The 57783-nt window shown below is 37.9% G+C and overlaps 1 protein-coding gene across 2 annotated transcripts; it reads left to right on the top strand.

The window, feature by feature from the left end:
* The first annotated feature begins 15031 nt into the window (after positions 1–15031).
* Positions 15032–46485, top strand: si:ch1073-358c10.1 (peptide methionine sulfoxide reductase MsrA). Of its 2 annotated transcripts, XM_042742399.1 has the most exons (6): positions 15032–15266; positions 26689–26757; positions 28250–28369; positions 29906–30010; positions 40369–40475; positions 46192–46485. In XM_042742399.1, exons 1-6 carry the CDS (start codon positions 15032–15034, stop codon positions 46363–46365), a joined length of 810 nt encoding a protein of 269 aa, XP_042598333.1. In that variant the 3' UTR covers positions 46366–46485. The 2 variants fall into 2 exon arrangements, with proteins under 2 accessions (XP_042598333.1, XP_042598334.1); XM_042742400.1 differs by lacking the exon at positions 29906–30010 and having other exon boundaries at positions 15048–15266.
* Positions 46486–57783: the final 11298 nt, after the last annotated feature.

The following is a 57783-nucleotide window of genomic DNA, read 5'->3' as shown; positions in this document are numbered from 1 at the left end:
GCGTTTCAAAGCGTGAAACCCCAGTGAACTAGCTGTACAGAAGCGATCAATACTGTTTAGTCTTGGATTTTGAACAGCGTTTGAACTATATCTGACATTTAAACCAATTCTATGCTTCAGCATTTTCTGCTGTGGAGGACTGGAAGAACATTCTGTTCTTTGAAAAAAATATTTTAAAAAATATGCAAAGTATGCATGGCTGTTTTTCATGAATAGGAATCATGTGTGTTAATGTCAATCAAATATTTCATATATATGGAGTATTATAATTATTTAAATATGTTCATATAAATGTATATATTTTTATCATTATAAATTAATTAAGCACTACCACAATAATATTTTTTAATGAAGCTTAAGCGTAAAATGGAATATTGTTGGTGAGTAAACATCTACAACTGTCTTTAAAACAGCGTTTGTGTGTAGCATGCTGAAAATGTCTCCTTGCTCTATTTATGTCTTTGTCAATGCATGTATATTCCTGCATGAGATCATTATTGTATATTATTGCATTTTATTTGTGTGTACGCCCCAGGCAAAAATCAAACAGAAATTAAGTGTATGTAAATGGTAGAGATAAGGGCCTGTGTGTGTGTGTGTGTGTGTGTGTGTGTGTCCGCACTAGCATAGCCTTCATTCCTCCTAGCAATAGCGTCCTCTGAGTGCACTTTAATCTGTAATCTGACAGATTAGCAAATAGGAGCGTTTGAGCTGGATTATCGCCTCATTACAAATGACGAGCATCCCAAGACCTGCTCCTTGTGTGTGTGTGTGTTGGCATATTCTTTATTCTTTCCATGATAGTGTGGGTGTTTCTTTAAAAGTGACTGCACATTCATCACGTTTTGTTCACATTTTAAATGGTTAAACAAACACTACAGTTTTTCTGAACAAAATTCATCACATTTAAATATATGTATATATTTGTAAATATTTTTTCTTTCCTATTTGTAAAAAGGACAAATTTTCAGGCTTCATTTATTTTTCAAGATTCTTTTTTTTTTTAATCCCAGAGTTCATATCTTGTAAGTCAGCATCAGATTAAAATTTCCATCAAAAAATAAATAAACAAAAACAAAGTATCCTGATGTTCTGTTGAAGCGGTCGGGCTTTGCGCTGCATCATTTTAAAGAGGTCACATAACAGATGGGTCGCTAAAACGTCCTCGCTTACGAGATAAAATGGGAAATTTACAAGATTTCAAAGACTAAAGCTAAATTTTTAGTATTTAAGGGTGAAAGATCATTATTTTAAGCTAATGCAAGCTACAGAGTGCAAGTGGGAAAAAGCAGAGTGGTGCACAGTTGCACGTTAAGATGTGTGTTGTGTTTCTTCAGTTATTTTGTGCTTTTGTGTCCTCCTGCTTTAAAGGTATATGGGTATAATGCTGAGTTGGCCATTATATGTGTGTCTCAGGAGTGTGTGTTTGCCTATGGGCTATGCACAGATGTGTATGTGAGCGAGCACTGATGCGTGTGTGTCTGTGCAGAATGCTTGGTAGGTCGTTTGGTAAATCCGGCAGCATGTGCTATTGTGTTCGCCGCTGCACTAACATGCATGCACACATATATAAAAGCATGAAATGCACAGACAAATGCAACAAAAAATACAATCTGTTGTTAAATCAACACATTAAAAGGATAGTTCACCTGAAAATGAAAATCTCGCTGCCATTTATTTACCCTCATGTTGTTCCAAACCTGTATGCCTTTCATTCTTCTTTGGAACACAAAAGAAGATATTTTGAAGAATTGTGCAACTGTTTTTCGAAAGGCATTTTTCAAAATATCTTCAACAAAAATACAATTTGTTTTTAATAATTTAATGGGATAGTTCACCTAAAAACTTAAAATCCTGTCACCATTTATTAACCCTCATGTTGTTCCAAACCAGTATGACTTCTGTTCTTCTGTGGCGCACAAAAGAAAAAATATTTTAAACAGTTGCAGCTGTTTTTCAAAAGGCTTTTATATATATATATATATATATATATATATATATATATATATATATATATATATATATATATATATATATCTATATATATATATATATCTGGAACAAAAGCACAGTTTGTTGGTAAACTCACCTTCACGTTCTTCCAAACCTATATGGCATTATAACCTATTTATAACCTATAAGATATTTTAAATCTTTCTTTATGTTCCTCAGAAGAAAAAAGTCATACCTTTTTGCATTGACAGGATGGTCACAAAATTTTCATTTTTGGGTGTACTGTGCCTTTAACACAATAGCTAGTATATCACAGTCAGATGATGCTCAGTTATTTCCTCTAATCATATCGGTAAAATATTATTCTGCTGGGTGAAAAAGGTACAGCACTGCAGCTTTAATTTGTCATACATGTATTTAGCACTAAAGCTCATACTAGAATACAGCAGAGGATGTGATGCTAGCTATGGCAGTGCAGTCTCCAGTGTTCAGCTGAAAGCATGAGCTCTCGATCATGACCGCTTCATTGTGGATGGATCGATGCCCTGCTCTCCCCCTGGGTCACTGGTGTCCTCCAGTGCCCTTAATATTAATGGCAGTTTCATTAGCTCTGACCACATTGCTCTGATAGAGAGGGCAGCAGGGGTTTTGGCTTTGCTGATTAAGTAGAATTGTTGTTTTTTTATTTAAATGACATCTAATGGTGTCCCATTTCACATTCATACATACCTCAGATGATTATTCATTCTCTTTGTAGTCGAAGCTCTGGAATACTGCATTTGGAATGGGATCTAGCGTCTTCGGATGCTTCTTGAAATAATGATGCTCCTAGACCCTACAACATGACTAATTCCAAAAAAAAGGATGGGAACTTCTCTTTCTATCTCTGTTTCTCTCTCCCTCCCTTTTTTCTCAGTATGCCCCAATAGTCAGCCCAGCAACAGCACACAGAAGCTCCCAAAAGCAACCCCCCCTCTCGCCGCCTCTGCATCCAGTGACCCAGTTTCCACCCCCTCTCTAAAACAAATCACTCCATGACCCACTTCTTCGTTTTGCACCACTTTAGCGTGTGCATGTGCTTGGCAAAATTATGCATCTGTCTTCGCTCTGAGGTTCAGAGGCATTTCATCTGTGTGTTTGGTTATGGAAAAATACTGCTGGCAGTATAAAATCCCCCACATTAATAATAAACGCACAGAGAACTGGAGATTTTTCTGCCTTCTGTATGTAACATCAGTATGTCTGATTATGTTAAGACAGTTTTTCAAGGTCAGCGTTGCCTCATGACCATCTATAAACAGGATTTGTGCAATCACAATTATTTTAATCTTCCGCTTTTTTGTGGTTCATCGTTGGATAAGTGCATGATTTGTAATTAAAGTACGCCATCAACGGTTGAATTCTTTTCTGATTAATGTATGTGATAATGCTCGTACTGCTGATAATAAGAACATGTCAGTGAGACTGTCAGAGGCGGCAACAGGAAGGCAAATCAATTTTGCGGCCTATTTAAGCAGAGAGACTAATGGTAATTTTTAATAATCAGCTACGCTCAGATGGTAGCTCACACATACAAACAAACTCAGTTTATAAGTATTAATAGGTAAACATTTGTAATCGCAGCGCTTTTCTGTAAGGGCAGATGCATGCTGTCAGACTCTTGAGTGGAGTTGATTCAGGTTTCATTTAAATGAGCAGTGGGCCACGGTCATCTTTACAAATTTTGACTCAAAGGTGCATCAACTGGAAAAATGTGCATCATTCATTAATGCAGTGTCATAAGTGTGTGTGCCCTGCAGTAAATGAAAGGCAGTGCGTCGGATTGACCCTGAATGACTGGTAACAGGATACACATAACAGCAATTAATTTTCCTTAGTTAAATTCCACCAGCCCATCTCTCTTTCTTTTTATTCTGATTTTTTTTTTTTGGTATGTCAGAAACAAAATATAAATTTACTGTACATCTGTCAGTAGAGATGCAGCCATATTTACTGCCTTAAATAATAATATTTCATTTTATTAGCTAAATTCAAGCCGTTATTATCCCCATTTTTACCCTAGTTTACCCTATTCATATGATAGTTTCAAACAATCAGCTGCAGTTGTATTCTAGGACTGAGGGGTGTAATTTATTTATCTATTTATGTTGCTTTTTATCAATAAACTGCATTCATAAAAATTAATATTTATTTAATATTTAATAAAATTATTAATAAACATAGTAATATTTATATTACATTTGGAAAATTAAAATTATAAAATACACACATTTCAACACATTATAAAATGTAAAATGTATTATAAAAAAGTTTCATAGTTTCCACAAACATATTAAGCAGCACAATTAGAGATAAGTAATTAGAAATTTCCCAAATCAGCATATTAGAATGATTTCTGAAGGATCATGTGACACTGAAGTCTGGACTAATGGCTAAATTTAGCTTTGTCATCGCAGGAATAAATTACATTTTAAAACATATTAAATCAGTTATTTCAAATTGTTATAATATTTCAGAATATTTAGTTATTGCAGCCTTGGTCAGCATAAGAGATTTTAAAAACATTATATGGAATGTACAATACACACACACACACACACACACTGCAGCCTTGGTCAGCATAAGAGATTTTAAAAACATTATATGGAATATATATATATATATATATATATATATATATATATGAAAACTAAAAATGCTATTGTGCACTTGGCTGTATTATTTTATAAATATCGTTTATGCATTTCTTGGCATCCCCACAGTACTTCCCATTTTTTCATTGTAAATCTTGCTCACAGTGAAAGACCTATAGGAGACATTAAAAGCCTGCAGCCACAGATTTCTGCACAAGAGCGGGAGGAAAAGGATGACTATGAGGGGGAGGGAGTGATGGAGGCCAGTGGCACGTGTCCAGATTAAACGTAATCCCAGCATAGGATGCCAAACAAGGCTTCAGGTGAGAGAGGAGCTCCAACGGGATGAGAAATTGGAGGGGGTGGGAGGAAAGACAGGTGGCCAGAAAGACAAGAGATTTGCCCTACAATATAATGATGCCCATTGGAATGGGACTAAAGGGTGGATTTAAATGCATAATTGTTATTGCAGGTGACTGGGGGAGTATATGATTATGTGTATATGTAATATGTATTTACTTTCTATTTTTGGCGGTTTTGCCTTTATTATGATAGGACCGTTTAAAGCTGATATAAAGCGAAGTGGTGGGGGGGGTTCGGGAAAGGTCCACAAGCCAGGGTTAGAACTTCGGATGTCCGTAGCGCAATGACGCTGTATGTTGGCGTGCTGCCCACAAGGCTATAATATATATGTGTTCAGAAAACTATTACATATGATTATATTAATATTAATTATGATGTAAGGGTAAGATTTTTTAGTATTGTGAAAAAAGTTTCTTATGCTCACCAAGGCTACATTTATTTGATCAAAAATACAGTATTGTGAAATATTATGAACATTATGAATACAAACTTTCTACTTTTAGTAAATACTTATATACAATGTAATATATTAATATATATTATTTTAATATAAATGTAATTTATATCTGTGATTGCAAAGCTGAATTTTCATTCTAATATGATTTGCTGCTCAAAAAATCATTTCATGACCAGTGTACATCACAACAACAGTTATGCTGCTTGATATTTTATTTTTTAATATATTTTTTTTTTAGATTCGTTTTTTCTCCCTCAGGATTCTTTTATAACAATAAAGTTTAAAAGAACAGCATTTATTTGAAATATAATATTTAAAATTTACATTGTGAAAATGTAAAAGTCATTACTGTCACTTTTGATCAATTCAATGTAACCTTGCTGAATAAAATTAGAAGGTAAATTTGCCTGTCCACTTCCTGTAAAGTTATAAATCAGTACACACTTGTTTCGGTTACACTTAATTTTAAGGTGTCCTTGTTACAGTGTAATTATACATATCAGTACTGAGTAATATTAATTAACTACATACGTTACTTGCATGTAATCATGCATAATTAATTGTTATTATAATAGTAAGTAAATGTAACATGTGTAACAAGGACACCTTAAAATAAAGTGTTAGCCTTGTTTCTTATGCTGAGGTGCCTTTCAAACTGAATATTCACACTATACAGTTTGGAATATCACTTAATATGGCCAAAAACCTTGTGTCTACTTCATGGAGCACATTTGAGCGATGTAAACATACACAGAGAAAGAAACATACCCAGAGATGCAGAGATTGACACGTCTCTGTCGTCTCTGCATACAGGATTATGAAGAAGCTCTAATCTGACCATCCCACGTGGGGTAAGGGTGTCCTACTCAAGGCAGCTCCGGAGTTAAAACAGCAAGGGTGGAGGGGGAGGGGAGGATGATATCTGCTAACCAATTAACGAGTTCATCAGCTAATCCTGAAGTGGGATTGGGTGGTTGTGGCCCTGGATTGGACACAGAGGTTGCAGTGTGACCTTCACAGACAAACTGATGATATATTTCTGAGTGAGTGAGGAGGGAAAGGAAAAAGGATTTATTTAGTGGTGATGCAGAAGCGTGATTTATTTTTTTAATTAAGCATCTCACTCGAGTGAGACCAGCAAAGCCACAATTATGCTAAAACAGTCAATTGCCTCTTTTCGTTCTCATGTTAATCAGAAAGAAATGTGTGTATGCCGTAAGTAGTCAAAGCTTTCAACTGTAGCATATATGACTCCACAAAACTGTCAAGCCCGGTGCCAAAAACACCAGGCCAATCCCTTCAGAAATGGCCTTAATTAATCACTGATTAACTCATCCTGTGAATCCATTTATCACTTGCACTCACCTTTTCTCTCTTTGAATACCTACCTATTTCACTTTCTCTTTCTTGTTCTCAACCTACAGTAATCTGTCATTAAAAAAATCTATAGCCCTCTTGTATTTTCAGAATATGGTGATCTGAACCTCCAGCTGGTACGAGCAGCATCTGCCAAGAGCATACATGTAAACGATCAGACATTAATGGCCCTCTAACGGTAACAAGGAGAACAAATATAGCTGCAAATCTACCCCATTCGCTCCTTTGGAGAGTCCTCGTGTCATTTTTTTTTTTTTGCTCCAATCCATGAGCCATCAAACCACAGTTCGATACTTCACTCGTACTGCGTCTGCTTAAAGACGCTATGGGAAAAACTCGCCAAAAAGCCCGCCAAAGCCCACCAGAATGGGCGGGGCCTCTGGCTATATAAGCCGCCGCTTCGCCATAGGATTCAGATTTCTTCTCCTTCAGCAACGACTACTTTGCTGATCTCCGCTAAACTGCCTGCTCGCCGTTGACACACCTCACAAGCGGAATGCGACTGCCAGTTTTTTTCCACAGCAAATTTCCACGGTGTTGATGCAAATGCCGTCCCATCATTGCAGCTCGTGCAGGGCTCTCCTGCACACTGATGATGGCCACAGCGAGTGCTCCTCGCTGAGACTTCATGTTCTCATTGCGAGTATATGAATCTCTCCTGTCTGCGCTTGCAAATCGCTTTTCTGAAAGTGATCCCGCTCCTTGAGCCCTCCCGTTCTCTTCCTCCCATGAGCCTGCGAGGAAGAACCAGTGGGGCAGAAGAGTGCAGCCCCAGGATGAGAGTGAGCTTACGTCGGCTCAGCCCCCGCGTACCTCACTCTCTCCCCCCACAGGGGATTCCCCCGTCCTCTTCACACAGCCTGATCACCGTCCCTCTGCTGCCGCGAGCGACCTGATCTTGTTTGGTGGGAGAGACCAAGAGCTGCTAGATGACAGCATGTCTCTAGCAGCTTCAGACCGGGGGAGTTGTCGGGGCTCGCCGGACCCTGCCCCCTTGACGCCATCTGAGCCCAGGCATGTGAAACTCGGGGTGGATGCCGAAATTATCAGTGTTCTTTCAAGTTCTGTTGAAGAGCTGGTTTTGGAATGGTCTCCTCCCGAGGAACCATCCCACAGCTATCTGGACGAGTGGTTCCTGCCAGGGCACCATCAGGCCCCTTGCCAGAGATCCTCCCCCTTCTTCCCGGAGGTCCATGACAAGCTGACCAAGTCATGGTGTGCTCCCTACTCAGCTCCCTACTCACTCTGCACTTCTTCCTCTTCAGTCCTCACCTTGCTTTACGGCAGTGAGGAAAAAGGATATGAGCATCTGCCACTGCTGGATGAGGCTGTGGCCGCGCATCTCTGCCCGCCCATGCCTATTGGATGGAAGGCCACCTATCCGTCCAAGCCATGCCGGACCACCTCAACACTCGCGGATCACGCATACTCATCGGCTGGGCAGGCTACTGCTGCACTGCATTCCATGGCAGTGCTCCAGGTCTTCCAGGCCAAACTCCACACTGCTGCTGATGAGTCGGGCCCGGATGCTGCAACACTCAGGGAGCTGAGGAGTGCAATGGACCTGGCCCTGCATGCTACAAAGTACACTCGATGGCCAACCTGGTTGTGCTGGAGCGCCACCTATGGCTTAACTTGACTAAAATCAAGGATACCGACAAGGTGCCATACCTCATGCACCCATCTCCCCCAGTGGCTTCTTCAGACCAGCGGTGGAGGGGTTTGCTGAGCGTTTCACTGAGGCACAGAAGTTGTCCCAGGCGTTGCGACACTTCCTGCCTAAACATGCCTCCTCCTCTGCAACTGCCAATCACCCCAAGCAAAGGCCGACTCGGCAGCCTCCTAAGCTGTTCCTGCTGCCGTCGCTGCTCAGCCAGAGAAGCCTGAGCCCCGACACCGTTCCCGCTCGGCCACCAGATGGTATCAGTTTGCAAAACACCAGGGACCCCGGCCCAAGGTAGTGGTGGATCCTGTGCTGCCACCGTCATCCTGATCCAGAGGCCAGAAAGAGGAGGGGGCCAAGTCTCGCCACAGCCGGACCTTACTCCAAACTGCCCCATGTGTATTACCGGCCACCTCGTTAAGTTACAGGTGCGGACAGAGCTGTTTTTGCTGTAAATGCTGGGCCCATTCTAGTGCCCAAACAGCAAAGGGCTGTGATAGCGTGAGAAATAAACACGCACCTTTTCGCAAAAAGAGCAGTTTTCCTCTCACATCACTCACGAATACTGTGTCCCCACGCAGCGACCAAGAACTCGAACCTATCAAACCTCCATGTCCATCCGGGCCAGACAATGGCAAGCCATTCCTGGAGTGTCAGAATCGGTTATGGGGATAATAACACACGGCTATTTCCTCCAGTTCACCACTTTGGTACACAGCAAGGACGCTCACATCCCACGCCGAAGTAATGAATCTGCTGGTGAAAGAAGCCATAGAGATTGTTCTCCCAGCTCAACACGACTCAGGATTTTACAGCCATTACTTCCTCGTCCCCAAAAAGGACGGCGGCCTTCAACCCATCCTCGATCTAAGATGTCTGAATCGCGCTCTCATAAGACGCCGCTTCAGAATGATCACGCTTACCAATACAGTGTCCTCCCTTTTCGGGCTATCCGTGGCCCCTCACACGTTTACGAAGTGCATGGACGCGGCTCTCTCCCCTCTCAGGCAGAAGGGAATCTGCAATCTCAATTACCTCGATGACTGGCTCGTTCTAGCCCAGTCAGAGGCGGAGGCCTTGCAACACAAAACCCTGCCTCTCAGCTATTTAGAATGCCTAGGGGTGAGGGTAAATTTTTCCAAAAGCTCGCTGTCTCACAGCCAATGAGTTTCATTTCTGGAACAGGGCTCGACTCTGTGGCAATGAGAGCAACAATGGTGAAGGAGCGCACCGCAAGAATGGTGTCTCTCGCCCCCTAAATATGTTCCAAAAGCTGCTGGGTCTTATGAAAGTGAAAAAGTGAAAGTGATGTGACATACAGCCAAGTATGGTAACCCATACTCGGAATTCGTGCTCTGCTTTTAACCCATCCAAAGTGCACACACACAGCAGTGAACACACACACACCGTGAACACACACACCCGGAGCAGTGGGCAGCCATTTATGCTGCGCCGCCCGGGAAGCAGTTGAGGGTTCGGTGCCTTGCTCAAGGGCACCTCAGTCGTGGTATTGAGGGTGGAGAGAGCGCTGTACATTCTTACATCTCTTATGGCAGCAGCATCACCAGTACTAGAGCTGGGTCTGCTCCACGCCTTTTCAGGCTAACGTCTCAGATACTTTCTGATACTTATAGTTTCAGTGAACTTTGGCCAATCTTTGCCCAAGGCATTGGAAACTCTGCTTGTGCACTCTCGAACCCCTTGGTGCCGAGGCTGTGCAAGCCGGGGCGATCAAACTAGGTTAGACTTAACCTCACTGAGTTTATTCTTCAACCTGGTTGCTATTGTCATATCTTGGCCCTAGTGTCAAATATGATTGCTTGGTCTTTCCCCTTCTTAGTATGGTGTGATTGAACTGTGTTTAGATAGCGTTTTTTATAAGATGTTGTATTAGTGTATTATCAGAAGGGGTTTTAATGTGTTATTTAAATGGAATTGGTTCCCTAAGATATGGGAATGAGTACTGCATTCCGTGCCATGCTAAAAAGGTTGCTTCAGTTGAAGTAACCTGAATCCTATGGTGAAGCGGCCGCTTATATAGCCAGAGGCCCCGCCCATTCTGGTGGGCTTTAGCGGTCTTCGCAGCCATAGGTTCATTTCTATCCACTGCACGAACCAATGCCCATGCAGTTTCACTACGTGATTGAATGGGAATAGGAGTTTTTCCCATAGTGTCTTTAAGCAGATGCAGTACTCATTCCCGTATCTCAGGGAGCTGAGCAAATACGTTAAAAAAAAAGTTTAATGTAATCTATTTTGACAATATTCTGCACCAAAATTCCTCTACTGATAATGGAAACCTACAGAGTGTTGTGTATCAGTAGCACAGTCCATCTTTGCCTGCCATCATGTCAGGGACAGAGAGTAACTGATTTTGTCTTCTTTTTGCTTTTTTCTCAGTCTCAGTTTAAACTAAGTTAAATTAGTAAAGCTGTCATTTAATTAAATTTCTTGAACTTAATTAATTACATGATATGCCAGTTAATTAAGCAAATGAATCCCAATTTATTGCATACATTTAAGGAGTAGTTCACCCAAAAATGAACATTTATAGGAAATGTACTTACCCTCAGGCCAATCAAAGTTGTAGATGGGTTTGTTTCTTCATCGGAACAGATTTGGCGAAATTTAGAGGAGCATTATATCACTTTTTTACTATTGTATCCTCTGCAGTGATTGGGTGCCATCAGAATGACTGAGAGTCCAAACAGCTAATAAAACATCACAAGTAATCCACACAACTCCAGCCCATCAATTAACATCTTGTGAAGTGAAAAGCTGCATGTTTGTAAGAAACAAATCCATCATTAAAATAGTCAATAACCCATAATAACGTTTCCTCCAGTAAAAAAGTAATTTCCCTGTTGTCCTCTCAAAATCCACCAACGTATTTGTTTTGTAGACTGTGCTTGATCTTTGCATACAGACAAGATTCAGCCAAGATGGCTTTTTAATATTATGGATAGAGGATTTGTATTTTAGCCGAAAACAACGGTTTGAAGATGTTAACTGATGGACTGGAGTCGTGTCAGTTAGCTACTTGTGGGTTAATGTGATGCTTTTATCAGCTGTTTGGATTCTCATTCACTGCAGAGGATCCTGTGATGAGTAATGTAATGTTACATTTTTCCAAAATCTTTTCAAACACAACTACATCTTGGATGACCTGAGGGTAGGCTACATTTATTTATTTATTTATTTGTTTTTTAGCAAATTGTCATTTTGAGGTGAACTGTTCATTTTAATATTTGCAGAGAAAAGCCCATATATGTGTGTATATATATATATATATATATATATACATATATATATATATATATATATATATATATATATATATATATATATATATATATATATATATATATATATATATATATATACATACACACACACACACACACACACACACACAAAGGCCCCTATATAGTAGGGGTGTAACGAAACACGTATTGAACCATTCGGTACACACTGCAAACCGAACGATTCGTTGGACTAATCCTATTACATTTGGAAAATAAAAAAGTGTGTAAAATATAATGTTTCAGTGCCACTGCACTCAACAAGGCAGCCCAAACAACGTAACAGTCCCAAAGAAAAATACACTGCTCTAGTCAGGCATACGATGTACTAGATTGTTCATTGCAATATCAACAATGATATCAACCATATCAAAATTATGGAACTAGAAAAAAACAAGGAGACAAACACACTCTACAATCTATCCCCGCAATATTTAGGCAAGCATTTCCAGCTGATTCAAACAGAGATAAACAAATCATGATTAAAAAATGTTAAAAATCAAGGAAATTTCTCTGGCATTTCTTTCTTTTTCCTGTATTGAATACTTACCGAACCGTGACACCACTGTATCGTATCGAACCGAACCATGAATTTTATGAACTGTTACACCCTTTATACACATATATACACTGAACAAAATTATAAACGCAACACTTTTGTTTTTGTCCCCATTTTTCATGAGCTGAGCTCAAATATCTAAGACTTTTTCTACGTACACAAAAGGCCTAATTCTCTCAAATATTGTTCACAAATCTGTCTAAATCTGTGTTAGTGAGCACTTCTCCTTTGCCGAAATAATCCATCCACCTCACAGGTGTGGCATATCAAGATGCTGATTAGACAGCATGATTATTGCACAGGTGTGCCTTAGGCTGGCCACAATAGAAGGCCACTCTAAAATGTGCAGTTTTATCACACAGCACAATGTCACAGATGTTGCACGTTTTGAGGGAGCGTGCAATTGGCATGCTGACTGCAGGAATGTCCACCACAGCTGTTGCCTGTGAATTGAATGTTCATTTCTCTACCATAAGGCATCTCCAAAGGCATTTCAGAGAATTTGGCAGTACATCGAACCAGCCTCACAATTGCAAACCACATCTTCACCTCCAAGATCGTCTGGGACCAGCCACCCGGAAAGCTGCTGCAACAATTGGTTTGCATAACCAAAGAATTTCTGCACAAACTGTCAGAAACCATCTCAGTGAAGCTCGTCTGCATGCTCGTCATCCTCGCCGGGGTCTCGACCTGACTGCAGTTCGTCGTCGTAACCAACTTGAGTGGGCAAATGCTCACATTCGTTGTTGTCTTGCACTTTGGAAAGGTGTTCTGTTCATAGATGAATCCCAGTTTTCACTGTACAGGGCAGTGCTGGTGGGGTTATGGTATGTGCAGGCGTATTTTATGGACAATAAACACAGGTGCATTTTATTGATGGCATTTTGAATGCACAGAGATACCGTGATGAGATCCTGAGGCTCATTGTTGTGCCATTCATCCACGACCATCCCCTCATGTTGCAGCATGATAATGCACAACCCCGTGTTGCAAGGATCTGTACACAATTCCTGGAAGCTGAAAACATGGCCAGCATACTCACCGGACATGTCACCCATTGAGCATGTTTGGGATGCTCTGGATTGGCGTATACGACAGCGTGTTCCGGTTCCTGCCAATGTCAAGCAACTTCACACAGCCATTGAACCAAGTGGACCAACATTCCACAGGCCACATTCAACAACCTGATCAACTCTATGCGAAGGAGATGTGTTGCACTGCATCAGGCAAATGGTGGTCACAACAGATACTGACTGGTTTTCGGACCCCCTCGGACCCCCCAATACAGTAAAACTGCACATTTTAGAGTTGCCTTTTATTGTGGTCAGATGGGCACACCTGTGCAATAATCATGCTGTCTAATCAGCATCTTGATATGCCACACCTGTGAGGTGGATGGATTATCTCGGCAAAGGAGAAGTTCTCACTAACACAGATTTAGACAGATTTTTTAACAATATTAGAGAGAAATAGGCCTTTTGTGTACATAGAAAAAGTCTTAGATCTTTGAGTTCAGCTCATGAAAAATGGGGCGCAAAAACAAAAGTGTTTCGTTTATAATTTTGTTGAGTGTATATATATATATATATATATATATATATATATATATAAACACATTTCACCCCCATAGTATTTAACCATTAGTAGCCTATATCTGTTTCACAGCATCTCACAGCTTCCATGAACCAGTGATTTTCTCCTTGGGTTTTGTTTTAGCACTCCTGCTCTTGTCAGCGTGCATTTGGTAATTATATCTCATTTGCAAAGCAATTTCAAAGCCTCTCTTTCTGCCCTTAACACCTCTACAGGTGACACGAAACCTACTCCTTTTCTCAGATAAGAGGCTGCAATTTTAAAAGTGAAAATAACAAATTACAACAACAAAAAGCCAGTTTTTTGTCTTTCTTTCATCCTAGTCTGAACATGCATGGTGTAATGTATATTTGCTTTTAAAAACATGAATAATTCCTCTTTTTTCAAATGTTCATGATGCAATGCTTACACAATTCATGTATGCATCTATCTATCTTAAAATATGGCTGAAATGAACAGAGCACTGCTGAGGAGTATCTGCAGTCCAAACATAGAAAAGAAAAGCCAAACTCGCTGACACTACAGCTACAAATCAAGTTTAAAGTTTATAGGATTCTGTGGCTCACTGGTGGTGTACATGTTAACCTTGTTTAATATTTCAGTGAAGCGAATAGTGAAGGGTGAAGCACAGCATCGGTACATATACACTGAATTTAAGGTTGGATAATGACCTGAACTGACACAATTTCTGCTTTTTCATGGCGCTATCTTAAATTAAATGAGGAATTCAACATTTAAGGAAGGCAAAGCACCCTTTTTGACAGGGTTTAGAGGCGGTGCCTTTATTTTGACACTTGTCACTGAATAAAGCCACCACTGCAATGGAAGGAAATAATGCAAGTATTTACATGCACAGAAATAGCAATAATCATGATGAATGGATTCCAGATGCTAATTATAATGTATGCAGCCGCGCTCCTCTACGACAGCACACAGATGCTCAGTTTTGCTGTAGTGAGGGGGTGCTGGAAACTCATTTGCATGCCGAACTGCTATCTTAATGTGGATATTTATTTTAATTTAATTTCTTACCCGCACATACCGCACGGGAGGCTTTTGTGGCAAAGTCACATTAACCTCTGGCTAGTTAATATTCATCTGGCGAAGTCCCCCAGCACTTGATAAATATTCATGAGGTGGGCGAGGCCGTCCCCTCACTCCTCCTCCAGCTCCAGCTCCATGGCGCTCGCGCGGACATATTCATTTCGGCATGCGGGAACGCACGCGGCCATCATCATCATCATCCTCATCGTCCTGCAGCTCGGTCTGTGCGTGACAGTCGCTCAGCTCAGTATGGCAAACAAGAGCGTTTTGCACACCAAAGAGCGCTCTCTGAAAGGCAGGGAGGAGAAAATGGTCGTGGCAGGTAAATTCCGTCTCTCGAGAAATGTCAAGGGACACTAATGTTAAAGCAGCTTGATTTGACACTCGTGCGTTTCTCAGAATAAACTCTTGAATGCCACAGTACATCCGGGACTTTAAGACATTTGTATAGACGGCAACTTCCGCATTTAAACAAAAACCATGGTAACCGGAAAACCGGCAAAATGTCACTTGTAGTTACTAATATCAAAATAAATGAATATAAAATCGTATTCATACACCGTAAGAGCCTTTAAAAGCTCTGTAGTTTTGTATAATTGATTTGATGAGACGAGATGGGGTCATTTCTACAAGTCGGTGCGTTTTGGGCATTGAAACTTTCTTGTCAAAACAACAGGTTTTTGGACAAATTGCATAAAATCCTAGTAAACTTCTAATAATTGTCAATACTTGGGTTAACTGAGACGTGTCACCCAATCTTATTTGATACAACATAATGTTTTTAAATATAATTTGCCTGTTTCATACTAATGCTATAACTAAGTGAAAAAATAAATAAATAAAACAAATTTATTTAATTATTATTATAATTTACATTTATTTATAATGATAAAACAGCTAGGCAAAACTCAAAAACTACTTCGCTATCAGTATTAATTTTGTACATAACTCATATTTTTGTGATTTTTGTTTTTTTAATTTGAAATAATAATAACATTACAGAGCTACAATGACAGCGTAAATACTTAGGGGAAAAAAGAGGAAGAAAAAAACAATATAACTCATATTTTTAAATGATTAAAATAGGTAAAATTGGCAAAAAGGGTGCAGCATAACGTGTTATGTTCTAGGAAAATTCTCTCACTAGTAAATGCCATAATTTGTAAGTTGGGGACAGAAAAGAAACTGAATTGTACAATTGACCCAGTAACAATTCTAAGCAAAACAAAAAACTAAGCTACTGTGATCACTATAGTATAGTTTTATAAAGGCAAACAACAAAGATGTTTTTTATTAGCATAGTGACTAAAAACAACTAACTATTTTGGGTGGTCAGAGTGATTCTCAGTGATGCAAAATCTTTCTATCAATAGCCAGGGATGCTCTGATCAGGACAAGCATTCAGGACTATAACATCTAGTGTGCTAGTGAAGCCCACATTCACTTCTTTTACATGTCTGCTATGGTTAGACGAAAAGGATCATAAAAAATGCATCAGTCCATGGCTTACTTGGCAAGACTGAGTTCTTGTCTTTTTAGAGTAAAACTAGGCCCAGTTGGCTACTAGGCACTATCTGACCTTATTCTAAAAATGGTTGTGATGTTCCCTACTTTAAATAAATAGATGTATGTAATCACCAGCAAACAACCAGGTGATTCTGTGCCTTCAGATATAAACATGACAGTTTTGCTGGCCTCGTGGCATCCTGGGAGTTCTGGTGCCCTAGCAGTGTCCAGGGGCCCATCTGTGCATTATGCGCATGAAAGCTCCGCCCCCGTCACGCATTCCCGGCCCTTCTGTCGAAGCAGCTCGCTGTCACGGCATGGCGGAAGCTTCCGGGCCTCTGCATCCATGGGGGGGTGGAACAGGGTTTTGGGGAGGATGATCAAACCTTACCTGCTGTTGCCATGCTGGCACAGTTTCCCAGAACTGCCTGAGAAAATGTACTGATGTCATCGCCACAGTCACGCCTCTTTATTTAAATGTCTTTATTAGCAGTCTGTTTAAATGTGATGTATCCAAATATGCATTTCATTAGATGTTGATGTTTTTTGTGCACAGTGTTTTCATGCAAATCTCTTTCAGGTCTGTTTATTTTTACTTTTTTAGTATTTTAGTATGAGAGCAGAGCAGCTTGAGGAAAGCTTGATATTTAATGGAAAAATACATGTTTTGGATTGTAATTAGTGCTGGGTGATATGGCCAAAAAATTATCACAATAAATTTTTTTTTCATATCATGCTGATATTACGGAAGTTCTAAGCGGCCATACGTTATAATTTTTTTCCTTCTTGTTTTCTCGTTATAACGACTTAATTTTCTCGTTATCTCGACATAACGAAGGTCGTTTTCTCGTTATAACGACTTAATTTTCTCGTTATCTCGACATAACGAAGTTCGTTTTCTCGTTATAACGACTTAATTTTCTCGTTATCTCGACATAACGAAGTTCGTTTTCTCGTTATAACGACTTAATTTTCTCGTGATGTCAACGTAAAACCCATTTTCTCACGACGTAATTGTAGCTATCGCGAGAAAACCCCGCGCCATTTGTGAATGCTTTAGGCGGCTGAAATCTACGGAAGTTCTAAGCGGTCATCCATTATAATTTTTTTCCTTTTTGTTTTCTCGTTATAACGACTTAATTTTCTCGTTATAACGACTTCGTTTTTTTATAACGACGTAATTTTATCTCGACATAACGAAGTTCGTTTTCTCGTTATAACGACTTCAATTTTCTCGTTATCTCGACATAACCAAGTTCGTTTTCTCGTTATAACGACTTAATTTTCTCGTTATCTCGACATAACGAAAGTTTGTTTTTCTCGTTATAACTATCTCGACATAACGCTGTTGCTATAGTAACGAACTCAACTTTGACAGGCATCTGATGGACAGCCATGCAGGCGCTCTTACTGTAGCCTATATTTCAGCAAATTTTTGCTTCGCCTAGGTAATAATAACGTCTACAATACTGTATAAATAAAGGCTGATCAATCACTGTTGATTTTTTCCAGAGACAGTACAACGAACGTTTTGTTTTTGTAATTAACATGTTTAAATGGCAACACCGCGCCATTAGAGCTGCTTGGATTAAACTCACTTTTAATTTTCCCTTTATATGAAATAAAATTATATATAATTTGTAATTTGTAGTAGTCATTATGTGGCAGATATCATGTGTGTTACAAGCTTCTGTTTGAAAAGAGCGTTCATGTGTAGGCTACGTGTAATGTATGTGTGTGTGTAGAAAAAAACCATTACAACATTACAGAACAAAACTGAATTAAATTAGCCTATGGATTTTACATATACATCACATTTCTCATCAATATGGTTAACAATAAAGATTAGTAATAAGGAAAAGAAGCACATCAGCCTACATCGTTAAATCCCTTCCTACTGTAGATAAACAGAACATCTCCTCTTATTAACTACCTAATCATTAAATTAAAATTAAATTTAAATTAATCATGTGTCTAAAAGAAGCACAAATATAATATATATTGGTGCAAACAGAATACAGTGATGTGAACCTTGGTTTTGATAAGCAGTTATTGATGAAACAGAATGCGTTGGTGAAACTCATGCATCTAGCAGGAACTTAATACACAAAATATTCATATTGATTCAAGCATTTAACATTTATGAATTAATTAAATGTCAGTAATAAACAAGACTGCACAAATTATAGCGATCACGAGGAAGGTCCGCGTACAGTAAAGTGGATAGTATACAACACCCCATCAGTTATATTCAGGTCTATAGTGCCACCTGCTGGCGCAGTTTTGTAAATCCTTAGAGAAAATTAAGTCGTTATAACGAGAAAACGAACTTCGTTATGTCGAGATAACGAGAAAATTAAGTCGTTATAACGAGAAAACGAACTTCGTTATGTCGAGATAACGAGAAAATTAAGTTGTTATAACGATAAAACGACCTTCGTTATGTCGAGATAACGAGAAAATTAAGTCGTTATAACGAGAAAACAAAAAGAAAAAAAATTATAATGGATGGCCGCTTAGAACTTCCGTATGATATAGATAAATATTACAATAAATTTCAAATCTTTATTTCTTTCCAGCTTAAAGGCAGATTGCATTGCAGGCAGCAATTTTAATATTACATTTTTTTCTCTTAGAAATTTGACAGTAGCTTAAGTTGACAGTAGTAGTAACATCTGTAAAAATTGTAACAACCTCATTTTTTAAATGTAATTATTCTGACTGTTTGAGGCCATTGGTCTTCCATAGAAGCATACATGCACAGTTGCTATAGCTTAATCACACAAAACGCTGTAATTATATTACATTACTGCTTAAATACATTTAATACATGTCTACATTGATAATATAACATCATTTGATATGAATATCCCACATTTCTGCCCAAATACCATGGTGCAGTTAGTGTTGCTACAGTAAATCCATGGTAAATGATGGGGATTTGTAGATTGGAAAGCCTTCTAACTGTATTGTTGCGCACAGTGTTTCTGCTGTTTTTCAGTGCTGTTTCATCTGGCTTTAAACTCATTTAAATGACTGAGTCTTTTGTTGTTCACTAAACTCATGCACTTCACACTTGATCTCACAGCACTGTTTAGTGTTCACGTTACCAAGACTCATAAGTAATTAAACGCATCTGCTCTAGTGAGCTTGTGCTGCGCTGCAGTTTGAACTTTGAACTGAGTGGATAAATGGTCTGTGTGGCGCGGTTCAAACGATTAGAGCTGTTTCATTTTGGTTTTGTCGCATAAACATCGTATCGAACATTTATCAAATTCTTGTTAGCCTTTTATCGAGAAAAAATTGCGAAAATTATACTTTTAACGCTCAGCCATATTGTAATTATCTAACTTCATTAAATTAAATTTTCATCTCCATAAGAATGATATGATTGCCAGAACCAATTTACCGGGATTTTTGAAAAGGTCCTGTTCACACATGATCTCTTAATGATCTCTTAATGTTAACTTACAGTAAAGACTGTATATGTGAAAGGGGCTAAACTCTTCCTCTGTATATGCTGTGAATTTGAATTGCTTAACATTCATCTGGCAAAACAGTGTGCATTATCTCACTAGATTTGTAACATAAATTCAATTCATTTCAATTCAAGTTTATTTGTATATCGCTTTTTACGATACAAATCATTGCAAAGCAACTTTACAGAAAATTAAGTTTCTTCAATATTTAGTGGTAGCTTATCAGTGATGACTGTCAGTTTATGTGCATACGGCAGAAATGTTCGGATCAGATCAATAAAAATACGTAAACAAACAGACGATTAACACTATTAACAGCAATTATGCAATCAAACTTATAGCAAAATATGGTAGTTCTGTATGTTGTCTCTGGGTTAGCATCATCTGAGGTCCTCTGAGGGGCTGGCATCATCTCTTCTCAGGTGTTCTGGATCCAGACTGGAGCTTGTGTAAATCCTAATTGCATTGTGTTAGGTCATTTGTGGGGCTTTGATAATATATTATAATGTGTTATGGTTTTTCTAAATATGCCATTTATTGTATATCGCGATTTCAAATTAAAGTTTCTGAGATTTCATGTGACCAAATATAAAAATTTAATGGATTCAAACATTGTTTAATGACGCTGTAAGTGAAATGCCACCAGGCCATTGGCACCCTCTATAGGTATTTGTTATAATACATAATGTACTTAAGTAGGTTATGTTCATATTATGTATAGGAATTTTACATTATGTATTTTAACAGTGTTGTTCAATAAAACCATGTAATTACTTGGTTTTGATATTTTATTTGAGCCAATTATTATTGCCTCATCTTTAGTTTATATATAAATAGTCATACTAAAGCCTGGTTTTCACTTTCTCTATTTGTGTTACTAAAAAATATCAGATTACTTAATTGTCAAAATAATCAGTAGATTACTTGATTACCAAAATAATCATTAGTTACAGCCTTAGATTAGTTAAAATATTTCAAAATATAACTGCATTGTCAACTTTTTGTAATTAAATACAAATATTTTGTCATTGAAAATTTCTTAAAAATAGTACTAAAATATTGTCTTGTTCTAGTGAACCAAATATCTGTATTTTGTCTCATCTCTCTGTACTGTCACACGATAAGCAGTGATATAGCTCATAATTTACCTAGTGTATGATATAGATTTCATTCTTCAGGTCAACCATATATTCATGAAAAAAAATCAGTTTGAATAAGGAAAGCAATAACTTTGCCATAGTATTATTTCAAATGTTAAAGAAAGGATCCCACCGCCCCTGGAAAAAAGTTCAGGCTCAGGATTTTTGCTTTTTTTTGCTTTAACCCCTGCATTAATTACCCTCATGTCATTCCAAAACCGTAAGATCTCCGTTCATCTTCGGAACACAAATTAAGATATTTTTGATGCATCCTGAGAGCTCTCTGACCCTCCCATGGACAGCAAGGGTACTGCCACGATCAAGAATCAGAAACTTAGCAAGGACATCGGTAAAGTGATCCATATGACATCAGGGGTTCAACCGTAATTTTACAACGCTACGAGAATACTTTTTATATGCAAAGAAAACAAAAATAATGATTTTATTCAACAATTCGTCTCCTAGTGCCATTTTGGAGAATATCCACTGAACGCAAACAGCGCATGCTGTTCTGTGTCAGCTGCACCACGCGGATATGTTTTCTACGTTGTGGCTTCGTAAAATTACAGTTGAACCATTGATGTCACATGGATTACTTTACTGATGTCCTTGATATGTTTCTGGATCTTGATCATGGTAGTACCCTTGCTATCTATAGGGAGGGTCAGAGAGCTCTCAGATTCCATCAAAAATATCTTAATTTGTGTTCTAAAGATGAACGGAGGTCTTACAAGTTTGGAACAACACAAGGGTGAGTAATTAATGACAGAATTTTCATTTTTGGGTGAACTATCCCTTTAAGTCAATGAATAATTGGGTAATTTTAGTTATGTTCAGCCTTGTCAGATTTGTCTGTATCATTAGCATTACTTGTGATTCAAATCCTTATTTTGGGAAATTATTCTTTTTGTGTGTATATCCTCTGAAATTATGCACTTTCTACCTCATTGCCATTTTAAGAGCAATTTCATCTGACCTTGGAGAAGAAAATGTTCTGTAAAGAGTGACTGGGTGACTGCTATTGGTTTTCCATCACCCTCTGCACAGAAGTATTTAGCAGATGCTTTTTATCCAAAGCTACATAGAATACACAAATAGGAGGCTCAGTCCACCATTAACAGGATGTAGTTAAGAACTTTGCTCAAGGGCACAGTGGTGACATGTAAAACTGTAATCAAAGTAGCTCTCCAGATCCTGAGCTTCCCATACTTGAGATTGAAACCATAACCTTTGAGTTAGTAGCCGAGATTCCAAACCCCTAGATTACAATATACTACTGGCCTTTCACTGTAAGTCATGGGCTTTCTGGGTTTTTTTTAAGAACAAATCTATATTATGGACCCATTTGGGTCGTCATGCTGAGCAAAGTCATGTTCATTAGTGCGCCTGTGAACATTTTTATACAGCTGTTCCCATCTTTTTACATCTTCAAACCATTCAGAAAGTTGACATTTGTTTGCTCAGGGCCTGAAAATACTGTTTTCTACAACTGTATCTGTTAGTTTATGTTTTGTCTCGGGCATCAGCATGCTGGAGGTGTTCCACAGATTACGTGCACTATCTTGCAAACTGTAGCAATAAGGGGGGCCAGCCTTCACCATAGCAACCGGAAATGGTTGCTTGGATACAGGTTTGAATAGAAAGTATGGTATGAATGCATCAGCAGTCGCCTCCAGGGGACATACAGGCACTTGAACTTGTCAGTGACTCCAGTGTCTCAGCTGATTCAAGTTGACCCGGCATGAGGTGGTGTTGATGCGGTCCAGCAAAAACGGCCTTGAATGTGCAGTGTTTAACAATAACTTGAAGACTGATTGGTTTAAGACACTTTCATACTGAGATTGCTTTGATTTTTCCTTTATATTCAGAGTTATAAACACAGCAGGTAGGCCTACATGCAGTATAGACCTTTTCTCCACAGCAGATTTGTTTATATAGTCCCGCTTGAAGCAAGAGACAAAGTTTACCTTTAAGACAATATGGTTAGGTGGTTATGGAATCAGGTGAATCCAATTATAAACACCCTGCCAGGAATGTTTATAATTGGATTACAAATAGTGAAATCATTTCCAATTGGTTCCAAAGAGTTTGACCATTCTAGATTTTCTACTGAATCTTTGGTAACTCTTGAGTTGTCTGAACCCAACACCAGTGATATCCATCCAACCAGCATCACAACTGATACATATACCCATATTATAGAGGGTAAATTTTAGAGTTGTGTAATCCTCAAGTCTTAAAAAGCATTGGCAACAATGACAACAGAAACAGGTGCTGTAATAGTCCAGGTTAACATCAGGTCCTTGGGTCATGAGGAAGTGGCTCATTCCAGTGCCATGATGATGGACAGGCAGACTTCCAATTAAATTTGCAAAGAAAACATGCAATAGTGTTTCGATTCTGTGCGCTTTCTGATATTTATCAAGGCTATTGCTTTTTCTTCTGTTTGCCGGAACACAATTCACCCCAAATTAGGTCCATTTTAGCTGAAGTTTCGGAGAAGAAAAGTCCTTTTACCAATCTCGCTGCTCCATAAAAAGTCTTCTTCTGGTTCTTTTGTCAAGCTCACCCGCCTTCCTTTGCCTCACTTTCTTTTTTCCCTTTTGCTTTCGCTGTCCTTTTTTCGGCGGAGCGTTTGGTAAGGTGTTGTGGTGTTGGCGAAGGCGTCTTTTGGCACAGTCACAGGGCACTGTTAAAGGAGGCAGACTGGCACCTCCTGGACCAATGCCAGAGCTCCTCGGGAGAAATACCCACTGCTGTGGTTGGTGTGTGAGTGTGTAAGAGAGAGATAGATAGAACAGGGAGAGAGAGAGGGAGAGAAAGGCATTATGGGAAGCTGAAGGGAGGAGGTTGGAGAGTGGTAGAGAGAGAAAACACTAGGTTTGTGGTGCCAGAGCTTTTGTGGATGTTGGTTGTGTTGGCGTGTTCTTGGCCAGGTTCACTTTATTCCAGTTTGTTTGTTACGTTATTTTTTCACTCTTCACTGGATGGAGCGGCTGTGTGTTCATCTGCTGCCAAAAGGCACGAAGGAATGAAAGACAAAAAACGTGCAGCTCCATATTTCCGCTGCTCTAATCTGTTGCGCATCCCTCTCTTTTATTCCTCTGCCCATTCCTGTCTTCATCACTCACTCCGAATATTCATTTGTCCTTCTTTTCTCACCTTCTTTATTTGGAAAATGTGTTGTTTCCCCTTTTCTTTTCAGATCCTCCCTCGCAGAAATTAGAAATGGCATAATTGTATGCTTGGCTGGCAGGTCAGTGCCAGGTGGTCTTTTTGAACATTGTGAGATTTGGCAAATGTGACTGCAAAGGTGTGTATGTGTGTGTGTGATGCGCAAGTCCTCACCCCGACAAGAATAAAGAAAGCTTTGCTTGTCTAGGTGACAAAACAAGCTGCTCTTTTTATCTTGATTTGGTAGCATGGCTTTTGTCTGCCTGCTTGTCTTTGTCTCTCAGTTGTTTGCTTGTCATCTCATCTCCTTGTATGTTAAGCAGCATTCTTGTTGTTAAATGTACTCAAAGTGCAAAACAGGTTAAAGTTTCATAAAAGAAACCAAATGCACTTTGTGCTTTAATTCTGACTGGCGTACTCTTCACAGTGCCAGTGAATAATAAAATCCTGTGATTCAACCTGTCTGACATGTGGCTAGTGAGATTGCTGTATGTAGGGGTTTATTTTATTTTAGTTAGCATGCTGCACTTTAGCTGTTATCTGCACAATAAAACCCTCTCAGGGAGTTTTTGCTACTTTAAAGTTCCTTTTAAGCACTGCTGTAACAGACAGCAATACGTCTTTGTCCATTGCGTCACACCTAACTGTGCTTTTTTTACTTGAGTGTCTTGTCACAAGTGTTGCATTTTTAAGACACTGGCCTTGTTTTCACCTTGTATTAAGATGTGATTTCAGTGATCACAAGTGGTCAGCCGAGGCTTAAACTGTTTTTAACCGTTTCAAATGCACCTCCTGTGACTAGTGCTGTTTTGGATTTCCTTGAGACACTTCCCTCTTATTTATTCACACTCTACATCACAAATACTGGTGACTGAACAAACCCATGTTATGCAATTTCAAGCGATTGGGAAATGAAGCAAATTAAAATGATTTAAAAAGAAGTCCTTGTGTTTTTCAACTGATTAGTCTTTTGCATCTGTTCAAACATATTTGACCACATGAGCATCTAAACTATAAAATGATCCGGTTGAATGCATTTTCATCTACCTCAAAACATTTTAGATTCCTTTTACACTTGTATTTAGTGTCATCTACTTGTGATCGGTCATCTTATTGTCAGATGATGTAAACAGGGCCTGTGTTAAAATGAATTTTAGCTCAATTTATTTTAATTTTAAAATGCTTTTTTATTTTAAAATGCTAAATTTTGTTTCATTCCATTGTGCTATATCTAACTGTTTTTGAATGCAAAAACCTATGAATATAGTATCTGATCGGGGTCTTTGAATCCAAAACCAGCCCTATTATTCAGGAACTCCATTTAGTCGACTAGTGATTTAGACAACCAATCGACTAATAGATTTTGTATATCCATATATTCTGTTTTTATATATACTGAAAAAAATGAGATATGCTTGCCCTTGCAAAATGCTATTGCTTCAGTGTTCTGGGTTCTTGTTTACTAACCTAAGACAAAAGCGCCCATCTCCAAGTCTCTATTATATTCTAGTTTCTAGATATGGCTCAGATCCCTCCTTCAGTGTGAGTCCATTTATGCTGTCAGGAAAAAAGTCTAATTGCTAATTGCTTAGAAAAGAAATAGCACACCTCTCCTTAGCAAGCCCACAAGATTTAAGGTATCATTCATGTCTAAAGCACAAGTAGTGCAGGATATGCTACGTGCCAAAGTTTAATACTTTGTAACACTAGGCTAACTTTCAGACCAAGCTTTTGCAATTGGTAATGGACAGATTTTCATTATTAAGGTCTTTATCGTATATAGTTTAAACTTTAGGGGGATTAAAGGGGGAAAGAGGTGCAGATTGCCCTAAATGCACTATTGTGTGGGTTTGTTTGTGGGGCCATGACACATTTCTTCATCCATATGCTAATATTAGTGTGTAAACCACTGTGTGTAAACCACTATCCTTTGCTGCCTGGAGATTTAGGTGGTAAATCAGTTCAGTCTTCTTAGCTCTAATCCTCCCCACATCTGTGCCCCTTTTCTCTTCCTCTTTGCTGCTCTAATTCCAGTATGGCACAGTTGGCCTCATCCATCCAACTCGGGAAACATTTCATTTGTCCATCCTTTTTCGCCCTTGTGGCCTAACCCACTGCAGGTTGTTCCACAGGGCTTTCAGAGAGCTGATGTTGTCTCCTTCTGATCCATTCACGTCACTCATGGTTTGTGACCTTCTCTGGATGGTTTAGAGGTGTGTGTGTGTTGGGTGGGGGGAGGTTCAGCAGTGTAATCTGCTAAGTGTCTCCCACGGCAGAAACAGCAGCACTGATTCAGCTTAGCCTGAGCAGACCAGGCAAATCTGCAGTAATCCTTGCCACAGAACCCAGTCTGACAGTCCCACCATCTGGAACAGTGCCACCGCATGCATACGTACACCCCATTATTACAGAACATTTATATTGCTGTCTTTCTCTGTTTCTGCAGCAAAGCACGCAGCAAATGGGAACCCCACAGTGGAGCCATTTCCTGATGGCATGGAGATGATCATGTTTGGTGAGTTTGAAAAGGATCATATTCCAGACTTTCTTAGGTACAATTAACATATTGCTTCCTAAAGTGCCACTTGTGTCAGAGTGGTGGCCCATGGGAGACCTGGGTTGAAGTCCAGCCTGTTCCAATCTCATTTCTCCATCTCTCCTCTTGACTTCTTGTTTTCAAGTGCCAATAAAAATGTGGCTAAAGGCTCATTTAAATGAATCAGATGAAATGTCAATGACTACGTTTACATGGACATCAGTAATCTAATTATTTACCTTATTCGGAATAAGACAATATTATGATTAAGTTGTTTACATCAGTTGCTTTTTGAATATTCCTTTCATGTTTCCACGCGACGCCATCCGACGACCACTCCAGAATTTCACATATCAACATATCATTTTCAATTTTATGAAAGCTTCAAGTGCAGTTAATTATTTGCTATATGTGCAAACAGACAACGGTGTTGTTGAAGCCATGCGCTTTTGTTTGCCATCAAATGTTTGACCACTGCCGTGTGTTTATCCTGTCGCAAAATGCGGCAAAAAGTCCTACACAATGGTATGTGATTTAGGTGTGTACATGTCTATACTGCACTTCAGTAATGCAATTAAAATAGGAATACTCCAAGTCTTAATTGATTTGTGATTACTTTGATTATGCATTTGAACAAAATACAATAAAACAGTGATATTTATAAATATTACAATTTAAAATGTTTTTCTCTTTTTTAAGCCATTTTAAAATGTAATTTATTCCTGTGCATTTTCACCAGCCATTATCCTTCATTGTCACATGATTCTTCAGACATCATTTTAATATACTATGCATTCTGTTTTGGTGTTTAAGAAACATTTCTTAATACAAAATCAGTGTTATATCAGTTGTGTTTTGTGTTTTTTTTTTTTTTTTTCAGAATTCTTTGAAATTTTAAAAGAACAGCACTTATGTGACATAGAAATCTTTTGCTAATGTATCCTCATTCTTTCAAAAAAAAATTTAAATAAAAAATTACTTACCTCAAACTTTTGTGCTCCACAAAGGCCACAAGTTTCTCAAAAGGTCCCAAACATGTGTACGGCCATTTCACACAAAGCATCAAATGCTTGCAGTTGATTCCAGTTGAGATTGATGTGTGCTAGAGTAATACGCACAAAAAAAAATATGTAGATCGATACTGGTTGCAATTAGATGAGATGATTGCAAGAATGAGATGCAAATATATTATTTATATTTATCACTGAGCTTTTCAAATTGTGGGTCTGTCTTGTTTTGTGTAGATTATGAGTTTTTGGGAAAAGCTTTTGTTTGGAGAGGGTCACAGAGTATCAACAGTGTCTGAATTTGATTTTTTTTTTAGTATGTAAAAATATATTAATCAGCAGAAGCATTAAAGATGTCAAACTGACGTAGTAACGAAGGGCTTTGTGGAAGAAGCAAAAAGGAAATTTTGTTAAAATTTCTGTGTATTATTGCTATTTGATGTCTCTGTCCCATTTCTGTTCAGGAATGGGCTGTTTTTGGGGAGCAGAGAGGCGCTTCTGGAGGATTCCTGGTGTGTTCTCTACTCAAGTGGGCTACGCTGGGGGCTATACACCTAACCCTACCTACCATGAAGTGTGTTCAGGTTAATCCCAGCCACACAAACACAGCCAATCAAATACAAAAACATGTAGACACATGCCCAAATACATTTTCAACTCCCATATTAAAGAGTCTCTGATGGCACTTTTTTCCATCCGTAAGTCACAAACACTAGAGCAGCAGCAGCTTCACTGTACCCAGATTAGTGCTTCACTGCAGCCTTCACCAAAACATTCCCTTCATCTGCAGTGAACTACCCAGAGTGCACTGCTCTCTCCCAGATCCGCAGCCCTTCCCCCCTTCCTCTGTATGACCTACTTGTAGCCAGACATTTCAGAAGAGATGAGATGGAGGGAGGGATGCAGCTGTGATGTTGCAGTTTCTGAACTGGTCCCAGTGAGAAGGTTCTTCTGATTGCAGCTCTGCAGAGGGTTTGCTCTCTCCAAACACACACACAGGCTCTTTTAAGTGTGTAGTGTGGAGAAGACTTGCGGCTGTCAGAGTTGTGTTGGGTGTTGGGCTTAATATGTAGACAGGCTTTGTTATTTGTAAGAGTAGCAAACACGTATGCAGATACAATTTTACACAATTGCTTATGAAAGGTTTCGTCTTTGAGTACCAGTTAAAAGTTTGGACACATTTGACAGAATGGTTCTAATGATCTGAAAAACTTTATGCTTAAATGTAGTTTTGTATATAATTTTAAATTGTGCCTGCGTGCTGTAGCTGAAATCATTCCTGAATTTCTTTACAAAACCATTTTAAATGTTTAAGCCTTTGTGGGCTCTGCTCCAGTATAGTTTAACATCATCCCAGGATGCACCTCATAAAGTTGGATGAGAGAAGTTTATCTTTATCATAACCACAAGAAACAGACAAACACTTACACAAGAAACAGACAAACACTTACACCTATACTACAGTTCAAAAGACAGTAGGTTTTTAATTTTTTGAAATAAGTCTCTTATGTTCATGAAGGCTGCATTTAGTTGATCAAAAACAGTAAAACAGTAATATTGTGTAATATTATTACAATTAAAAAATCTGTTCTCTATTTGATTATATTTTAAAATGTAATTTATTCCTGTGAAGGCAACAATGAATTTTCAGCAGCCATGATTATGCCAGTCTTTAGTGTGTAATGATCCTTCAGAAATCATTGTTATATGCTGTTTGGTGTTCAAAAAACATTTATTAATAATTTTTTAGTGTTCTTTGATGAATAGAAAGTTCAAAAGAACAGCATTTCTTTGAAATATATATATTTTTTGTAACAATATATACATGTCTTAACTGTTATGTTTTATCAATTTAATGCATTATTGCTGAATAAAAGTGTATATGTTGATATTGCTACATTCATAAGGTTGGTAATATTGCTAAACATAATTTTAAATTAATTTAAAAAACATTTTTTTTTACAATATTTGAACAACAACTTAATAACTGAGTAAAAGATTCATTAAAATCTTTAATGTTCCTTTTCTAATGCCTGAGTTTAATGTATGGTGCAAAATCACAGAACATTTGCACAACTCTACTTGCATGATCTAATTTCTTTTTGTGCTGTTCTCTCCAGGTTTAACAGGGCACACGGAAGTAGTGCGAGTGGTCTTCTCTCCTAAAGACGTCAGCTTAGAGAAACTTCTCAAAGTCTTCTGGGAAAGCCATGACCCCACTCAAGGTTAACAAACTCACCTATTCCCTCTCATCTACACACATGCACTCACACAGATGTCCATAGAAAGACCCCTGGGTGCGAGGTGCAGTGGCCCAAAATCAAATGGCCTCATGAGGTTAAAACACGGATGCATCTGTGTGTTCACACTGCCTTATGCGTGTGTGTGTGTGTGTGTGTGTGTGTGTGTGTGTGTGCTGGATGGTCAGGATGATCTCGCAGGAATTGGAACAGCCTCAGACAGGCTATGTTAATGTGTCTGAGACCAATTCAGCCATGAGAGGAAAAGAGACATCGCATATGTGTGTGCATCAGTGCAAGCGTCACCTATTCCTCCATTCCACTAGACACAGAACCAATACTGAACACACAGCTGATATTTGCTGTCTGTGCTGTCCTTCAGGTCCTCATTTGAGAATAAATCAACCTTGCTGTCTGCCTGCAATCCAGCACTTAACTTGAGAAAAACAGAAGAAAAATGACAGAAAAATGAATTCACTCCATTCAGTTAATTGTTTGAGCTTAGGTGTGTTTTTGATCCCAGACACTATCTATCTATCTATCTATCTATCTATCTATCTATCTATCTATCTATCTATCTATCTATCTATCTATCTATCTATCTATCTATCTATCTATCTATCTATCTATCTATCTATCTATCTATCTATCTGTTTCTCTCTCTGTTTCTCTGTTTCTGTCTTTCTATCCTGCTATTTACCCTCTGTCCCTCTGTTTCTTATTCAGACTGTTTGTCTATCTATCTGCCTATCTGTCTATCTATCCTTCTGTCTCTCAGTTTGCCAACTATCTATCTATCTATTTACCTGTCTGCCTGTCGGTCTGTCTGTCCTACTATCTATCCCTCTGTCCCTCTGTTTGTTATTCACTGTTTGTCTATCTCTCTGCCTATACACGTATCTATACTTCTGTCTCTCAATTTGTCATTCCAACTGTCTGTCTGTCTGTCTGTCTGTCTGTCTGTCTGTCTGTCTGTCTGATGTAACAGTGTGGCTGCAGCTTGAAGCTGTTGTTTGGTTCTCTGTGTTCAGTCGCCCTGAAACAGAGAGAGAAAAGAGGAAGAGACACTCCTCTGAAACATTTATAAAGCCTGACCCTGAGGACCTGAAGCGCACACACACATCTCTTCAGCTCTCCTTCGTCAGCTGGACTGTGGGTCTACAGTCTCTGCTTTAATACTTTATATGACGTCTATGGTTCGTTCAGTAAGGCCCTCTAATAACTTCTTGTTTGTATGTTTTCCTTCTGGAACGTGTACAAATTCCCTTTGGGGATCAGTAATGCATGTCTGTATATCTGCCAGTTGACGACACGCCCCTAAAACCTGAGTCAGAGCACGGTTTAAGGACGACAGAGTGGTTTTCTTTGAATCTTTCATGTCAAATCATCGGTTTGAGCTGACATGATTACCCTGTGTGTTCGGTTCTGTGCCAGCTCTCTAATTTACATCATGTTCTGAAGGTGTCTGAACTTTAAAAAGTCGCCCGGTACACCGTCACCCTGTCAGCCAGAATGCCCAAGAAAGTAAAGAGCAGAAAATTACTCATAGGAGCCAGGGTTAGTTGTCAGAAATGGCCTTCAAATGTGATTAAACATCTAATTTGCTCTGTTTTCTTTTACCTATAAGTATGCAAGGTATGTTCAGATATATATTTTCAAAATTGACTAGTCTATGGGTTATCTGAACAACTGATTGACTAGCTGATCTTAAAGGGGTAGTTCACTGAAAAATTGAAGTCTGTCATCATTTACTCTGCAGAACACAAAACGTTTGGGGTCCAAACAATTTTGACTTTAATTTTGTCAAAATATTTTATTTTGTGTTTCACAGAATACAAAAAAAAAGGTTTTGTATCAATGTGAGCTTAAGCAAATGTTGATACAATTAATTTTTTTAATAAACTATCCCTTTTATATTTTGTATAATTAGACTGGCTTGATGATGATGTCTACCCAACCCGATCTGATGTGTTTCTTAGGGGTGATCCATTCTTGCGTTAGAAAGTAGGTAGACAGAGTACAATAGAATGGAACACAATGCAGAGGTCTCAAGACACGTTTTTTAAAGCTGAAGCATTTTTAACTTGACACTTCATCTTAAAAAGGTTTTGTATACATAGACAATGTTTTAAAATATAGTGTAGACTGCAAGCAAGAACTTGCAGCCTTTTATTGTGATAAATTATAGATAGGCAACAGACATACAGGCTCAAAAATATAACCTTTTACTGCACAAAACTATCATAGTCCTCCCAAAAAGCCTACAAAATACGTATAATAAGAGTCGTTGCTCAGAACAGATTTAATGATCAGAACAGACAATTTGAGGTCTGACTGTAATTGTCTGGAAATTTATTGTTGAAGCAGTGGTTCTTTGAAAAGTATCAGTTTAGATATGAGAGTTTTTTTTAGCAACTTCTACCCAATAAAATACTTTAAAGCTTGACAGCGACCGTGATTTCACCAAGTACAACATGTTCCTGGATCAACATCCTTGTTCCAATTAACCAATCAGAACTGAGATATAACTTTTTAGGAAATACCTGTTTTAGGCGTTTGATCAGGGTTAGGTGCTTCTACACCCTTGTTAATCAGTTATCATTTCCCACTGATTTTAGGAATAAATAATGGGTAGGGTTAGGTTTTGGGGTAGGGACTTGGTTTAGTCTATATTTTTGGACAGTAATGTTGATCCAGAATCAACAAAAGATACTGATCCAGGAACATGTCTTACTTGGCAAAATCACAGCGACCAGAGCTTGACATAACTACAATAATTTAAAAAATGGACATGTTTTTCTAGGATATGATTCACTTTCAAGAAATTTTTTTTTTTTTTTTCAGGTAAAAAATCACACTTTTGAAATTCCCTCATATATCCCAAGTGGGCCTTAACCCCCTAGTTGAGAAACACATACAGACAGACTAGTCGACCATCATGACCCATCTATAGTAAACACACACATACTCCTATAGAATCAAGTGAGAACATGTCTTCTGAATGTATGAAACTTGCTCACCTGTATTGACATTTAAATAAGCACTAGGTAAGATTTGAGCAACATTCCTCCGTGTTCCGTTTGGCATTTTTAGGTTGTGTTTCATGATCCTGCAGGAGTTTGGGTAGAGAAGCATGATGAAGAGCATGGCCCATGTGCGTGACAGAAGCGTCAGATTGTGTTTTTTGGCACGGGCCGCTGCGCTGCGATTGGCTACCAAGAATCGGAAACGTCTCTGTAGGCTGTTCATCCATGCATGCTTAACGCACACTCTATTTGTCCGTACCCGAACGCTCACGCTGAATCAACTATGAATCTTTGCACGTGTGTGTTCGTCATTGCTTTGAATCACGGGTAAGTACAGTATGAAAACGCAAGTGTGTAAGGTTTCATAGGCTGCATACATGCACGCTTGTTTCCGTCGTGCACAGAGACCTGTGTATTCAACTGCTGTCTCACAGTTCAAAGGGTTCTGCTTTCAGCAGCATGATTTCCGAATCGTCCAATCAGGGCTGGGATAGCAACATCCACAGCCAATCAAACGCTCCCAGCACGTTCCTTTTCTTACCCCCGCCTCATACCCAGCAACACTTGCTCTGGCAGTCTTTAGGTCATGATATTGCAAACGTGCAGAAGCTTCCCTATACCCTACGTTCGCTTTCTAAAAATATAGGGTGTATTTCTTGCTGTCATGCTTCATCTTTGGCTGTGCTGACAAAGATAGTACAGGAAGCCGAGGGTGGAGAGAGACGAGTCGGGAAAATTGGGTTCCTTGATGGATTTGACGAACAGGAAATGACTGAAGCTATTCTATCGCCTGTGGCAAACCGTAGAGCGGAGAAGTGCAGTGCGGGCACACACACGAGAGAAACGCGCACACATACGCTTGATCGCCTCAGCAGTTTGTTACTTCCTTGTTTAAGAAGACCCCCCTCCTTTCCTCCCCATTCCCAGCGGACCCCAGGGCTCTCAGTCTGTCTACAGGATATAAAACATCTTATCTTCTCTGTTCTCCTCTCCTCCCCCATCCCTGGCTTCTTCTCTCCTCCATCCCTCGCTCCCCCTCACCATCATCCCATCAGCATTTCCGCAGTGACTCCTCATTCTTACCCTCTGCTTTTATCTCTTAGTCACTTTCTTCGTTCCGCCATCCCGCGCTCCCTCGTTCCGCTAGCAATGAAAGGCAAGAGGGATGGTTTCTCTCCTCCTTTGTCCTCGTTTTTCTGTCTTGCCACTTTCATCTTTTATCGTGTCATGTTTTTTTCTTGATTTGCAGTATTTATGTAGGTGCTGCGTCAGAGAGATGCATTATTGTAGGCTTCATGGGGGAGAGACAAGATGGCTGATGCAGGCGCTCGTCGTATCTTTCAAACGTAGCAGTTGATCTAGAATCTCCAAGGCCTGTAAGCGTAAAATCCAGTTTTCCACCTGCTTTTGGTGTGACTGACGCCTTTGCTGTGTATATTGAGCCCTGAAAAGCTAAACATCGATGCACAAGCTAATTACGTACCCAAACTGTTTGCAGGATCTCCATAATTACTCATCAACACTCTTGATTTGTCGTTGAAAACAAAGGTTATTGGGTTCACGAACACCATTTTGTGCATAAGCCACCAAATGGGACAAAAAGAAAAGACTTCTTCTAAATTAAGATCCCCACCACGTCTTTTTGGGGTTCAGTTTGCAATGGGCACGTGCCTCTCGGGGGGTGACCTCGACCCCAGTCCCTCCCGAATGAGGGGCGCTCATTACAGTTTGTCAGTCAGCTACAGGGGGAGGGGCCGACAGAGGTCATTTGTGGAGAGTAGATGAGAAACGGTTGAAGAAATGCTTCTTTTTGATGAAAAGGGGGTGGATATGCTGGAAGAAAACATTTGTTTGTTGAGGAAAAAAAAAAAAAAAAAAAACAGAGCTTATTTTTCCGGCATAGTGGACCAACTTGGATGCTTTGTTGAAAGTCCACACTGTATTTAAGCCTAATATTATGTTTTATTTTACATAAACTAAAAACTTAAAAAGTCTGGGGTTAGTAATTTTTTTTATGTTATTTCTTTTTTTGAAAGAAAGAAATTAATACTTTTTATTTAGCAAGGATGCATTAACTTGATCAAGAGTGACAGTAAAAGTAAAAAATATTTTTCAAATAAATGCTGTTCTTTTGAACTTTCTGTTCATCAAAGAATACTGAAAAAAGATTCTGCAAAATATTATGCAGCTCAACTGTTTCCAGAATCGATGATAATAAGAAGTTTCTTGACCATCAAATCAGCATATTAGAATGATTTCTGAAGGATCATGTGACACTGAAGAATGGATTAATGGCTGCTTAAAATCCAACTTTGCCATCACAGGAAATAATATGTTTTTAAAAAAATAAAAACAGAAAACTGTTACTTTAAATTGTATTAATATTTCACAATATAACTGTTACAATATTACTGTATTTTTCATCAAATAAATGCAGCCTTGATAAACATACTCTAAGAAAATAGTACAAAACACTGGGGGTACCCTTTCAGAATGTAATAAAAGATACTAAAATGTATCATTATGGTACTAATATGAACCCTTTAGAAGTAAATAAGTTACAAAGATGTACCGTTTGAAAGAGTACCACCCCAGTGACAGCCTGTTCCACACTGCCAGTCTAAAGATAATCTGATTGCCTTTAAAATGATAGTACAATGAATGGCAAGACAGAAAATTTAGGGAGAGAGACCAGGACTGAGATCTGGATTCAAACCTGCATCCCTGCAAGCGTAATGACTCTTACTGTCCTAAACATTTGCACTATCCACTGTGCCATGGCTTCAGCACTTTGGTTTTGTTTTAAATTTTTCGCCATTAGGTCTGAATAACAACAGTGACAAATTATGTTCGCCACAGATCATTTTATATTTACTGATCTAGTTTTACAGTAATTTATAGAATGTCTTTTCTGCAAGAAAAATGAGAGTGAAAGAGCATTATTCACAGTATAAAATTTTTAAAGGGGTCATCGGATGCCCATTTTCCACAAGTTGATATGATTCTTTAGGGTCTTAATGAAAAGTCTACAACATACTTTGGTTAAAATTTCTCAATGATAGTGTAAAAAACACTTTTTACCTTGTCAAAATCAGCTCTGCAGAAATCAGCGTGTTTTTTTGCATGTTGCTTTAAATGCTAATGAGCTCTGCTGACCTTCCATGGGGTGGCAAACCATGCTCTGAGAGACTGTTTGCTTTAACCACCTAAACGTTATTAGGAATAGCAATTGCAAAGATTCATAAAAAAAAAAAAAAAAAAAACGTATACTCACTTCTGCTGTAAGTGTAGCTGGATCATGAATGATTAGCGTGAACATAAACGCATTTAGGTAGATCGGGGGCACATTCCCTTCACAAACAAAAGTAAATAAAAGCATCTTCAGTGGCTCTGATGTCGGGAGTAAATGACGACTGCTATGTTCATTATTACATCCAACAACAGAACACCTCAATCACTATGGAGACATTCTTGTCTACATCTGGTCCGGCGTCTAAACAATGGCAGTCAGACTGCTACAGCTCACTCAGATGGGTCTACTGTAAGGCAAGACGGCTGTGTCAATCAACAATCATGGGAGCGGCCTTCGTCTGTGTGATGTCAGAGAACGGCCTGTAAAAGGGGATATTATTTTTAGGAATTAAAAAAAAATCCACTGGGTGGATTTTTATCATTATAGTGTAGATGTATACACACACTGCCAACACATTTATTTCCAAACAACATGTAAAAGTGAATTTAGCATCCGATGACCCCTTTAAATTCCATTTTTTTCATCAGTGAAATGCTAGCTGATACATACTAAAAATAAACACACATATATATACAAACCATATTACATTTACAGCACATTTTAAACGTGTGTTTTTATTTGTAAGGAGAATGTAAGAATTTGTGTGTGTGTGCAAAAGAATGAGGTTGTGAGCTTGTGTGTGTATGTGTGTTACATAAGAGGTGTAAAAATAGACCCAGCTCTGCACCATTCCTCTTAGCTGGCTGCTCTCGCACGCACACTGCTTCACCGTACCCATAGGGCACACACAACAGTGCTCTGAACAACCCCTCACACACAAACAATCCCTGCATCATACACACTCAAATTCACAAACATACACAAACTCACTAAAGCATCACACATGCACCTTCACAAACACAAAAGGTGGACATACTCCATCAACTTGTCATCAACAAAACAATAGCCAAACTTCCTTTATAAAATACAATATCTTACACACGTCAATTTGTGTGTCTTCTTGTCGGCATACATTTGAGCCACCTCAGTGTTTAGAAGTAGTTTTTGTCCACAGACACTGAGAGGCACTTCTGGAACAGAAACGCAAGCCACAGAGTTTGTGAGTAAAGTGATAAACCAAGCAGACTAAGATTCAGAGCCATCAGTGTGACATATGATTGACATTTTGTGTGACAGTGAAAATTTAGCTTTTGAAAGACACTGAGAGATCTCTGGTGACAGTTCACAGGTTTCACATCACACTGTTGATGTTTTATCATTTTAATTTAAAGGGATATTTCACCTAAAAATAATCTTTGTCAAGATTTACTCACCCTCATGTTGTTTCAAACCCGTGTCCCATTCACTCTCAGGAAAAAAAAGGTACAAAATCTGTCACCAGGGCAGTACCTTTTTTTTAAAACTTACACCTTTGTACCTTTTTGGTACTCATATGTTCCTTTTAGGTACAAATATGTACCTTTTAGGTTACCAATATGCACCCTTTGGGTATAAAGGTGTACCTTTTGAAAAGGTACTGTCTCTTTTTTCTAAGAGTGTTGTATACTTTTTTCTCTTACGAGAATTGTTGATTCATGTTTTGATGAGAACCGATAAATGGCCACAATTAAAATTCTATAATGTTTTGAAAAGTTAAATCAGGCATTTTAAATGCTTGAATTAAAACATCACGACATTATGTTTAATATGACAAGTAGATACTATTTTAAAGATTTGCTGAAAGTTATATTTAAAAGTATTTTTAAATTGTTTGTTACTATTAAATTATAGTGTTTTTAAAGATGAATTTACATGAATATCCTATAACAACCAGTACTGAAAAAAAGTGACTGATGACAGATTTGATAGTAGATATTTTAAAAATGATAGTAACCATTCAGTTTTGGTGACCATTGACATCCATTGTTCATCCATTGTTTTGCATTCTACTGAAGAAAGAAAGTTACAGGTTTGGAACGACATGAGGGTAAGTAATGACCATTTTCATTTTTAGGTAAACTATCCCTGTAAGTAACATCTGTGTTTATTTCTAGTTACTTGAGAACTAATGTCCCTCAAGCATTTTCAAAAAAACCTGAACTCTAATAAATATGTGGTTTTTATCTTATCCTTTTCATTCACTCTTCCAATCTTTTTTTTCCCCCTCCTTCCTCGTTGAGCCACATAAGTGCTGATATTTGAAATGTCTGGATTGGTCAAAGCACCCTTAGAGGATTGGCATCTGTATGGATGATGCTGTGTGTGTGCTTTCACGTGCGTGTACAGCTTATTCACTCAAGTACACATAGTAAATCTTTCCTTTCTTCCCTCCATCTAAAGTGAAGGGTGACGCTTCTTGACCTCTGCATTAACAGAAATAGTTTTCCTGCGGGAGAGCCATGTTATATGGAGAGAGAGAGACTTTGTGTGACATTTATGGAGTCAGCTTCTGCCCAGCTCTCTGCTCTCACCCTGTTTGTGCACTGATGACACATCTGCAGCATTCTACACTCTCGGTTCATGTGCGCCGTTTGTGTGTTGAGAGGAGAGATTCTGTATATTATTCAGCTTGAACAGGGAGGATCATCAATAATAACTAAGCACCGTGATGGAGGCTGAAAAAAGAAGCGCTCCAGTCTCGGGTGGAGTACATTGAGTGCTCATCGTTTCCTTTTAGTTTTTAACTTCTTTTTCACTCATATGAGCCGATATTCAGTGACACTAAAAAGTATTTGGCCACTTAAACCGCAATTAATGGCATTGCTAAATGTAATAAAATATCTAAGATTTTTTTTTTTTTTACAAATAGTACTTTTTGTTTAGTTTTATTTTAAATACATTACCTTACAGAAGTTTGGGGTCAAGATTTTTTAATAATTAAATTATACTATTATTCAGCAATTTAATTAATCAAAAGTGTCAGTAAATGCATCCATAATGTTTCAAATGATTTCTATTTCAAATAAATGTTGTTTGTTCAACTTTTCGGTTCATCAAAGAATTGTGAAGCAAAATGTGTATTGGTTTTCACAAAAATAGTAAGCAGCACAGCTGTTTTCAACATTGATAATAAGAAATGTTTCTTGAGCACCAAATCAGCCTATTAAATTATTTCTCATAGATAATATGACACTAAAACTATAGTAATGCCTGCTTAAAATGCAGCTTCATCACTGGAATAAATTACTTTTTAAAATATATTCAAATAGAAAAATGTTTTATTTGAAATTGTAATAATATTTCACAATATTTATATTTTTGCTGTGTTTTTAAATAAAATCAGCAAAATAAACTTATTTTAAAATATTAAGAAAAAATCTTACAAATCCTGTACTGTTTAAAATGTAGACTAAAAGTATGTGGACACTGGTTGTCAAATGTAGGTGGATCATGTCCATAGTTAGTTAATAATACACCTGTGTTAACAGACTTTAACTGACTTTGATCCACTAGGTGTTAGAAAGTATTTGCAAAATGTCTCAGAATAGTTTGTTCATCATTTGTTTGCAGATGGTAAATGTTTGGTTGGATATTCTGCCTGTGCAGTGGCAAGTGTTAATAATTAAGTGTCCAAATCCAAATTTCTTTCTAGAAACATTTTCCAGTATAACTTGGCTGTGTGATGTGTTTGGTGGCTGTGATGACACTCAGGCCTCAGGGTCACAGGGAAGGTCAGTGACTGTCGCTTTGGCACTCTTGAGGATCAGCCAATCAGAATGCAGTATTTTGGCCTTTGAAGAGAGAGCTACAGAGAGCTCATGGCAAGATGGCCAACATCCAGTTCTGCAGAACGATACGAGAGAGACCGTAAATTCACTGTGGAGGAAAATGACAAAGAAATACTGGAAAACACAAACATGTTTCCATATGTTAACAAGGAGGAAATTATTCAGACTGCTATTTTTTTGTATTTTCTATCCTTTTTTTTGCAGCAATATCAGAACAGAATTGGATGTTGCTTGCTAATAACAGGAATGTCATTAAAAAGATTGATGCAGTGACAGGACTGCAAATTCCTGGGGTGTGAGTTTTTTTAAAGGGCTCTAAAGCATTTATATATATGTGTGTGTGTGTGTGTTTTTTAGGAATGGCACAGGGGAATGATCATGGCACACAGTATCGTTCTGCCATCTACACCTACAGCCCAGAACAGCAAGAGCTGGCCATGAGAAGCAAGCATGTGTACCAGGAGGTGCAGTATCTCAAAACACACACACAAACTTTCCTTTGAATTCTGTTGCTTTATAATGAATTAAGGATATTTTCATAACCCCTAGTCCTACCCCCTTCAAACTTAACCAAACTTAAAAGTTTTTTTTTTTTTTTAGGTTTTACTTATTACTTATCTGTTACATTTACTTTTATTTATAAATCATTTTTACTATTCTCATTCATGGTTTATGTCATTTTTCTATATTATGCGTTAGAGGGGACATTAGTGAGAAATAAGGAAACACTACCATTCATAATAAATTCAGCAAGGATGCATTAAATTGATCAAAAGTTACAGTAAAGACATTTATAATGTTTCTATTTTTGAATAAATGCCATTTTCAGACAATAATTTACAGCACTGATTATATTGAGCACAAAATCAGCATATTAGAATGATGTCTGAAGACTGGAGTAATTACTTGCTTTGCCATCACATTAATACATTTCATTAAAAATCTAATAAAATGAACATTTTATAAATTATAATGTTTTACAGTGTTACTGTTATTACTGTAGTTTTATTGTATTTTTGATCAAATAAATGCAGCCTTTGTGAACATAAAGTTCTTTCAAAAAACTTTGAGACCCCAACATTTTGAACAGTAATGTACATAAATGCACAATTCAGTTTAGTTCATAAAATATAACCACAGTTGAAATCCACTGATTTTCTTTTTGCCCCATCACATCTCCAGAAGTCTCATTTCCAACCTCTCTTTTCCATTCTTTGCCGCTCTCAAACTGTCCACTGTCAAACGCTGACCGCCCACACCTGTCAGAAAGATACGCTTGTGGATGCTCATGAACGCAGCTCATCTGGATGGCTGGACTGTTATCCCTGTCAAACTAGTGTGATATTGCTTTGTTTTGTGAGATGCAGGAGTTTGGATAACCATCCCTGCGGTAACCCTTTGCTCCTCATGTCATCGGTCTTGCTTCTAGGGCTCAGATGTGATTTGGGAGTGAGGGGAATGAGGCGTGGGCAGGGAGGTTGGGTGACCCCTATTGCCCTTGGCCTTGTGCACATCAGGGTGAAAGGTCAGGCTTGCAGGAGGCAGCTGTGGTTAAAGGGGCGCAATCAGATCAGGGGACCGAAACGGACGTGCTGTTGATGGCCCCAGTGACCTCACAAGCTGAAATGTACACACACACACAGATATAGTGAGGCAGAAGGGGTTGCACCCTGCAGACTGCATGTCAGCAGGGGTTAAACTGGGCACTGTTAAGGCACCTTCAATTAAGAATTAAATAGATAAATGTTGGTTCGGGTTGGTAGGATTGGTCACTTAAGCTGACCAAGGCTCCATTTATTTGATCAAAAATTCAGTATAAACAGTAATGTTGAAAAACGCTATCACAAAATGCATAATAACTTATAATGTAATTTATGACTGTTATGGCAAAGCTGAATTTTCAGCAGACTTCAGTGTCACATGATCCTTCAGAAATCATTCTGATATGCTGGTTTGGTGCTTAAATAATACTTCTTATTATTGTCAATCTTAAAAAGCGATCTGCTGCTTAATATTTTTTTGGATGAGTAAATCCTTTATGAACAGAAAGTTCAAAACAAATGTTTATTTGAAATAGTAATCTTTTGTAACATTATGAATGTATTTACTGTCACTTAAGATCAATTTAATGCATCCTTGCTGAATTAAAGTATTAATTTCTTAAAAATAATAAGTATGATTTGAGAACTGCTATTGTAAATTCTATCTGGAGTGTTTTGTATGGTATGTGAATGTTGTAGAGTAGGTGACATTACATGCAACATGAAGATTTTTGTGTAGAACGAATGGCTCCAGATCGCATGAAATCTATTTGAAATCTGTTTATTAAAAGGGCATCACATCTCCCAGACTTCATAGCCTTTCCCTGCAGTTGATGCTTGTGCTTCTCTCTCTGAGGGTGGTTTCGAAGAACAGCTCGGTTACATAAGCAGCCGTGATGAGATTAGATATGTTAGTCCAGAGTCTTGTTTAAAAAATGATGGATGTGGACGTGTGTGTGCATCCGTCATACTATGGAAAAGCACAGCTGATTGTCTGGCAGTGGAGAGTGAGAATTTGAAGTGGGACATTGAAATGAAAGACAGACATGATGAGTGTGAAGAGATTGATGAGGCCTTTTTGAGGACACTTCCATCAGGTCAAATTCAGGTGATGAATCAGACACCGACATCACACGCAGACGGGAAATGAATTATTAGCACCTATTGAGAGTTGCACTCCATCAGAGTCTCCCAAAACTCTTCCATCAGTGAGGGCAGTCAGGGAGAAGGAAACGCTGGAGCGGGAGAGGAAGAAACACTCTTTTAAGCGCTGTGGTTGAGTAGGGGAGGGGTGCTGTAATAAAATGTAGGAATTTGCAGAACATCAAAGAGTTTTTATTCAGTAGTGAAAGGGAGCGAGACGCAGGAAGATAGAGTAGAGGCACAATTCTGCTGCAGTGAAGCACTTTCTCCGAGGAGTTATTTTGGGGATTTGAATGGAAGTTTATGAATTTTCTTTGTTTATCTACTTGTGTTATGCTGCAGACATCAACATTTTATTTATTTATTTTTTATGATTATGTTTTGGGGGGTTGAGCTCTTCATCTCTTCATGGCCCAGATTAAATAATGTTGAGAGATGTTTTTTTTTGTTTGTTTTTTTTTGTTTTTTAAGAAAAAGCGAATGCACAAATATGTTGTGTGATTTTTTTTTTTTTTGTTTTTTTTTTTTTTTTTTTAATTTTATATTAAATTTTTGTAAAATTTTTGTTTTTATTTTAAATTTTTATTTAATTTTTTTATGATTTTTTTATGATATGTAGATGTTATATATATGTATGTCTTGTTTAAAAATGTATTATTAAAATAATATTGTTTATAGTCTTGTTTTTGTTCGATCCCTTTATAATCCATAGATTAGCAAAATGAAGAGTTTATGTAAAATATCACTTTCTCTTTGGCTCAAATGTTTTTTTTTTTTACAATCATATCAGTTCCTGATGGATATAATCCCATCCTACTTTTTTTTCCTGTTGGAATATCCCGTATCATAATAGGATGTCAGTTTATGGAAGAAAAATTGGTTTTTGATGGCATTTGACATTGTCTTTAAGAATAAACAAACCCAATGTGCTCTAGAGCCAGAAGAAAATAGCTTTTGATTATTTTAAGCATGTTAGCTGATTCTGATGATGAAAAGGGCTGTATGATAATCATAAATGTAGTTATAACAGGCCTAAATAGAAATAGAATTTTCATCCAAAATGTTATTCCCTGGTGTTGCCTATAGCTCAGGTTCCCAAGAGCACTCCATCTAAAAACAAAATCTCTCTGCGCCATGTCATGTAATCTCACACACATAGACGCTCATGCTCTCACACTTTGATCTGTCTCCTCTCACAGGTCACATGACCCTCTGCTGCCTTATTCCCTCTCACAAAATGCAGGAACAGCCAAGGATGACAAAATGGATTCCTGACTAAATCTTATGCACACACACACACACACACACTCATGCTTACATGCAAACTAAGCATATGTGGAGATATGCGTAAATGCACAGAACATGCAAAGATCAGCCTTGGCCTTTGCACTGTTTTTTTTTTTTTTTTACATTATGCCTTCTTACTCGTGTATGTTTGGACTAAAGTGAATCACACACATATATATAGATTTATATGTATATGTACACCTACACATGCTTTTCTGTTGGTGCAGCAGAACTATACAGCTTATAATATGTGAAAAAGGCTGTAGCTTTTAGCAGAGACTCTAAACAAGAAACAATAAGATAGCTCACTAAGCTAAAACTGTATCACCGTTTCAGGAATTTTGAAGTATAGCTTTTTAGTTCATAGAAAGAGCTGCATTAATATTTATTATTTATGTTGTTTTGTTAAAAGTAGGCCAAGCTGTTGCAGTTAAAATGTACACAGTGAATGTGCGTGTTAACATGAGTTGTGTGTGTGTGTGTGCGTGTATGTGTGTCTGTGTGTGCGTGCTTGTGTGTGTGTGTGTGTGTGTGTGTGTGTGTGTGTGTGTGTGTGTGTGTGTGTGTAAATAGTCTAATATATAAGGTGAGTTTGTGCTCACAGGGAAATATAAATGGAATTAAATCTGATGGGCGAAAAAAGGGAATACTGGTTGCAAAACATAATAGAAAATGGTTAGACTAATAATAACATACATTTGTGTGTGTGTGTGTGTGTGGTTGCAGATGCAGGAGCACATAGTGACATTAGTTGAGTCATCAGAGTCACATGAAGCATATTCAGATATGCAAATGCTTATGTAATATCTCTCTCTCTCTCTTTGCCTTGTTTCTCTGTCTCTCTTTCTTTCTGTCTCTCTTTGCTTGACTGTCCACAGAAATGTTCTCCTCCACCAGAGAGACACAGACCACTGAGCTTTGACAGCGCCAGCTTTCTGACACCACATCCACACACATTAAATTTTTTCCCAAAATCATACTTCCTCCCTTTTTAATGCACACTATTTAAAACAATTTGCACGGTTTAAAGGATGATAAACAGGGCTCAACAATATGGATTTTCATTTCTGCTGGCCCATTCAATAGTTTAGATTTGCCTTCCAATAACGGCCTAGCAAAATCAAGAACGAGAATTAAGAATTATTTTTTTATTTTTTTTGTATTTTTTAAGAAATTTAATTAAAGAGATTTTTGTCTCAGAGTTTTTATTTATGTGTTTATTTAAGAAACCAATGTGCTCTATGTAATCACAGGGGGGAAATATAAAAAAAAATTGCTGTTGAACATTTTGATGGTGGATTCTGATAATGAAAAGTGCTGTATAATGGTCAAATATAAATATATATATACACACACACATTTATATACTATAAATGGATAAATATGTATGTAATCATAATTCTGTCACACACTCGGGCCTTTTTTTTTTTTTTATTTTTTTTGTATGCTCTGCTTATTAAGTTTTTGGTTCTCTTTTTATGCACACCTGGCTAAATGTTCTTTGTGTGTCCGTCTTCCTGTTCACTGTAGCATGTGTAACCATGTTATAATCCTATAAGGTAATTCTCATCTTTTTGCCTTCTAAATATACTAATATCAGAGAGATAATTTTAAAAAATAAAACAAATGGGAAATGTTGGCTTTATGTTGTTGTATAGGTACCTTTGTTTTTCTGGCGTCCATGCTGCTTTTAGTATCTCTTGGTGTTATGATGCACATGCAGCCTCTTTTGTTAGACATGAAATCAGTAGCAACTGAAGCAGACTTCTGTCACCACCTAGTGGCTGAAATCTGAAACTACATACATTTCAAAAAGGATAATTGTGATTGCTCAAAGCCAGCACACAAATGCTCCCCTCTTTTTCTTTGTGTTGTAGAGACACCACCCTCAGGTCTACATGTGAGCTTTAGAAATACTGTGATTGATCTTCAAAGGTGTTTTGTTCTGTCTGTTTGTAATAGTAGTACCTAAAACCTTTTTCTGCTGGAGTTTATGGATGCAGCCCCTAGAGGGAGACAGAACTTCATTCATGTCCCTTTGAAACAGTTTTGGACATTCTGTCTGGTTTTAACATCACATACACAAAAAAAAAGAGTTGTTTCAGTTCAAAATGAGTTACTTCTCCCTAGACAGTGATCACATTTATCCTCTTCATGTCATCATTTACCCTTTCTTTCTCTGTCTGCTCCTGTTTCATCTTTTTGCTAGGCTCTAACTAAGAAAGGCCTGGGTGAGATCACCACCAAGATCCGAGAGCACACTGAATTTTACTATGCTGAAGACTATCACCAGCAATACCTGCACAAGGTGCCAAAAGGATACTGTGGGTTAAAGGGCACCGGTGTCACATGCTGTATTGGAGGAGAGAAAGATGAACTCTGACATTGTCTGCTATTTTAAAGGAATACTTCACCCAATAATGAGTATTGTGTCATTGATTCACCCTTATAGAAATTTATAAATAAATATCATTTATAAATAAATAAATCATGTTGTTCCAAACCTGTATGAATTTTTTCTAATATTCTTCTGCATTAATTAAAATGAAACCCATAACAAAGCTTTTTTATTACTTTAAATCAAACAAACTATAAATGTAATTAAATAGAATGTTTTTTTTAAATTAAGCATTTTATTTCTGGTAGTCTTTTTCAGCTAGGCAACATTTCTTATTTTTGTTTAGTTTAACTTGAAGTATTTGAATAACTAAAAATAAACAATATAATTTTAACAGACATTTTAAAAAGAACAAATGTGCATGAAATTTGTTACAATTTTAAGAATAAAAAATATTTTTACAAAATCTATTTCAAAATATTAGCAAAAATATGTCAATTATATTAAAATAATTCTGCTGTATTGCACAAAAAAAAAAAGAAGATATTTTGGTTGTTCTTTTTCATGCAGTTACCTATAAATGTGGACTGTAGCTTTCAAGCTTTAAAAAAGGAGGTCCCTGTTTCTTACCCAAAAAATGGTATGACTTAAAAAGAATATAACACACAAGTCATCTAGATTTCACTGTAAGCTTTGTTTTTATGCCATGAAAGAAATTCGAACCTTTTTTTATTTTGGGGTGAATTACTCCTTTAACAGGTGAGTGGTGTGTTTTAAAAGTATCTTATTTGATCCATGTATAAAAAGACACATACATGAGTATGTTTGTACAAACTGTGTATTAAAAATATTTTCCTGACAAAATGTGAGTCTGTGGTACAAGTTGTGCTCTTAAAGCCAACAGTAACCTTCTGCCAGTGATATTTCCTCAAGCTAAATCTGTCACACTGTCTGCTCTATAGCATCTGCTGTGTGGCTGCCTTATGCTCTGGCCAATCTCTGATCTCTATGGGCATTACAGTTCTGCAGCATTCTAATACATCAACCCCTGATTTAAAATACAAATGACAGATTCTGCCTTATGGAAACGTGAATTACAATGCTTGCTTGTACACAAGACTGTTTACTTAACTCTATTTTAGAATAAACACAATCTTATTACACATTATTATTGTGTAATAATTATTCAGGGAAAATTCTATATTTTTCTTCATTGAGCCGTCGAGTTGCACATGTAATATCTGTTTACCACTAGGTGGCAGGACATGTAAATATAAAAAACATCCCTCTAAATAAATCGACAGTAGATTAAAGGAGGTGGAAGGTTGTAATTTCTGTGCCACCAGCATCGCCAAACAGAACAGCAGAAATGACTAGAAAAGGAAAATTGGTAATTGCGTTACAAAGCCTTGAAATGAGAAGGTTAATTACGCCTTAGCTTGAATACTTTGCTCGTGTGAAGTGAGACTTGAAAGCTGGAAAAACTGTGGTTGGTAGGCAGTTGGTTTCTAGATGGCTGATAATTTTTTCTGGGTGTTTGTGGGGGCATTTAGTTGATGTAGTCTGAAAGCTTTAGGAGGAGTTAGAGATAAAATTTTGATCTCATGCTTAAAAATAAAATATTTTGTCTTTTTTTTTTTTTTTTTTTTATGACAGCGGTATATTGATCAAATAAAAAACAGCTAGTTGACTTTCATTGTATTATAAGAGGTCCTATTATACACTTTTACAAATTCTTGATTTTGTTTTGGGGGTGTACTAGAACATGCCCTCATGTTTGGTGGTTCGAAAAACTAATTTTTTCACACAATTTACATTATTATAAAACCTTTCCGGGTTTGATGAAGGCCCACTGTAACGCAGTACGTAGTTCGGGAAAAAGGAGGCGGGAACCGGCGAACATTCAAACAAAAACTTTAATAATAAAATAAACACAAAAGAGCGTGACAGCCCCTCGCGGACGACTGCCACGCACAAACAGAACCAAAACACAAAATAAAACCCAGGCCTGGTCCTCTCTCGTCCTCTCTCGTCAAAAAATTTAAAATTTTCCTGGCTATTCCAAGCTCTATCATTGAAGTCAGTGGGTGTTGCAGTGCTTCAGTCCAAAAGAATTTAAATAAAAAGCGCCTATCCATAAAAAAACACACGGCTCTGGGGGATAAACAAAGGCCTCCTGTAACGGATCGATGCGTTTTTGTAAGAAAAATATACATATTCAAAATGTAATAATCAATTTAATCTAGTTTGCACTCACTGTTGTAAACGGAAGCAGTTCCCAGTGAATTACGTATGAGGTCAGCTTTGCGCATGCGCCGCTCAGAAGTGACGCATGCGGAAACGCAGTGGAGAAATCAAAACAAAACAATGGTCACTAATTAGAAGTACAAAACGAAGATTTGTAAAGAAGAATGGCAGTGGATTTTGGTATAAGCAAAGAGGAGACTGGTTTTCCATTGCTAAAGGAGGAAACTTTGCTTCCTTTGCTCCTGTTAACAAACGTTGGTTTTCACGAAACTCATCCGGCTTATACGCAACGCCGACCTCATGCATCATCCACCCGTAGCTGCTTCCATGTACAACTGTTGGCGCAAGCTACATTAAAGTGATTATTACATTTTGAATATGGATATTTTTCTTACAAAAATGCATCAATTCGCTACAGGAGGCCTTTGTTCACCCCCCGAGCTGTGTGTGAGACTTTTTTTAATAGCTGGGCGCTTTTTATTTAACTTCTTTTGAACTGATACATGCAACACCCGCTGAGTGGCATTAAACAGCTTGAAAGATCAAAGACAATTTTCAATATAACTCCGACTGGATTTGTCTGAAACAAGAAAGTCATGTACACCTAGGATAACACTGGGGTGAGTAAAACACAGCCTAATTTTCATTTTTGGGTGAACGAACCCTTTAAGGACGGCGTCAATATTGCCATATCAATTCGAGGCGGATTCAGACCCCGAGAATATTGAACAAAAGGATTGCGCAAAAACTTTCCATGCACGGATATTGCAAGACATATTAGTTTTTTTGGCTAAATCACGTTTTAGATACGATGTCAACAACCGCTTAAAAATAACTGCATTTACTATGTACAGATAAGTGCATATGTATTATGTTCTCTATTATAGATCAGTGGTTCTAACCACTGTTGCCAACTCTCATGAGACAAATAAGCAACCACAGCTTCAAAAACAAGCCTAAAACAAAACCAATATTTTTTTTTGATGATTTATTGTAGCAATATTATTTATTATCAATTATTTATTACCAATAAATGAGCCTGCAACATATTAAACTGAAACCACTCTATCTGAAAAGCAAAAACAAACTATTTTACAAAAATCAGCAAACTGCAATAAAAGCGGGAACAAAACTCATCAATCACCTGTGAGCAGAATAGGATTGGAGAGATGGAAAAGGAGAAAAACACAAGAGCTTCAAAGGGAAGCTGTAACATAGCCACATATATTTATAGCCTACTAAAATATATAGCCTATTTGAACTATATTTACTCTTAGTATTAGTATAGGATTACTTGTTTTTTTATTATAGCCCGTGATTATTAATACATTACAAAAACATAGTAAAAATGAAACATTAGGCTAAAAGAAAGTCATCCCACTCCTCCACATCTACTTCTATCATGGCTTTGATTACAGTGTGATGCAACTTCTTTTTGAATGTGATTTTTTCCAATGGGGGAGGGGGGGGGGGGCGGTGCATTTGCCAAATTATGCTGCAGCACTTAGGCTATATTATGACACTGTTTGGCAATTAACTGCGAGCAGACAGAATGTCATTCAGTTCATTGGAGAATATGGTGAACATAAATAAACGAACAAAGTTGCTTGTCAGATTTCCCTAACAAACAATCATATTTTCAAAAATATAAGCCCAAAAAAACGCAACCCGCATCCTGGGATTTTTTCACGTAGCTTTACAAAAAAGAAGCCCAAAGTCGCGTATAATACGTGGACTTGGCAACTCTGGTTCTAGCCAGACCTCGCCCCTCCCCACCCCCCAGCCATTGGAATTTCCGTAGGGCGGGATTTATTTTAATGGTATTCTAATGGACCGCTTTGTGACATCACAAAACCTGGAAAACAGTGCTGTAGTGGCTAACGAGCCGATCATTGTAGTTCTTGAAAAGGGATTTTTTTTTAAACGAAATATCTCCCTTTGGAGTGGACTTTGAGATTTGTAACTTTGTAGATCTTTTTTTATGCCCAAACATACACACTACACACTAACTAAAATTCAAAAAGTGAAAAAGTATAATAGGACCCCTTTAAAAAAGTAAATAAACTTCATCAAGAACTTTTCTTATTTTAAATAGTAGATCTACATTTATGCATTTAGCAGACGCTTTTATCCAAAACAACTTACAGTGCATTCAGGCTAACATTTTTTAACTAACGTGAGTTCCCTGGGAATCAAACCCTCAACCTTTTGCACTGCTCATGCAATGCTCTACCATTGAGCAACTTGAAGTGAGTTCTGTTTATTTTTTTTTTGATAACTTGAATTTTTTTAAATTTTCTTTATTTGTTTTTATATTATACATTGTATGTGTGTATTAAAAGTATATTTTAATTCATCCCTGCGATAATTAAAAAAAAAAAAAACGTTTTTACTACAACAGTATGTTGAAAATTTGAACCGCTGAACTCCATTGACTTTCACTGTATGGGCACAAAAACACATTTCACACATCAATATACACTCTTTTGTGTTCCACAGAAGAACTTAAGTCATACAGGTTTGGAATGAAATTAGGGTGAGTAAATATGCTGACAGATCTGTTATTTAGATGTGAACTATACCTTCAAAACCTGCTATAAACGGGTTACTCTAAATATTTCGGTTTTTAAAATCTGTTTTGTGAGTGTTTATGTTTGTGTGTGCTGCTCATTTTAGAAAATGAAAAAGCTTGACAACAAGCTGATCTGCTGACTAGCCTGAATAGAGCTGGGTAATTATTTGCTGATCTGTACAACTTAAGCAGCAGTACCTGCCTTAGTTTACCTCGATGCTTAGTTGAATATAAAGTACTAATGAACTGGGCCTGGCTTTGGCTGCTGATAGTTTGGGTGATCTCGTACATGGACTCAAGTGCACAGTGAGTTCTAGTGGTTCTGGAACAAAGGCCATGTGCTGTAAAACTGGATCAAAAGGTGGTAGAGTTGGCAGAACGGAGGATTATGGAAGACTCTTGTGGTGTGTTGTCGTCTGCTCCTCGGCTGATGATGTCACTGTGTTATCTGTCATCTCTGACTGTGTGTCTGGGATGAGATGCACACATTATTCACACAGCACCTGTATGAGGAGACAGATTTCTGGGAAATGATACATTCATCTTCACACTCCCACATGTGTGCTATATGCACCTACCTCTATTTTCACTGCCAGACATACATAAGGGTTATATAAACACATTTCTGCTATGTATGGATCCCACTTAAACACAAACATTAGCGAAGGTCAGTTTACCTAAAAATGTCTGAACATTACTGCTTTAGTTTAATAAACCTTTTCTCAGAAATAACTTTATTTTTCTCGTATATTATTTGGATCTTAATTTTCTTAATTTAAAATTTAAGTTATGATTAGGAGCTTGCAATGAAAGTGAATGGGGCCAATCTATAACTGTTAGAATATGCATTGTTTCAAAAGTATATCCAAATCGACAGACAAATCAAAATAATTTTTTTTTTTGGTAATCAACATCGTGCTACAAATGTTTAGCTTAACTTTTGATCCTGGAATAGTTCTTTAAGTGTCCATAAACACTGCTGTAAATTGTCTTGAGTTGAATTACTACGTCCAGTATACAGCCGCAAATATAACAACATACACACACAGGTGTGCTGGCATGTTCAATGAACCAGACACACACACGCTTGTACGCACACACTCTGACACACTGACAAATCTTGAAAAAGCTTTTTGTTGACCGCAGTCTGATTTCCTCTGCTCTATTTTCTCTTTTCTTTTCTTTTTTCTCTTTGTGTCTATCTCTTCCTGGCACCTGTGTGTAGGTGTGGACCGTGCTGCAGGTGCTCAGTGTCTCTCTCTCTCTCTTTGGCTTTCTCTATCTGTCTCTCTCTCACTCTTTCTCAGTCTCTTCCTCCCCCCTCCCTTTATGAGGTTATTTTGGTATGATGGTGATATTTTTGCATTTATGCACATGTTTCTGTTTGGCTTGTATGTGCCACATCGCTATAAAAATCAGCTTGACTCTGGGTATGTCCCTTTGTGGTTACTGCTGCCTACCAATCTAATAGATCAGTGGCTGATTCTTAAAACTGAAAAAGTATGTTGCTGGAAAAACGGCCTCACTCATATATCAGTGAAATGAACTAAATGTGGGACAGTGGTTTAGCTCTCTTTAGCTCTTTATGTGGCTGATGGTGCACAGACAGGGTCTAAAATAAACTAATTCAAGGAAAAATTGATCATATGAATTGTATTATGTTGTGTTATCTGTTATAAGCTGTGCTGTGTTGTGATATTATCTGTTTGGATTTATATTGCAATGTGTTATATGTTTTCTATGTTTTTGTGATGTTACATGTTATTATTTGCTGCTTATTATTATCTGTTGTGTTTTGTTTTATATGTTGTGTTAGGCCTATATATTGTTATATCCTTTGTTGTTATAGATTGTGATGTTATGTTCAATCTTTTTGTGATGTTATGCTATGTGTCACATTATCAGCTTTGTTGTGTTAAGATGTGTTATATTTAGTTATGCTGTTATGTTTTCAGTGTGATGTGTTGTTATTTGCTTTTCTGTTTGATGTTGTGTTATTATGAAATGTTGTGTTATATGTTTTGATGTGTTGTGTCTTTGTGTGATTTTCTGTTTTATATTGTTATATGTTATGCTGTCTGCTGTGCTGTGTTATTGTGTTCTGTTAGGTTATATGTGTTCTATTATTTGTTCTGTTAGTGTGTTGTTATGCTAGGCTTATATATTGTAAATTAAATGTTCTATGTTTTTGTGATATGTTATGTGTTGTTATTTGCTGTTTCATGTTATCATGTGTTGTGTTTGCTTATAAGCTGTTTTGTCTTGTAATTTGTTGTCTAATGTTATATATTGTGATAGGTTGTTATTTGTAATATGTTATGTTATGTTATGTTATGTTATGTTATGTTATGTTATGTTATGTTATGTTATGTTATGTTATGTTATGTTATGTTATGTTATGTTATGTTATGTTATGTTATGTTATGTTATGTTATGTTATGTTGTGAACTCGGCCATTCTATGAGGCACATCAATGTCAAAAAGTGTCCCAATTCATTTGAATTCATAGTGGATATATATTCATAATATATGAATATATACATATGCATGTATATACATGTATATACATATATACATGGATATACATATAAATGCCAATGGTAAACCTATAAGGGACCAATAATATATCCTTATAAATATTTACAGGTCATTGGCAGGTGAGGTTCATTTTGGATCTTGCTTACTAAAGATCATCTCTTCTTTCTCTTCTCTGTGTCTGTATTATTCCTCCCTCTATCTGTCTTTTTGTCTCTGATCATATTGGTGACTTTGTGCAACAGTATGAAGGCAGTGAGTGTGACAGAGCCAAACTGTCCAGGTGCAAGTGTCTGACTCCTCCCTCTCACTTACACACACACTTCGGCACAGGATGAAGACACTCGGCAGTTATTTCTGTGTTTCCTGTCTTGGGTCTCTCTCACACACACACAGGTGCAGTGGAGAGTCACTGAGTGAGGAGGCCACCAGCCAGTCACATGCACGTGTGTTGCGACCGGACACGATGACACACTCTGATATTCCCCTCCCACCCCCAGAGTGTGTGTGTGAGAGAGAGAGAAGTGTGGGTGGTGCTGTTACCACAGGGGCAGAGGTCAAAAATCCCTATAAGGGAAGATTTGTACGACAGAAGAAAAAATAAAGGCGGAGAAATTGTGAGAAAGGGAGAGACACCGGTGCTCCACACCGCCCACATTTCGCAGATGTGCTGCCCGGAGAACAGGGAAGCTTACTGGGCAGCACAGAGACAGCAGTGTGCCCTCAGTACACACACACATACGCGCTCTCACGACCAGGCGTGATTGCTCCATTAGGAGGTTCCTCAGCTGTGGCCGTTTCTCACACACTCGCATACAGCTGCGAACACAGAATTATAGCCTACTTTGACCCTCACGCACAGACGCTCGCTCGCTTATGCACAGACGCACCTTTGAGAGTATTAGTTCACATCCCCATCAGACCTCTGGGTGTTTCGAGAGAGGCCACAGGCATATACAAAGCTTTTTGTAGCTTATTTGGGTCACCATCTGACATCAAACATGCTGTCCACTGCTATCTCCCATCAACTGATGCGTGGCCAGGAAAAGGAAATGTGAGTGTGATATTTATCAGTGTATTCTGCTGCAAGGTGCTTCACATTGACAAACTTGATCTCATTAAAACATCAGCAAACTCTTAAATTCTTAGATAAAACTCAGTTCTGGACTTTTCAACTGACTTGTTGAAAAAAGCAGGCCAAGAACCTCCATCTTCTTGTTTTTTGATTCATTTGCATTAGCGCTGAATCTGAACTTTTTGCACTAAAGATTTTTTTTAACTGTTTACACCAGTGATTCTACACCAGGGGGCCTTATAATTATTAAAAATAAAGACATATCAATAATGCTAGGCTTAAAAGTAATGTAAATAGTAAATTTTGTCATGTAAATAAACTTCATGGGCATTGTTATAGACAATATTGTTCTAGGTATGTTCTAAAGTCCTAAAATATTTTATCAGGTAGAAATTGAGAGTAAAAAATAGTTAAAAATCATTATGCTTATACAGCAAATCATGAACCACTCGAAAAGTAATAGAGCCTTTGTATATTGTTGTGGACAAAAAGGGGGCCAGTGCCTTAGAGGAAAGTTTTATTGCTCAAAATGAAAACGGAAATGAATGTAACATGTCTATTTAGTGATAGTGTGATATGCTTTGGCAAAAACCGCATCCTCTGTTCTGGTGATTGATTCTTGTACTTTTTCAAATCATCAGATCCTCCTGGAGGAAGTTCAGATTAGAAGTTAAATCACTTAAGTATAATCTTTCACCTGAGTATCAACTATAAATACTAACACAAAAAATACTGTCACTTTCAGAAAGGTTCTTGTAATCTTTTCACAAGTTGCTCTTTTTGAATTCATGAGTGAGAATTGGAGTTCAATTGGCCACACCTGTCAGGAAGTTGAACTGAATAGAAAGAGGAAGTTAATTTAGCAAATTTGGTGAAAGGCCTGTAAACCTTCAAACTCAAGGCTTTTTACATTTTTAAAAACGTATATAAGCAAATTTGTCTTGTCTAACTTTTCCTGTTTAAAAATTACAGTTATATGAATTTCAATTTCAATTCTTAAATAAAAATAAAAGGCATTCTAAATTCAGTTCTGAATAGCACACAACCCTGGAAGAACTAAAAGATGGATGATTTAATGAACCTGAAATAACCTTATTTCGAACATATTTTACCTTTTGATATCAGATCTTAGTATTTTGGAAATCTAAGTTTTAATATATACTCACTGGCCACTTTATTAGGTACACCTGTTCAGTTGCTTGGTAACACATTGATAATCAGCCAATCACATGGCAGCAACTTAATGCATTTAGGCATCTAGATGTGGTGAAGATGACTTGCTGAAGTTCAAACCGAACATCAAAATGGGGAAGAAAGGGGATTTAAGTGACTTTGAACATGGAATGATTGTTGGTGCCAGACGGGCTGGTCTGAGTATTTCAAAAACTGCTGATCTACTGGGATTTTCAGGCACAACCATCTCTAGGGTTTACAGAGAATGGTCCGAAAAAGAGAAAATATCCAGTGAGCGGCAGCTGTGAGGATGAAAATGCCTTGTTGATATCAGAGGTCAGAGGAGAATGGGTAGACTGGTTAGAGATGATAGAAAGACAACAGTAACTCAAATAACCACTCATTACAATGAAGGTATGCAGAATACCATCTCTGAACGCACAACACGTTGAACCCTGAAGCAGATGGGCTACAGCAGCAGAAGACCACACCGGGTGCCGCTCCTGTCAGCTAAGAACAGGAAATGGAGGCTACAATTCACACAGGCTCACCAAAATTGTACAATAGAAGATTGGAAAAAAGTTGCCTGGTCTGATGAGTCTCGATTTCTGCTTCGACATTCAGATGGTAGGGTCAGAATTTGGCATAAAGAACATGAAAGCATGGATTCATCCTGCCTTGTCTCAATGGTTTAGGCTGGTGGTGGTGGTGTGATGGTGTGGGGAATATTTTCTTGGCACACTTTGGGCCCCTTAGTACCAACTGCCACAAATGCCACAGCCTACCTGAGTATTGTAGCTGACCATGTCCATCCCTTTATGACTACAGTGTACCCATCTTCTGATGGCTACTCCCAGCAGGATAATGCACCATGTCACAAAGCTCAGATCATCTCAGACTGGTTTCATGAACATGACAATGTGTTCACTTTTCTCAAATGGGCTCCACAGTCACCAGATCTCAATCCAATAGAGCAGCTTTGGGATGTGATGGAATAGGTTATTCGCATCATGGATGTGCAGCCGACAAATCTGCAGCAACTGCATGATGCTATCATGACAATATGGACCAAACTCTCTGAGGAATGTTTCCAACACCTTGTTGAATCTATGCCACAAAGAATCTGAAGGCAAAAGGGGGTCCAACCCGGTACTAGCAAGGTGTACCTAATAAAGTGGCCAGTGAGTGTATGTGAGATTACTGATGTCCTCTTCTTAGGAGAAGAATGTGAGAGGCAGGAAATTTAAGTAATCTCTATTTGCTCTCCCTAGTCTCATTGCTACCTAGGAAAAACACTTAGATCTAATGTGTGATTTGTCTTTTCTGTGGGTGGAGTTTAAAAGAGACTTTCAGGTACATGACTCTAGTGTTGTTGTGCTGGAGCTGAGAAGAAGATTGTTTTTCAGCAGATCTCAAACCTAGGCATCCTGTTGTTGTGTGATCCGCTCCAGCCCAGCAGAAAAGTATCAAGATGTTAATATCAGCACAAAGAAGACACGTTGTTTTTTACTGCGGTTAAACAGGGCTCTCACTGCACACAGACTCAGTGCAGCAGGCCGCAGAGTGCAGTATGCAATACTGCGTGGGCGAACCTCGCTGTATAGCTTTTAACTGCGTGGGACAGACGAATGTGTTTGTCTGTGTACATGTACATATAAGGGTGTGTGTGCGAAGGACAGGTTGAGGATGGGTGCAGAAAGCATACAGCATCTTACTTTGCCCCACAATGACTCATTTTCTTCACTTCTGCACCCTGCTGCCTTGCACACACACACACACACACTAAGATAATGAGGACATAGACTTCTATTGTTTTACAAAAAGCTAATTATAATTACTGTAGTCTAACCCATCTCTAAAC

Source organism: Cyprinus carpio, chromosome B17 (assembly GCF_018340385.1).
Source record: "Cyprinus carpio isolate SPL01 chromosome B17, ASM1834038v1, whole genome shotgun sequence".
NCBI lineage: Eukaryota > Metazoa > Chordata > Actinopteri > Cypriniformes > Cyprinidae > Cyprinus > Cyprinus carpio.
The sequence above is the reverse complement of the archived record's forward strand: the minus strand, read 5'-3'. Positions and strand labels throughout refer to the sequence as shown.

Excerpts from the sequence above, each read along its gene's own strand:
- si:ch1073-358c10.1 (XM_042742399.1), top strand. The coding sequence starts at position 15,032 with ATGAGGTGGGCGAGGCCGTCCCCTCACTCCTCCTCCAGCTCCAGCTCC. Across the intron at positions 26,758-28,249 it reads CATGGAGATGATCATGTTTG|GAATGGGCTGTTTTTGGGGA; the intron begins GTGAGTTTGAAA and ends ATTTCTGTTCAG. Across the intron at positions 28,370-29,905 it reads CTACCATGAAGTGTGTTCAG|GTTTAACAGGGCACACGGAA; the intron begins GTTAATCCCAGC and ends TGTTCTCTCCAG.